The sequence below is a fragment of the Typha angustifolia genome, chromosome 12, assembly GCF_048772165.1.
Source record: "Typha angustifolia cultivar Huaian chromosome 12, ASM4877216v1, whole genome shotgun sequence".
NCBI classification, from domain to species: domain Eukaryota; kingdom Viridiplantae; phylum Streptophyta; class Magnoliopsida; order Poales; family Typhaceae; genus Typha; species Typha angustifolia.
Genome location: NC_133250.1, coordinates 5,144,120 through 5,216,208, shown reverse-complemented (window position 1 = coordinate 5,216,208; position 72,089 = coordinate 5,144,120). Strand labels below are relative to the sequence as shown.

At 38.4% G+C, this 72,089-nt stretch overlaps 1 protein-coding gene across 4 annotated transcripts; it reads left to right on the top strand.

The window, feature by feature from the left end:
• The first annotated feature begins 27,061 nt into the window (after nt 1-27,061).
• Nucleotides 27,062-59,989, top strand: LOC140772217 (histidine-containing phosphotransfer protein 2-like). 4 transcript variants are annotated; one of them, XM_073114168.1, is made up of 6 exons: nt 27,062-27,338; nt 27,513-27,643; nt 27,725-27,793; nt 28,408-28,479; nt 35,679-35,751; nt 56,758-57,297. In XM_073114168.1, the coding sequence occupies exons 1-6, from the start codon at nt 27,279-27,281 to the stop codon at nt 56,881-56,883; spliced, it is 531 nt and encodes a 176-aa protein (XP_072970269.1). In that variant the 5' UTR covers nt 27,062-27,278; the 3' UTR covers nt 56,884-57,297. The 4 variants fall into 4 exon arrangements, with proteins under 4 accessions (XP_072970269.1, XP_072970271.1, XP_072970272.1 ...); XM_073114170.1 differs by lacking the exon at nt 56,758-57,297 and adding an exon at nt 59,082-59,643 and having other exon boundaries at nt 27,067-27,338; XM_073114171.1 differs by lacking the exon at nt 56,758-57,297 and adding an exon at nt 59,652-59,989 and having other exon boundaries at nt 27,068-27,338.
• The last annotated feature ends 12,100 nt before the right edge of the window (nt 59,990-72,089 follow it).

Genomic DNA, 72,089 nt, shown 5'->3' with positions numbered 1-72,089 from the left:
TACATGTATCACATGAATACTCATGTTAGTCTATCACATGCATACTCATGCTAGAGATTATCTCAGACATATAGCCATAACAGTATAGTCATCTCTAATCATCTCTATATATCACTATTATACTCATATCTAAGATTAGTCTAATCAAATGCATGATAAAATATGCTCAACTGAAATCATCTCTAGATAAGATCATATAATCATGCTGGAGGCCAAAACATGCATGCACATAATATATAATATAACTTAATTTGAGAAAGGCATCTAGGGGATAAAACTACTCACTTCTGATCAAAAGACGTAAACCACGTGTCCCTCACATCCGGCAACCGAGTGACAACTCATTACAAATACGGTCCACGGAGTCTCATATAAGAGGTTCGGGATCTAAAAATATTTAAGTAGTATGATGAGGGGAAGAGGGGGCAGCCCTCGGTCCAATCATCCAATTCGCTCCTTATAAACTATCATCTATACCGTCTCGCATCTATAGCTCACCTCATCATCGCTATAAAATATCTTCTCAAGATATCTCAAGTCGCTATCACGTACCACATATCTGAGGGGGTTAGAAAAAAAATAAAGAGAGTCATGAGCAAAATGCTTAGTGAATAGACCTTACCTCGAATCAGTGATGCCAAACAGAGATAAAATCATATACTGGATAATATGAATCAAAAAGAACATCATGTCATGAATGAGTATATGAATGTATCATCAATAATATATAAATGAAAAGTAGATAGCATATCATAACTGATAAAAGTATATAATCTTCGACAATGAGTTAACAAATCTCCATATCATACTATCATCATAACTTTCTCCCAAATATGACACATGATGCATACCGACCATGACCATACTGTGATATCAAATGTAATCATATATGATGTATATTGGCCACTCGATAATCAAGTAATTACATGATAATGAAATCATATGCATTTCTCAACATCTCAGTCATTAATGTCATCATCATACTAAACCACTATGCACAATCAACACCCGGTACCCGATCTCAACATCTTGTCTATAGGCTCAAAGCATACCCTACCATACGCTAAGGGTATCTTAGTCATAATCATACCCTGCCATACGCTAAGGGTATATCAAAATCCATCCAGACCGGGCACCCTCCTAGCTGATAGAAACCTCGTGAGGATAACTCACCACATATGCCGTAGCAAACGGCATGTGTTCGATTGTCTGTGCGCACAGAGTCAATTGACCTCAGACATGGGCCATGAGATATCGCATATCAGCGACCATAATCATCACTCCAGACACCACTAACCCTAGCGCCTACTCGGGTATCCTCACGCTTTCTATCAACTATCATATCAATCATATTTTATGCTTTCCTTCTAAATGCCAAATCATATGCCTATATCCAGTACGATAACAAGTCAATGCATAACAGGAATTTTAGGTGGAATAGGAGTCAAGAGAAAAATGATGCAATGTAGTCTCCACCCATGTATCTAACACATGCATACTCCCGCTAGTCTATCACATGCACCCATGTATCTATCACATGCACACTTATGCACATTTTATAATTCATACACTATCTTGATTAATTAGGGACAATGCAGTCTTTACTCGATAAAATAATAAATAAATAACTAAATAAACCTAGTATTTTATTTGTTGCAGAATAATCCTATATAAATTAATAGAATTACTTAAAATATATATCATGAGGGTATTAGAATATAAATCTAATAATTATAATTTACAAATCTATCTATTAATCTAATAGACATATAAATAAATAAATATAAGTATTACCTATATTTATACCTAATTAATCATTAATTATACAAATTATAATTAATAATAATCATATTGAAGAATATATATTGTTATTAAAATAATTAATGCCTAAATAATCTATTTGCATTAATTAAGAAGGAAAAACCTAAATAAATAACATGGATAAAATAAATAATTAATTAATTAATTTTGCTACAGTGTTGGGCTCTACAGTGCTGGGCCTGTGCAGAAAGAAGAAGTCGAGGAAAAAGAAGAAAAAGAAAGAAAGAAGAAGAAGAAGAAGAAGAAGAAGAGCAGAAGAGAAAGAGAAGAAAGAGAAAAGGTGAGCGAGGGGGTTGCGGACCCGGGCCGGCGGGGAGGGCACCGACCGCTGGTGGCCATCCAACGACTAGCCTCTCGCCGGCGGCTCGGCTCCGGCGAGTCCGAGCCCAAGGGCAAGAGAAAGAGAGCTAGAGAGAGAGAGAGTGGGAAAGAAAGTTACCCCGGTGGAGGCAGGCCGGTGGTGGCACGAGGGAAAAGAGAGAGAAAGCTAGAGAGAGAGAGAGAAAAGAAGAGAGAAGAAGAGAGAGAAGGAGAAAGAGCTCATCAGAGCTCGCGGAGGTGGCGGCGGTGGTTTCCAAGGACGGCGGTGGTAGCAATAGATTGGCCTCGGCGAGAGAGAGAGAGAACCGAGAGAGAGAGAGAGAGAGCAATAAAAAGAGAGATATATAGGGAGAAAGAGAAGCGGTGGGAAGGGAGGCCGCGGTGGCGACGGGGCCCATCGTGCCAGCTGGCTCGGCCAGGTTGGCCGGGTCGACGCTTGGGGCGCGTGGCGCACTCCCCTCCTGCCACTACATAGCACGAGGCCGGCTACACTGTGGCTGGCCACGTTGTGCCATGTAATTAGTTTTTTTTTTAAGTTGGGTTATTACAAAAACAATATGAAATCCTAATTCTAGAGGATTCCCGTCGATCGCGTTCGAACGTGCTCGATTGCGTTTGAACGCACTCAAAAAGCCCCTTCTCTAAATTTGCGAATGCGACATAGGAATTCACAAGTTGTTCAAACACGGGCGTTCACAAACGCGGGCATTCATAAGGCGTTCACAAGCATTCACAAGGTGTTCATAAAGGTTCACAAGCGTTCGAACGCGACTCCACCTCCGTTCGAACGCGACTCCACCTCCGTTCGAACGCGACTCCACCTGCGTTCGAACGCGATCTATAGGAATTTTATTTTAATAAAAATAAACACCTAATGCAATAAGAAAAGATAATAACTAAGTGTATCAGGCACCTAGAACGCCGGTTGGAAATTCTATGAGTTTAAAAACAGTGGCTGCGAGCACTAGACCATGACCACCTTTAAGGCCTTCTTTCGATGTTAGAGGAGGCACAAGTTCGAACTCTCACTAATACGAATCGGATCAAATGAGATCACATAAAAAGAAGATTAGGCTCAATGAATTGAGCCTAATTATCTTATTTGATTATTTGGCTTAGTTAGAGTCTTAGTATGTTAGGATTTTATTTAATTAGCTAAATTCAACTTTACGCAGCTTTGGGAAAATATTCATAGAATATTCTATACATATTGAAATAATATAAAACTAGTTGGATAAGGTCTCCAACCTCTAGATCTACAACTTTGATATTCATGACTTCTCCAGATTCGGAATCTATCTATGAAAAAATGAAAGCTTAATCCGAGAGGTAATTAGAGAAGATAAGGAATACTGGTTTAGTTGGTTTGTTAGGGTTTCATATTGTTTTAGGACTTGTTGGCCAGGCTCTATAAATATGTGGGTGGCAGCCAACTTCATTAGAGAATTGGATTATTGATTTCTTGCCTCGTATTTTCTCTCTAGACTTCTCCCTCCTCCTTCTTCACTATCCTTCCACCTCTACTATTGGCAAGGTTTCTCCTCGCTTGTAATCTCCCTCGACTATCGACCCACCCCTCTTCTTTGGGATCTCGACAACTTTGTTCCCTTCGTCTACTTCCCTTAATCACTTCCACAATCCACCATCATCTCCATATCCATCCATAATCCTAACATCCACTCCATCCTCATCTCCATATCTTCATTGCTAAATTTCGAATCTGTGAAGGGCATAAATATAAAAGTTGTAGATTAAGAAGTTACGGATCTAACCCAATTAGGTTCATAATTTTCTGACTACCGAACAATATTTTATGAATATTTTCCCATGGTTGAGTGGACTGATTCCTATAATAATTGGTATCATAGCAGGTGATCCTCAGACCTCCATTAATGGTTGAAATAAGAAAGATGACATCAACAAGGAGATCTACGGAGAACACACCGACAAGGAAGGACTCAATGCACAAATATACTAACCGTGAGGCCGATTCCTTTGGAGAGACCACGGCAGGACCGAGTCAACCAACATCTATGGGCTCGAATATGGATGAACTTAAGGGCATGTTCCAAACGTTGTTGCAAAGAGTTGACAACATGCAAAAGACTAGCGGTGAGACCTCATCGAACCGATACCCCACAGGTCCAGGTGCGTTATATAAGTGTCAATGATCCCCTCTTACCTATGCCATCACATCATCCCCCACCTCCGTTACAAAACCCAAGACCGGCGGTGGTGGAACCCGAGAGGCGTGCGACATCGGTGCGCTTCGTCGATGAGGAGGATTGGTACTATGAGGATGAGGTTGATCTCTATGGAGATGGTGATGGACATGCTCAAGGATTTAGAGAGGGTGATCAACCTGCACAAAGGTTTAGACCTGAACCAAGGATCTTTCGCGAACCCGACAATACGATTCAGGGGAGAAATGCGTGCTTAGACTTTTCAAAATTCCAAGGTGGTAATCCAACGGATTGGGTGTTTCACGTTGAATAATATTTTGATTGTCAAGGTACAACGGAAGATGCAAAAGTCCAGATGGCAAGCTTTCACTTCTAAGGAAGGGCATTGCATTGGTATAAATTGGTTATTCGTGGTGGTGGATTTACCGGATGGGTTGATTTTTGTAGGAGGATTACACGCACATTTGGGACAGCGGCATATTAATATTTTGCTGCCACATTAAGCAAGATGGTTCAGAAGACGACTGTATTGGAGTACTAAGCTGAGTTTGAAAGAGTTAGTAGTCGTTGTGAGCCACCGTGACCCGAATGGACATTGATGAGTACATTTATTTTACTGCTGCGGGATGAAATATAAGTGGATGTTCGTGCTCTATGTCCTACTACTCTTGAGGAGGCCTTTGAGAAGACAGTGAGGATGGAACTAAAGCATAGGGCTCTAAAGATGGCAACGAAAACTAATTGGGGCAACCGAGATGGACGGTTTGCACCTAGAACGCCGGTTGGAAATTCTATAGTTTCAAAAATAGCGGCTGGAACTACTAGACCACGACCACCTTTGAGACCTTCTTTCGATGTTAGAGGAGGCACTAGACCCCCCGTTCGAACTCTCACACCTGCCCAGGTGGAGGAGCAAAGAGCGAAGGGCCTTTGCTTTCGATGTGATGAGCGTTTCACCCTCGATTATCGATGTTCTAAACCGATTGGGAGTGTGATGCTTATTGACAGTTTTGAGGAGGATGAGGAGGTTGATGATGATGGAGATTGTCTAGAGGAGGTCCATGAGGAGGCCGTTGAGGAGGGAGTGGAGGAAGATATCCAAGCTGATCGATGCATGCATACTCGGGTACTTCTTGCGCCGAGGACGTTACGGGTAGACGGACTCGTTAGAAAGCATTGTGTGCACATCCTCATCAATTCTGGGAGTACACACAACTTTCTAAACGAGAGGCTAGTGAGAAGATTGGGTTTGGATGCCGAACCGACCACGGGATTTGACGTTGCTATTGGAGATGGCACAAAACTTACGGCGGAGAGCTTGTGTCGCTGGGTCGGTATACTAGTGCAAAGACACGACATCATTGTGGACTTGTATCCGTTGGCACTGCGAGGAGTGGACATTATCCTTGGTGCTCAGCGGTTACAGAGTTTGGGACCCATCACATTTAATTTTCGAAGCACGTGGATGAAATATAAACAAGGAAACAAAGATGTACGGCTTGATGGTGTTCGGTCTTTGCCGATTCCTACGATGCAGCCTTTGGTGGGGCTGCCTTGTGCGTATGATTTGGCCTATCATTTTTAGTTAGGACAAGTAGGAGATGAGTCTCAAAGGAGTTCATGTACTACTATTGAATTATCTAATTTATTAGATAACTTTTCTAGACTTTTTGAGGAGCCACAAGAGTTGCCACCGAGGAGAGCGGCGGACCATCGCATATAGATTGTACCCAGGGTTGCACCAGCGAACGTGAGGCCATATCGGTATCTACATGTGCAAAAAAAAGTTATCTCAAAAATGGTAGCCGAGATGTTGTAGCAAGGCCTCATTCAACTAAGTCATAGCTCATACTCACCCCCCATGCTATTGGTGCAAAAAAAAGACGGGACATGACATTTTTGTATCGACTATCGAGCACTAAATGCTATTACCATACCGGTATCCCATTCTGGTTATCGAGGAGTTGCTGGATGAGCTTGTAAGGGCGACTATATTTAGTAAGCTTGACTTGAGGGCCGGGTATCATCAAATTAGAGTTTACCCGGCAGATGTACATAAAACTGCATTTCGGACTCCGAACGGGCATTACGAGTTTCGAGTGATGCCTTTTGGTCTCACCAATGCTCCAGCTACCTTTCAAGGCCTCATGAATGATATTTTTGGCCTCTCTTGCGAAGGTATGTCTTGGTATTTTTTGACAATATTATGGTGTATAGCAGGACTGAATTGGAGCATTCGCGGTATTTGGAGGACGTGCTGAATTTGTTGAAGCAAAACCAATTGAAAATCAAGAAGTCCAAGTGCCTCTGGGGAGTACCAAAGGTGGAGTATTTAGGCCACATCATTTCAGCGGATGGTGTAGCGACGGATCCACAAAAGGTTGCATGTATGACCGCTTGTCCTATTCCTAATACTACCATCGGATTGAGAAGATTTTTGGGGCTGATCGGATATTATCGCCGATTTATCGCTGGATATGGCAAGATCGCTGCTCCTCTCACTTCTTAGTTGAAGAATGACTCTTTTAGATGGACGGATGAAACCACTACAGCCTTTCAGAAACTGAAAACGGCAATGACAACGGTGCTCGTTTTAATGCTATCGGACTTCACCAAAGAATTCATTGTGGAATGTGATGTGTTAGGTGTTGACATAGGAGCTGTACTAATGCAAGGAGGACGTCCCATTCCTATCTTAGAAAGGCTTTATCACAAAAATCTCAACAATTATCAACTTTCGAGAGAGAGATGTTGGCAATTCTGTATGCGGTGACAAAGTGGAGGCCTTATTTGATCGGTAGGTGATTCATTATCCTAACCGATCAAAGGAGCCTTCTATACTTTATGGGACAACGTATACACACTTCGGAAGAGCAAAGATGGGTTACAAAATTGTTAAGATATGATTATGAAATCCAATACAAGAAAGGAACGAAAAATAAAGCAGCGGATGCACTATCGCGCCAACCCGATACCGTCGAGCTTGTAGTTTATTCTTGTAATAACCCAAAAAATAATAATAATAATAATGTATAAAATAAATAAATAAATAAGAGATAAAAAAAAGAAAAATAAAATAAAAATAAAAAATTTAAAAGTTATTGGGCACGACGTGACCGGCCACACTGTGGCCAGCCTCGTGCCCATGCAAGCTGTATGAGCAGCTTGCTTGGTGGGGCGCCACGCGCCCACTACCGCTGTCACAGCCAACCGGCTGCTGCTAGCTGGCCGTAGCGGGCCCCAGCGCCGCCGCAGCCACCGCCAAGACCCCCCCACCACCTTCCCTCTCTCGATCTCCCTCTAACTCTACTCTCTCTCCACTCTCTTTCGCACTCCTCATTGTCGACGTCGGCCTGCCGCCACCTCCCCAAAGCCGCCGTCGCTGATGAGATCTCTCATTCCCCTCTCTCTCTCTCTCTCCCTCCCTCTCTCTCTCTCTCTCTCTCTCTCTTCTTTCTTGCCCCGAGATCGGGCTCGTCGGAGCCGAGCCGCAGACGAGAGGCTGGCCGCTGGCTGGCCAGCAGCAGCCAGTGCCCTCCCTGCCGGCCCTGGTCCGCACCTCTATCCTCTTCCTTCCCTTTTTCTCTTCTCTTCTTCTTCCTTCTTTCTTCTTTCTTCATCTTCTTCTTCCTTAGTTGCTTCTTCTCTTCTTGTTTTTCTGCAACAGTGCTGGGCTTGGCCTAGCACTGTAGCAGGCTAGTGCTAGGCCAAGCCCAGCACTAGAACTAGTAATCCCTTATTCTGTTTAATTTTATTATTTATTTATTTAGGTATTTCTATCTTAATTAATACAAATAGATTTAGACATTATTTATTTTAACAATAATATATATTCATTATTATGATTATTATTAATTATAATTAATTAATGATTAATTAGGTTATAAACTATTACACATAAATATAGGTAATACTTATATTTATATATTTACCTATATGTATATTAGATTAATAGATAGATTTGTAAATTATAATTATTAGATTTATGTTCTAATATTCTTATGATATACATTTTAAGTAATTCTATTAATTTATTATATATTGTTATTTTTGTAACAAATAAAATACTAGGCTTATGTATTTATTTATTATTTTATAAAGTAATCTCTAATTAATCAAGATATAATTATAGTTAGGTTTTCATCTATATTTATATTTTATTTTTTGTATCTGTAATTAAAAATCAACTAGTTATAAAGATAAGTAGAAATTTTAAAACCTTCTACATTATCATATATTACATGAACGGATTTTAATTAGATTAACGACTAACTTCATGCTACTTAAATATTTTTAGACCCCGAACCCCTTATGTGAGACCCCGTGGATCTGACATTGAGTTGATGTCTGGTTGACGGACGTGAGAGTTGCGTGGTTCGTGTCTTCTGATCATGAGTGAGTAGTCTTATCCCCTAGACGCCTTCTCAAATTAGGATATATTATATATTATGTACATGCATATCTTGGCCTCTAGCATAATTATATGACTTTATATAGAGATGATTTTAGTCAAACATATTTTATCATGCATTTGATTAGGCTGATCTGGGATATGAATACATTGGTGATATATAGAGATGATGAGAGATGATTATACTGTTATGGTTTTATGTCGGGATGATCTGTAGCATGGGTATGCATGTGATAGAAAGCATGAGTATGCATGTGTTAGATACATGGTTGGAGTCTGCATTACATCAATTTTCTCTTGGCTTCTTTACCACCTAAATTCCTGAGTTGCATGATTTGTTGCAGTACTGCATATATATGCATATGATCTGTCATTTAGAAGGAAAGCATGAAATGTGATTGATAGGATAGTTGATAGAAAGCGTGAGGATACCGGAGTGGGCGCGAGGGTTAGGACGCGCTTGGTGGATGATTGATCGCTTGACATAGTTGCGATCCTGTTGGCTTTACATCCGAGGTCGTTAGTCTGTGTGCGCAACAGACATTCGGACACATGCCGTTCGCCAGGGCATATGTGGCGAGTTATTCTCACAAGATTTCTATCAGCTAGAAAGGGTGCCCAATCTGGATGGATGTTGATATCGTAGCAGGTGACGGGATATGGTTATATTTGAGATACTCTTGCGGGTGGCGGAGTATGCTCTGAGCCTTCGGGCATAATGTTGAGACCGGATACCGGGTGTTGACTGTGCATAGTGGTCTAGTATGATGATGACATATAGAGATGACATTGATGATTGAGATGTTGAGAAATACATATGATTTAATTATCATCGGATTACCTGATTATCGAGTGGTCAATATACATCATATACATTTGATATCATAGCATGGTCATGGTCGGCATGCATCATGTATCATATTTGATAGAGAGTTATGATGATCATATGACATGGAGATTTATTTATTCATTGTCAAGAATTATATACTTTTATCAGTATGATATGTTATCTACTTTTTATTTATGTATTATTGAGGATACATTCATATACTCATTCATGACATGATGCTCTTTCTGATTCATATTAGTAGAAATGAGTCGTGGTGATCTTTTTTTGACATGGATATTAAATTGAGGTACTACAGATATTGATATGGCTATCATAGTATGATCAGGTCGGTATGCATCATATATAGCATATTTAAGAGAGTTATGATGATGGTATGACATAGATATTTATTTATACATTGTCGAAAAGTATATACTTGATTAGTTATGACATGATATCTACCATACATTTATATATTATTGAGGAAACATTCATTCATACACTCATACATGACATGATATTCCCTTCTAATTTATATTATTCAATACATGATTTACTGTTTGTTTGGCATCACTGATTTGAGGTAACATCTATTCACTAAGCCTTTAGGTTATGACTCTCTTTATTTCTTTTCTAACCCCTTTAGATATATGGTACGTGATAACGAATTGAGACATCTTGAGAGAATATTTTAGAGCATAGATGAGATGAGCTATTGTTACAAACAAGACTATTTGTAATAACTTATCCCAAAAAAAAAATTTGCGTGGCACGACATGGCCGGCCTCGTGCTACGATAGTAATTTGAGGATGATGTTGATCCCTTCGGAGATGGTGATGGACGTGCTCGAGGATGTAGAGAAGGAGATCAACATGCACAAAGGTTCAAACCTGAACCAAGGATCTTTCACGAACCCGACAATGCTATTTGGGGGAGAGCCGCATGCTTGGACTTTCCAAAATTCTAAGGCGGTGATGCAACGGATTGGGTGTTTCAAGTTGAATAATACTTTGATTGTCAAGGGACAGTGGAGGACGCAAAGGTCTAGATGGTAAGCTTTCACCTCCAAGGAATGGCATTACATTGGTATCGATTGGTTATTTATGGTGGAGGATTTACTGGTTGGGCTAACTTTTGTAGGAGGATTACACACAGATTTGGGACAGCGGCATATGAAGATTTTGCTGCCACATTAAGCAAGATGGTTCAGAGAACAACTGTATTAGAATACCAAACTGAATTTGAAAGAGTTAGTAGTCGTTGTGAGCCACCTTGGCTAGAACTGACATTGATAAGCACATTCATTTCAGGGTTGCGGGAGGAGATCCAGGCGGATGCTTGTGCTCTCTGTCCTACCACTCTTGAGGAGGCCTTTGAGAAGGCCATGATGATGGAGCAAAAGTACAAGGCTCTCAAGACGGCACGAAGCTTCGAGCGAAGAACTTGTGTCGCCGAGTCAGTATATGGGTGCAAGAAGCGGACATTGTCCTTAGCACTCAGTGGTTACAGATCTTGGGACCCGTCACATTTGATTTCCGAAGCATATGGATAAAATTTAAGCAAGGAAACAAAGATGTGGGGCTTGATGGCGTTCAGTCTCCGCCGATTCCAGCGATGCAGCCGATGGTGGGGATGAGCCTCTAATGAGTCCAAGTAGGAGATGAGCCTACCTTCTTCAGTTAGGGCCAGTAGGAGATGAGTCTCTAATGAGTCCAAGTACTACAATTGATTTGTATAATTTATTAGATAAATTTGCTGGACTGTTTGAAGAGCCAAAGAAGTTACCACCGAGGCGAACGGTGGAGCATCGCATAGAGATTGTGCCTAGGGCTACACCGGCGAACGTTAGACCATATCGGTATCCACATGTGCAAAAGAAAGTTATCTCCATGATGGTATCTGAGATGTTGGAACAAGGCCTTATACAATCAAGTCATAGCTCTTACTTATCGCCCGTGCTATTGGGGCAGAAGAGGGACAAGACATGGCATTTTTGTGTTGACTATCGGGCACTAAACACTATCACTGTCAAGGACCGGTATCCCATTCCGATCATAGAGGAGCTGTTTGACGAGCTTGTAGGGGCAACCATATTCAGCAAGCTTGACTTGAAGGCCGGGTATCATGATATTAGTATTCACCCGGCAGATGTGCATAATACTACATTTCGGACTTTGGATAGGCACTACGAGTTCCGGGTGATACCCTTTGGTCTCACCAATGCTCCAACTACTTTTCAAAGCCTCATGAATATTTTTTTTCCTCTACTATGAAGGTATGTCTTGGTATTTTTTAATGATATTTTGGTGTACAGTAGGATTGAAATAGTGCATTGGCGGCATTTGGAGGATGTGCTGGATTTGTTGAAGCAAAATCAGCTGAAGATTAAGAAGTTCAAGTGCCTATGGGGAGTACCACAAGTGGAGTATCTAGGCCACATCTTCACAGTGGAAGGAGTGGCGACGGATCCTCAAAACTGCGCAGAGCTGAATTTAGCTAATTAAATAAAATCTTAACATACTAAGACTTTGACTAAACCACATAAGAATAATAAATAAGATAACTAGACTTGATCTATCAAGCCCAATGCCTTTCAAGGTGATCCGATCTAGTCTGAATCACATCATTCCACCACGCTTTCGTTCACTTTATCCACAAGGTGAGACGTAGTCCTTGTCTATGAAAAGACGTCTCTTTAGTAACCTCGAAATTGCCTTCATGATGTTTTGATGTGGTCTTTCATGTGGTCAGCATCTAGTCCGAGGAAGACATGCTCTGATACTAATTGTTACAAACCGGTTTGATCCGATTTGTAGCGGTTCTGCACGGGATTTGGGATCTATGGGTGGAGGCACGGATTCCTAGGTATAGGATGGAGGTGATGATGGAGTGGAGGTCGAGTAGTTGATAGAGGTGGCTTGGCAATAGATGATGGTGGTGGTGATTTGCGGATGCGGATGCGATAGATGGTTGAAGGCTATGATTTGCCTACAACTATGGTAAAAACCGTTCATAAAGTAGAGACGGTTAAGATAAAGAGACGAAGGGGGAGAAGTAGGCCTGCTCTACGGGACTAGGAGAATCAGCGGTAGAGGAAGATTAGAAGCTAGACTAGACCGTGCCAACGGAAGAGGTGGTGCTGGTTGGTGAAGAGGGAGGAGGGAGATATAGATGTCGGCGGCCTAGTTGAGAGAGATGCCAAGGCAAAAGCTAATTAATCTTTCATTCCAAGTATGCCTAAGATACAAGGTATAAGGCCCTATTTATAGAGATTAAATCAAAAAGTTTAAAACAAATTTAACTAAACAAGTCTTCCTTATCTTCTTGGATTAACCCTTCATATTTTCACTGATAGGTTCTGAATTTGGAGAAGTAGTGAATACCAAAGTTATAGATCTGGAGGTTTTCTATCTTATCCAACTAGTTTGATATTATTCTAACATCTATAGAATATTTTGTGAATATTTTTGCAAAACTGCACAAAGCTAGATTTAGCTAATTAAATAAAATCCTAACAAAGTAAGACTTTGACTAAACCACGTAAGAATAATAAATAAGATATCTAGACTTGATCTATCAAGCCCAATGTCTTTCAAGGTGATCCGATCTAGTCCGAATCACATCATTCCACCAAGCTTTCGTTCACTTTGTCCTCAAGGTGAGACGTAGTCCTTGTCTATGAAAAGACGTCTCTTTAGTAACCTCAATATTGCCTTCATGATGTTTTGGTGTGGTCTTTCTTGTGGTCAGCATCTGGTCCAAGGAAGACATGCTCTGATACCAATTGTTACAAACCGGCTTGATTCGATACGTAGTTGTTCTGCATGAGATTTGGGATCTGTGGGTGGAGGCACAAATTTCTAGGTATAGGATGGAGGTGATGATGGAGTGGAGGCTGAGTAATTGATAGAGGTGGCTCAGCAATAGATGATGGTGGCGGTGGTTTGCGAATGCGGATGCAATAGATGATTGAAGGCTATGATTGGCCTACAACTGTGGTAAAAACCATACAGAAGGTAGAGACGGTTAAGATAAAGAGACGAAGGGGGAGAAGTAGGCATGCCCTACAGGACTAGGGGGATCAGCGGCAGAGGGAGATTAGAAGCTAGACGAGACCTAATTTATAGAATAGGGCTGCGGGCAGGAGGGCTTTGTTTGTGCAATCTTGCTCGCAACACCCTCTCCTCTGGCGTGCCAATGGAAGAGGTGGCACTAGTTGGTAAAGAGGGAGGAGGGAAATGTAGTGGCATGCAGCCTAGTTGAGAGAGATGCCAGGGCAAAATCCAATTAATCTTTCATTCCAAGCATGCCTAAGATACAAGCCATAAAACACTATTTATAGAGATTAAATCAAAAAGTCTAAAACATATTTAACTAAACCGGTCTTCTTTATCTTCTCGGATTAACCCTTCATTTTGCCACCGATAGATTCTGAATCTGGAGAGGTTGTGAGTACCAAAGTTGTTGATATGGAAGTGAGCAATCTTATTCAACTGGTTTGATATTATTCGGATATCTATAGAATATTTTGTAAATATTTTTCCGAAACTGTGCAGAGTTGGATTTAGCTAATTAAATAAAATCCTAGCATAATAAGACTTTGACTAAACCACATAATAATAATAAATAAGATAACTAGATTTGATCTATCAAGTCCAATGTCTTTCAAGGTGATCCGATCTAGTCCGAATCACATCACGGTGCGGTAGACATGGCTGTCTTCAATGCTTCGAAAGCCACCATCGTTTTGCTTGTCCATTGAAACCCTCCTTTTCTAAGTAAGGAGGTCAGCGGGGCAGCGATCTTGCCGTAATTGGCAATGAATCACCAATAGTACCCTATCAACCTAAGGAATCCCCTCAATTCTGGCGAAGTAGTGGGAATCGACCAATTCACCATGTGTTTGATCTTGCTTGGATTAGCTTCCACCCCTCTCGCTGAGATTATGAGACCCAAGTACTCCACTCGTGGCTCACCTCAAAGGAACTTGCTTATCTTGACTTTCAACTGGTTTAGTCGCAAGATATTCAACACTTCACACACATGCCGCAAGTGTTCGCTCCAACTCCCGCTGTATACCAGAATATCATCAAAAAAGATGAGCACATACTGACGCAAGAGCGGATGAAAAAGGTCATTCATCAGCCCTTGGAAGGGTTGCTGGTGAGTTGGTGAGCCTAAACGGCATGACTCGAAACTCGTAGTGGCCATCGTGAGTTCAAAATGCCATTTTGCGTACATCTTCTAGGTCAACAGAGATTTGATGGTACCCCACTCTTAAGTCAAGCTTGTTGAAATAAGCTGACCCTGTGAATTCGTCCAGCAGCTCCTCAATCACCGATATTGGGTACTGGTCTTTGACAGTGATTGCATTTAAGGCTCGGTAGTCGACGTAGAACCGCCAACTCATGTCTTTCTTTCAAACCAGTAGCACCAGCGATGAGTTGGCGCTCCTACTCGGCTGGTGATCCCATGCTTTAGCATCTTGACAACCAATTTGCTGATCTCCTCCTTTTGGACATATGGGTACCGATACGGCCAAACATTGGCTGGTTCAGCCCCTGGGATAATCTAGATTCAGTGGTCATGGTGGCGGGTCGGTGGCAGCCCTCGGGGCTCCTCGAAGAGGTTGTTGAATTCCTACAGCAGCTCCTTCATGTCATCGAGTATTCCATTTGATGGTGGATGTTCTGGTTCAGCAATAGCAATTTGTAAGAGTGGATCTCAGTCCCCTGCACATTGAAGTCCAAGCAGCGATTGCAACACTGGCCCTTGCCGCGGCTAGTTTCCATCCAGCAGCACTCTTCGGCCATTCCTCAAAAATGTCAGTGTGAGGTTTGTAAAATCAAATGTTACGGGCCCCAAGCTTTGAAGCCATTGAGTCCCCAAGATGATGTCGGCATCCTGTAAAGCCAACAGATAAAGATCTAATGTGAAAGTTTGGCCTTGCACCTTTAACTCCACACCTCCGCAAATAAAAATAGCCCGTAATATGGTGCCATCTCCGATCGTCACATCGAACCCGTCCGTGAGTTTCGACTCGAGCCCAATCTTCCTAAGAAGCCTTTTGTCAATGAAGTTATGAGTGGACCCGGTGTCGATCAGGATTCTCACTATGGTCTTCTTGACTACACCGTTCACCCGCAAGGTCTTTGGTGCGGCTGTCCCGAAATAGGTGTGGAGAGAGATTTCGGCCATAATGTCTTCCACGGGCTGCTCCTCCACTACTCCTTGCTATTCAGTCACACCCTCATCTTCAGCTGCAACCTCATCCTCAGCTTCCTCCAATCCATCTATTAGCTTCACCGATCCCATCAGTTTGGCGCAGCGATATCCAAGTATGAACTTCTCATCACATTGAAAGCAAAGACCTTTGGCTCTTTGCTCCTCCACTTGAGCAGGTGTGAGTGCTTGACCTGGACCTCTAGGTGCATACTTCACATCATGGGAGGGCCTCAAGGGTGCCCGAGGAGGCACCATTACAGTAATAGCTCTTGGTACGCTGGCTGCATTTTCTACCGCTATGGTAGGCTGAATCGGGTTGCGGCTATCTTGGCTTGTCCAGTTCTGTTTGATGTGCATCCTCATTGCTCGATGCTTGTCTTCCATTAGTACCATATCCTCAAAGGCCTCCTTTAAGGTTCTAGGCTTTAAAGCCCTCACGTCGGCTTATATGTCTCCCTACAGCCCCAAGATGAAAGTGCTGTGAAGTTGTCGATCGGTTCAAGGAGGTTGGCAACGGCTACTTATTCTCTCAGATTCTTGTTGGTATGCTCCAACTGTGATCCTTTGTACAATCTTTGAGAGGAGAGCATCGAAGTCTTTATACCCCGATGCTCCAAATTGCCACATGATATCGGTGCAAAAATTGGCCCAACTTTCAATCGTATCATGCGCATTGGCTGCCCGAAACCAATGAAGTGCCACATCTTCAAGGTGGAAGCTCACAAGCATCACAGTATACAACCAATCGACTGGATCACCGCCTTTGAACTTCAAAGAGTCGAGATGCACGGTTCGCCCACGAATACCGTTGCCTCAGTCTGGATCATATCTGAGCCCTTGTCTAACTTGAGGAGGATGCATCATAAATGGTGGATGATCCCTCCTTTAGTTTATGTTAACCCGACGCAGTTCTAGTTTGTTTTGCTTTGCTCAAGGGTCTAGATCTCCAAGATGATCTCCATTTAAGTTTGCTCGACGGACGAGCTCACCCACAACTTGGGGCGGTGGGTTCATAGTGGTAGACTTGCGTCGGGGAGTCATTGGTGTGTTTTTGATTGCCATAGCTTCTCTTGTCGCTCGTATTTCCCCCATCATCTCCATCATTATTAGGCACGAAAGCTTAGGTGAATTATGGAAATGTTAGGCCAGCGGTAATGGGGTGGCACCGGTAATGAAGGTGGTGGTGTAAGGACTATGAATGATGGAAAAGGTTAGGGCAAAGGTAGAGATATTTGAAGAAGGGGGAGGAGTGGGAGGAGTGGGCCGCTCCTAAGGGACTTGGGTGAGTGGCCGGTCGAGGGAGACTAGAGGCGGTGGAGCCATGGGATGAGGGACGAAAGAGAAGGAAAAGAAGAAGATTAGGGCAAAAACTCAATTCTTTGATAATCTCTTTTTGGTTGCCATCCACACCTTAAAAGGCTAACCAAATAATTCAAAATTAACAATTATTAACCCTAGAAATAGTGGATTTCTGTCGACCGCATTCAAACAGGGTCAAACGCGTTCGAACGCACCAAATGCGTTCTCTGTAGGCGTTCACAAAGCGCGTTCGAACGCACCCACCCGCGTTCGAACGCAACCTACAGAAATCTTATTTTTCTTTGAATAAAATACTAAAACAATAAGAAAAGACACCCATAAGGTGTATCCATGCTCGAGACGACATTAGTGAAGTCCAAATCGTATCAGACATCCCCCTTAGCCTCGTTGTCATAGTCGTCAATCAACATGACACTGCCCATAGCCTTAGCGAATCGGTGCCTCGGAGTGTAGCGCTTGTCGCACCAAAAAGACAAGCCCTTGCCTCATTTTTTATCCCCTTGCGTGGTGGGGACACCACTTTTCGTCACGTTTATTCTTGTAAGCACAAAAGGGCTGCACCCGTGGCCCTTTGATTTAACGAGGGTCGTGACTAGTCACCTTCTAGTGCTATTTTTGTCTTTTGACTTTTACTTTATTTTACCTATATAAAGGCTTGTAATCATCTTTTATGGGTTAATGAATATTTTGAGAGCTTTTGCCTATTGAGTGTTTGTTGGTGGATTCCAACGTCGGTGGATTCCGACACCCCGATTGGTGGATTCCATGAGTTTGATTATTTTTCCCTACTTCTTCTTTTCAACTCTACAATCAAGATATTGTCCTGCATCACTGCGCTTGTGGTAAGGATTGGCCTTTGGGTTGCATGCCTCCACCTCTGAACTCGGTCATCGGTCTCGGGGTACCCGCTACCCCTAGGCGGGGGCCGATGGTGTCGCTATGGAACTAGAGCCGCCGGTTATGGGCGCCGTCCATGGCATATATTGACTGTCTTTCGACGTCCAACTCATCCTCATAATAATAACTGAGAACAACAACTCTCTGCTGCAATGTACTCGGCCTCTGCAGTAGATAAAGATATCGAGTTTTGTTTCTTACTATGCCAAGCAACCAAATTGTTTCCAACATAAAAGCATCCACCTGAAGTACTTTTTCTATCATCACATGAACCTGTCCAATCAGAATCCGTGTATCCCGATATGATAGCACCCGAGTCATAAGTAAACCAGATACCTAAATCAACTGTGCCACTAATATATTTTATGATACGTTTCACAGCAAACAAATGTGTCTCCTTAGGTTCAGACTGAAACCTAGCACACACACCGACACTAAATGCAATGTCAGGTCTACTAGCAGTTAAGTACAAAATACTATCAGTCATGCTCCTATATAGTGTCCGATCAACACTTTTTCCTGAAGTGTCTTTTCCTAGTTTGGTAGTTGTACTTATAGGAGTTCTAGCATGTTTTGCATCGTTACATTTCAGATTATGTGAAGTTCTAATAACATAGCAATTATCAGATGTTCTAGATCCAACTTATATAACATTACCATCATGATCTAGAATAGTACAATCATTTTTGGAGAATTTTACCTCATAACCTTCATCACAAAATTGACTGATGCTTAGTAGATTTGCTTTCAAGCCCTTAACATAAAAAACATTTTCAAGAATAGGAATACCTGGAGTACTTACCTTTCCTTTACCTATTATCTTGGATGAGTTACCATCTCCAAATGTCACAACTCCCCCTTCATGTTCTTCGAGATTAGAAAATAAGGATTTGTCACCTGACATATGTCTTGAACAGCCACTGTCTAAATATCACAAGTCAGAATTTAAAGCTTTCAAGGCAGTATGTACAACATAACATTTCAAGTCACTTTTCTTGACCCATATGGCATTTGTTTTCATCTCATAAATAAAAGCACTTCTAGGTTTTTTCAAAAATTTGCAATGGGGTCGAATATGCCCTAGAATGCCGCAATGAAAGTATATTGGAACAAACCCTTTTCTACTTACCTTTTGTCGAGGAGTATGACTAAAGTTTACCTTTGGTGCCATTGAAGAGTTACCAGTTTGTTGATTGAACTTCAGTTTAGAGACATTTATCCAGGATTGTTTTGAAAAAGCGGTTGATGATCTCAGGTTTTCTTCCTTTTGTATACTTGCAGAAACAAAGACAGTTTTATTATTATTTGAATTACTAGTGTATCCAATACCATACCTGTCTTTTCCAAAAATCCGAGCTTTTAATATCTCGTCAAGTTTGTTCTTCCCTTTAAGAAATGTCACTTCCTTCTACAATCGCTCTAGTTCAATTTCATCAGCCTTCATCTTATTTTTTACATTGGCAAGTTGTTCAGAAAGGTCTTTGACACGTTCAAGTTCAAATTTGTACTTCTCCTCAAATTGATTTCTTTCTGGTTCGATTACCTTGAGTCGTTGAAGTAGTCTAAGATTGTTTTTCTTGAGTTTAAACGACTTTAGGTACAAGTTATTATATGCCTTTTGAATTTCAGATTCATCTTCCTCAACTAGTAACATATCAAGATCATCTATACTATCAATATCAACAACAGAGTCAGTATTAAGTAGAGAAGAGGCAAAGGCTACAAAGTTTTCTTCGTCTTTTTCAGAATCATCATCAGATTCATCCGAGTCATCCTAAGTAACTTTCATAGCTTTACCCTTCCTCTTAAGACGATTAGGGCATTCTTGTGCGATGTGTCCAAAACCAGAACATTCAAAACATTGAACTTTATTCTCAGAATTCTTATTTTTTTGTTTGACATTGTTGTTGCTCACGCATGTATTCGAACTCACAGAATTCTTCTTTTTCACAAAGGCTTTGCTTTTCTCAAGTTTTTCAGTATTCAACTTGTTTGGCTTTCGAAAGAATTTATTAAACTTTTTGACAAACATAGTCAACATCTCAACATCTAAATCACCTTCATCATCAGACTCCTCTAAATTTTGTTCAACTGTGGATAGGGCCATCCCTTTGGACTTCCTTGGTTTTGAAAGACTGGACTCAAATGTTTGTAGATTTTCTACCAATTGTTCAACTTTCATAGAATTGATATCCTTACTTTCCTCAATAGCTGTAACTTTTGCCTGAAACCTTTCTGGAAGAGACCTAAGGATCTTACGGACAATTCTGTTTTCAAGAATTTTCTCTCCTAGGTTGAAACTGGAGTTGACTATATCACTCAGCTTTGCATAGAACTCATCAAATGTTTCATTCTCCTCCATACGTAGGGTTTCAAAACTAGTAGTCAACCTCTGAAATTTTGAAAGTTTTACAGCCATAGTTCCTTCATGAGTTGTTTCTAAGATCGTCCAGGCTTCTCTTGCTATTTCACAAGTAGAAATTCTTCTAAATTCTTCCGAGATAACACAACTAAAAATTGCATTTATTGCTTTGCTATTCCAGCCAACTTTTTCATAATCTGTCTTATCCCATGACTCAATCGGTTTCTCAATAAACCCATCATTCACCATGTACATTGGTGGACTCCAACCATTCACAATGGCCATCCATACTCTCTCATCTATAGACATCAAATAAGCTCTCATCCTAGCTTTCCAATATTCATAATTTGATCCATCTAGAATAGGAGGTCTAATAGATGAGGGTCCATCTCTATAAAAATCCATGCATATCTGATCTCTCTCAAAGAGTGAGAGAACCTGCTCTGATATAAATTGAAAAAACCCTTAGACACACGTATGTATATAAACACTAGGCAATGATATCGCTCGTTCGCTTAAGTAAAAATCCGAAGAAATATTAAGAACGAAAGCAAAGATGAACGCCAAGATTTTAACGTGGAAAAACCCAAAACGGAAAAAAAACCACGGATCCAAACTCGGATCAAAACCAATCACTATGATAATAGCAGTTACAAGACTGACTCACAAAACAATCTGTCGATCCAAACGACTTTGTTTCTCTCAGTCTTGATCGCTAGAACCCACGATTCACTGTTTCTTGTGATTGAAGTCCAATCTCAGTAGCCCTCGAGATTGATCTTTCGTCTAGATAGCCCTTAAGACGAAAGATTAAATTCTTGTAAATGAGTAGAACCTTGTTCATTGAAGAACCGATGTAGCTTAAAGAAGTCTCCTTCAATAATCTTCTTTCACTACCCTAGAGATAGGGTTTCATAATCCTTATATATGATATTCAAGATAGAGCCAAATTCGAGTCTTATCCGTACTCATGATCTTCAAGATAGAGCCAAATTCGAGTCTTATCCGTACTCACGAAAGTCCAAGATTTTCAAACTTCGTTGGTATGACTTCGAATGTTATGACTTGATCTCATCAACTTTGCTCCAATAATTTTGCAATTCTTCAAACCAGAGATTTTCTAGACTTGTGTAAAACTCATATACATGTAAAAAATACACTTAGAATATTTTGTACACAATTGTCAATAATTAAAAAACCTAACAGAGTGGATGTTAAGGTTATGGATGATAATGAAGATGAGGGTGGATGGTTGATGTAGTTTAAGGGGTAAAGACGAAGGGGAAGAAGTGGTCGAGATCCCAAGGAGGAGGGAGAACTCGACAGACAAGGGAGATTAGAAGTTAGATGAGACCTTGATAACGGTAGAGGTGCCTGGTTGGTAAAGAAGGAGGAGGGAGATTAGGGTAGAGTGACTAGAGAGATGATAGAGGAGGAAAGAAATCAGTATTCATTAAGCATTATGATTTTGGCTGCCATTCACACCTTTATAGAGGCTAGCCAACAAGCCAAAATAACAATTATTAACCCTAATTCTAGTAGACTCCCATCGATCGCGTTTAAACGCGCCCGACCGCATTCGAACGCACAAAAGACGTTCACTATCGATGGGAACTGATGTAGGCATTTGCAGGCGGGCGTTCGAACGCACATTTTGCATTCTCTGTTTTTGCAGACTAATGCAAGCGTTCGCAAGGCGTTCGAATGCTCCCCCCTCCGCGTTCGAACGCAACCGACAGAAAATTTATTTTAATGAAAATAAATAACTAATGCAATAAGAAAAGACTCTAATTATGTGTATCAGCTCACCACGCTTCCCCCACCTTGCCCTCAAGGTGTAAAGTCGGGGAAATGCTCTAAGATGTCCGTCTCGAGCTCCCATATCGTCTCGTCAGATGGTTTGCCAAGCCACTCGACTAGGACCTCCATCTCTAATCTAGTACCATGACGTCATTGGCCCAAGTACAAACTGGCTACGATCTCTGTCTCTTCCAATGGCTCCGATAGAACTGATCTAATGACCTGATGATCACCAATTTGCTCCCTCAGCAATGAAACATAGAAGATAGGACGTACTCTCGACCTCTCAGGCAGCTCCAAACGATATACAACCAGACCGATATGCTCTAACACCCGAAACAGACCAAAGTAGCGATGTGCTAACTTCTGATTTCGCATCGAATGCAAAGTCACCTGTCGATACGGTTGTACCCTCACAAACACCCAACTACCGATGTCGAACTCCTGCTCCTGATGGCTGCGATCATAAATTTGCTTCATGCAGTTTTGAGCAAGTTTAAGATGGGCATGCAACCTCCTCAATGTGATGTCTCTATCCATCAAAGCTAAGTCCACCTCCATCCGATCTGCAGATGCCACTGAGTCATAAGCGCGTAATGTCGGAGCCATGCGCCCATACACTACCTTGAATGGAGTCATGCCAATACTGCTGTGGTGGGCGGTATTGTAAGACCACTCTGCCCACGATAAGAACTTCAATCATCATCTCGGCATCTCTCTAACAAACTACTGTAAGTATTACTCAATGCCTCGATTGACCACCTCGGTTTGGTCATCCGTCTCTGGATGGTAGGCCAAACTGAAGTTCAATCGAGTTCCCTACAATCTAAAAAACTCCATCCAAAAATCGCTCACAAATACACAATCACGATAAGAGACAATCGTGTGTGACATGCCATGCAACCGAGCAACATCTCTAACAAAAATTTCAACTACTATCTTGACTGAAAATAGATGTGATAATGCAGAAAAGTGAGCATACTTGCTCAATCTGTCAACCACTACAAAAATAATGGAATAACTACGTACCAATGGAAGACCTTCTATGAAATCCTTAGAAATATCTTCCCAAACACGGTCTGGTATCGATAAAGGCTGAAGTAATCCGACTGGTTTCAATGTGGTTACCTTAGCCCTTTGACAGACTTCGCAAGCACGGACAAAACTTCTCACATCCCGCCTCAGTCCTGGCCATGTGCAGTTCAAAGATATCCTTCTATAAGTCCTCAAGACACTCTTATAACTAGCCTCTAAAGTTTGGTGGAAGTGCTCCAAAAATTTTTGCCGCAATCCGTCATTTGCGGGCACCCGAATACACCCGGGGTCTGATACGATTCGGGTTTCACTGATATCGTCTCGAGCATGGATACACTTTAGGGTTGTCTTTTATTCTTGTTTTATTATTTAATTTGTAGAATAATAAGTTTTTTGTATGTCGCGTTTGAACGCGGGTGCAGTGCGTTCAAACGCGCTTGCGAACGCCTATATCAGGTTTGCAAATACAGAGAGTGCAAAATGTGCGTTCGAACACGGTTGTGAATGCCTGCATCACATTCGCACATATAGAGAACGCAAAATGTGTATTCGAATGCGATCGAGCGCGTTCGAACGCGATCAACAAAAATCTACTATTTTAGGGTTAATAATTATCATTTTTGAATTGTTTGGGCTACCTAAAGGTGTGGATGGCAACCATGGACTAATTATTGAATGAATTTAGTTTTGCCCTAGTCTCCTTCATCTTCTTCTCTCTTATTCTATCATTCCCTGGCGTCGCCGCTTCTAGCCACCCTCGACCGACCAATCACCCTAGTCCCTTAGTGGCGGCCTATTCCTCCCCTTTTTTCCAATCTATCTATCACCTTGCTCTAACCCCTACCATCACCCATAACCCTTCCACCTCCACGTATTCACCGGTGCTACCCCATTACCACTGGTCTACCACTAATCATCATCACCTAGGATCTCATGCCTTCATGCACGGATCCAAAGACGGACTCTCTAATGTTCATCTATTAATCGGACAATATCTCGAGATCTCACCATCTGATTCACCTAAAACTAGATTTTTTGGAAATCTCTTTTCCGGGGTTATAACATATCAAAATTTCACGTCGATCCAACTGCTACATCTTTTGGAATCTATTTTCAAAGTTATGTGTCAGATCCTGTCCAGATCTGAAAATTGGGATAGATCGAGCTTTGGCATAAGGAGAGATCGTATCACGGTCCAGATCATCCAATACCTCCTGTAACAATCTCATAACATATAAATTAGATGTACATACATACCTCAGCTCATCAAGGAAGGGAAAAGTAGGAGCAGAAAAGGCTATGAGCTCGGCAGTATCAGGTTGGTGGGATAGTGCATCCGTCGTTCTATTTTTCGTTCCCTTCTTGTATTGAATTTTATAGTCATACCCTAGCAATTTTGTGACCCATCTCTGCTGTGTCAGTATGTGAATACGCTGTCCCATAAAGTATGGAAGACTCCTTTGATCGGTTCGGATAATAAATCGCCTACCGATCAAATAAGGCCTCCACTTTGTCATTACATGCAAAATTGCCAACATCTCTCTCTCTCGTAGGTCAATAATTGCTAGGATTTTTATGATAAAGCCTTGCTAAGAAAGCCTATAGGACGTCCTCCTTGCATTAGTATAGCTCTTATGCCAACTCTCGACGCATCACATTCCACAACAAACTCTTTGGTGAAGTCTATCTAGTAAAGCTAGAATGGGCGCCGTTGTGATTGTTGTTTTTAGTTTTTCAAAGACTGTAGTGGCATCATCCGTCCATCTAAAAGAGTCCTTCCTCAGCAAAAAGGTGAGAGGAGTAGCGATCTTGCCACACCCAGCGATGAAGCGGCGATAATACCCGGTCAGCCCCAAGAATCCTCACAATCCTATGGTGAAAGTAGGGATTGGCTAAACGGTCATGCACAACACCTTTTGAGGATCCGTCGCCACTCCTTCCGCTATGATGATGTGGCCTAAATACTCCACTTGTGTTACTCCCCATAGGCACTTGGACTTCTTAATCTTCAGCTGGTTTTGCTTCAACAAATTTAGCACATCTTCCAAATGACGATAATGCTCCATTTCAGTCCTGCTATATACCAAAATATCGTCAAAGAATACCAAGACATACCTTTGCAGTAGAGGCCAAAACATATCATTCATGAGGCCTTGAAAAGTAGCTAGAGTATTGGTAAGATCAAAGGGCATCACCTGTAACTCATAGTGCCCGTCCGAAGTCCAAAATGTAGTTTTGTGCACATCCGTCGAGTGAAATATAATTTGATGATACCCGGCCCTCAAGTCAAGCTTGCTGAATATGGTCGCCCCTGCAAGCTTGTCTAGTAGCTCCTCTATGACCAGAATGGGATACCGATCCTTGACGGTGATAGCATTTAGTGCCCGGTAGTTGACACAAAAATATCATGTCCCGTCCTTCTTCCGCACCAATAGCACGAACCGATCCTTGAGTATAGCATTTAGAACTATGACTTGGTAAGAACTGTATGAGACCTTGCGGTAGTGGCGGCAACAATAATGACGACAATGACGATGGAAGAGGTAGGTGAGAAAGATGGTGGAGGCGGGGGAGGGGAAATGGTGGGGGTATTTTAGTATTTTAGCCAATATTAGTTAATTAAAATTACGTGTTAAATAAGAATTATAGAGAAATAAAAGTAGTCGGGTTATAAAATCCTCAAAGACGAGGTGTGAATCACAAAATAGGTAAAATATAGTAAGTGTAATTTGAAAAAATTCTAGTTATTTATAAATAGAGCCTTATAATTATATCTTAGGCATGCTTATTAAATTTAATTAACTTTTTAAGTTTCTTTGTCGTGTTACACGTGAACTCTTCAAATGCAAAAGAAAATCTAATATAAAAATCATAAAATACATCCAGCTTTGTCACGGGCTTCAACCAAAAATAGAAGCAACCTCTGCTTTATTCTTTAAGCAATGCTTAGAAGCAGCAACTAACCGCTTAGCAAGACAGGATACCTCACGTACGCCACGCTGCCACACGATGAGAGAGTGACGTGTGGTAGCCCAATAAATTCTACTTTGGTTCCCCACTTATTGCACGACCAATTGTTACGGTCAAATACAAATGACATGTCATACTTTCGGTACTTATAAATAATACTTATGCCTTGCTTACTTTACAAATTTGATCGATTTTTAAAAAATAAATATTTCTTTTTATTATTCTCAAAATAAAATTTTTATTCTAAAAATAATTATGCTTATGTTCAATTGTATTATAAAATAAGAGTGCAATAATTACCTGTAGTATAAAGTGAAGAACAAGGCAAGAAAAATATATTTTATTTTTTATAAAATTATTATGATTTTTTTTTGATTTGATATAAATTAGGTTGATGGGATAGATAAAAGTAAACTAGTAATTGAGTTATTACTAGTTAGCATATAGTATAAGATGTGATTTGATGAATAATATTTATATTCTAGAATAATATTATTATGATATTTAACTATTATTTTAGAATAAGAAAATTTTATTTCTGAAGTGATCAGGATTTAGTATACCCCATTTTTCCTAAAATAAGCCAAAAAAGAATGCTGTCAGCATAGAGTTAGTATATATATATTTTTAATAATCGATACATATTTATTATAATAAGAAATACATAATTTATAAACATATTAGATTATTATAAATTAAATAACTAAATATAATTAAACTGTAAAAGTCCAAAACCGAAACTAAGTTCGGTCAGGAGAACCAACCACAGGTATTTTTTTAATCATTATACGAGGAGGATTGGATGTACATAGAAATAGATAAAAATTCAAGTGACCACGAATCTATTCGAACGTACGTTTTGATTTACATATTGCAGTTGGAAAAGATTCCACCCGTTCCCTAATCTATTCTATCAATCCAACATCGCTCAATCGCGGGCCTCGTTTGGAAAGTGGGGGAGAGGAAGGATTCGTTCCCTCCTTAAATAAATTACAAGCAGACGCCGTAGGAGATGCTTCCCCTCTCCCCTCTTCCTATCGTTATTGGCCCTCCTCTACTCTTCTCGTTAGGGTTTCTCTCTCCTCCCTTTTCTCTCGTTCCCAATGGCGTTGTTGGCGCTGAAGGAGCAGCTCAATGTACTGCTCAATTCCATGTTCGCAGAGGTACGTTTTCTGATGTCTTGCGGGAAGGAACTTCCTTTTTCCACCTGGGCCTGTTGTGGGATCGTTATTTATTTGCTTGTACGATGAAGAACTTAAGTTTAGAGATCAAAATTGGATGTTCTTACACTTTTTTCGGGGCTTGTTCATGATAAAAAGAAAACCTTTGTTCCTCAGGGGTTGCTGGATCAGCAGTTCCAGCAGCTTCAGATGCTGCAAGATGGGAGTAGTCCCGGATTTGTTGCGGAAGTGATTACCTTGTTCTGCGAGGACTCTGAGAGGATACTGACGGAACTGAGCAAATTGCTGTATTTCCAATCTTCTTTCAAGTTTCTTGCTGTCTTCACAATTTATTGAATGGGGAAATTTTATTACTTCTCTTTGTTCAGGGAACAACAAGTCGTCGATTACCAAAAGGTGGACGCTTACGTCCACCAGTTGAAAGGAAGCAGCGCAAGGTGCTTGTCGGTTTCTCTTTTTTTTTCTTCTTTTTGGGGTTAAATATAATTTGGTATACTATTATGCTTTTTTCCTGATAAGACTCAAGATACATTTAGCTCTCTTCTTTGGTTACTATGAATTTGAATTTGTTGGCTCTCTATTTTTCTTTCCGTTTAACCGGTAGCTGATGTGCAAAATCATTTATTCAGTAAAGTTAAAAGGGAAATTTCGTTTCCAAGTTTTCTGAAGATCTTTTTTCATAATTCAAATGCATTAAAGAAGTCTAGAAATTGTGTTTAAACCCGTACAAAATTAGCATTTTCTATCATCACTTTTAATTGTGGTTTATATATATTATGATCTGTAGTTCCACTATGCAATAGGTTGAAACATATGGTGCTAACATGCTCAGGGCTGACATTTCTCTAGCATGCTGTAACTATATGTTATTCTTGTTGAGTAAGTCAATACTGTCTCAATCTTAGCATACCTGTGCATATGCACCAACATTATCTTCCAGAATCTAGTCTGTATTACCTATATATACCCTTTTGTGCTCATTTTTGTTTTCATGTTTTCTTTTTTGTTGAAAATTTCTTCAATCGTGCTGATACGAATTTTTTTTTGTTAGTGTGGGTGCTCAAAATGTGAAATTAGCCTGCGCTCAATTCCGCCAATTCTATGAAGAGAATAATAAAGAAGGGTCAGTATCATGCTAGTCTTTTAAGTTAAAGACTTTGTAATTCACTTGTAATATTTCTTGTTATTTGCATTCCTAAACATTGTTTTACCTTTTCCTCCAAGTTCAAAAGTTAGCGACTTATCTGTTACTACATTTACAATTGCATATGAGGCGGTTTATACCCAATATGTCATTTTCCCAAACTTTTATTATATTTCAGCCAATGTATGCAGCTTTCTAAGCTATGCAAACTCCTTTTGAAAACCCTTTCCTAGATAGTGAACTATATGTTCCAAGTTCACATTAAATTGCATTATATCATTGTCTAAATAGTAAAGATTTAAGTGTCGCTTAGTGCTATTGTGTGCTAGAAGGCACATCTTGTACTAACAAGGTGCCGACATGAAAAGACTTCATTGTTTTACATCATGTTAATTGGATCTATTCTATGTTTCCCACTTAGGCCTTATATTAGGCATAGCAGACATACAAATTTGGAAGCATGGATCATCGTTGTCTGGGGAGGAAGCATTGGGTGGAGAAGAACTTTTTTATTTTATTTTATGAATCTATTTGATTCAGAAGGGAAGAATTATTTTATTTTATTTTGGTACATCTCTTTCAATTTTAATTGTATACTGTGTATTGGCTTTTAGAGTACTTTCTCCTAGACTTGTTGTTTGGGAAGATATAAATCTTTGATATGTATGAGCAAAGATTTAGTCTTAATTGCCAATGACATAGAAGTCTGTGATTTGTGTTATTTGGAAAGTACAATCTACTGAAGTAAGGATCTATTTTGAGCAATATCAAGAATGACAGTGTCTAACATGAGTTGTCTGTTGCGGTTATTGATTTACATATAGATTGAACATGATTAAACTGTTCCGAAATTGTATCATTTTCTGTCATTGTTTTAAAACAATAAGATAATTCTTGGCAGGTGCATTTGAACGCAAGTGGAGGGTGTTCGAACGCGACGTTTGAACGCCTGATTCACATTAGCACATACAGAACCCTGTTTTGGGGTGTTTGAACGTCTAAACAATGTTCATATATGCAGAACATGGTTTTTGGCCATTTGAACACGATCGAACCAGAGCCTTATTTTTAGCCGTTCAAATGCGCATCGGATAAATTGTTTCATATTAGGATTTGTTCGGGGTTTTTTGGATGATTGGCTAATCTCCAAATATGTGGAAAAACAACCATCTTAGAATTATTGAAGATTGAACTTGGTTTTGTTTCTAGGCTTGAGCCAACATTTCCCTCCTTCCTCCCCCTTAGTATCCAACCCAAGTTTTTGTCTATGGCCGAGGTTAATCCTCTGTCTCTTCTCCCCCCTCACTTCAGCGATTAGCCATACCTAGAAGCTTTCTTCTCCCACCTCATATTGTTCAAGGTATTAATCCATCCACTATAGCCATCATCATCTCCCAAACCTTAACCATAACATCCACGTCTATCCCGTCACCTCTTGACTTTTGGTCATTATTTCCTTCATAACTTTTGATCTATTAGCCTGATTGATGAGATTCTAGTTGCGTTGAATTCCTAACTTTTTGAGGAATAACATATTCAAATATTATATTGTTCCAATGGTTGGATCGGTTCCTATTGCCTTTGCAAGTTCCGTATTGAGTTTTGTCTAAATTAGCAAATTGAATAAACAATCATCTTCCTCGAGGGCAACTGTAACATTATCTTTATATTACTCTCATCATCAATCAACATTGTATTATTAAAATACTCGGCACCAAATATGCATGCTTCACACATGGGTGAAACCTATAGGATTCTCATGTGATTCATTGGTCAATATTTTCACATAAGATTAGAAGTCAAAATTTATTAAAAAATAATCTAAACAAAGAATATTTAAAGTACCACATGATGCAACAAGCCTCCATAATACATATTTATAACAGAACCAAAAGTAGATAAATACCTTATAAGGGGCAACATAACCAATCAAATCATAAATATAAAAAGAAAAATAAACAAAAATCTAACTAATCTAAGTTTGCTCCTCCATGACCTTGACACTATCTACTAATTTGAAAAACTTATTCTTCAAAAAGATGGTAAGTGTAAAGCCAACAAATATACACCTTTATAATCTAAAAATAGTATAACAAATAATGCTATAACATATGTCATGCTTGCATAATAATACAATAAGCTCGTAAATACAGTAGCAATCGTTCGTCATTTAATAATGAAAGCTAGATTATACATCATGGCATTTTGCTTTCTTAGATCCTCAGGATAGTCACATCATCATATGCTCTCTTAAGTACCAAACAATGAGAAGGGATAAAAATTGAGCAATAATGTTGCTCGTACATGCCTAGCGACGCTGCATATGACTGATTATCTCTGGTTGTAAAATTATCCTCACACTCATTACCATACCTCGTGAGGTAAATCACGAGTATTTAGCTCGGAAAGATGCTATAACCTTGCACCATCAGGTATTACTAGAGCTATATACCTCACGATCATCATTTTTATGATCTCAAGTATCTGACCTTCGTACTCGACAGTAATCATGCCTATTCAAACTCGGCGTATGCTTACCTGATTGTCCTATTAGGATTATCAATCTTAGGAGTAGACCAATAAAATATGAGTACTATATATATTCACTTTGTTCCTATCCCTGACTGAGTGACTTAGAAAATACTATTGAGACGATCTAATTACTTGGTGATACGTGCATGTGGTGTAATATCTAACATCATACATGTCATGATCAACATACATAAAATACATATAATGTACAAAGCAAGTATTCAATCACAATGATGAAATAAAACATAAATGGTAACTACTAAAGATGCATGAGCTAACATAGTATATTTTACAATATTATACTACTAGCATTATCATCTCACTATGTCTAGACTGTCTTTAGACTATAGAGGATTCACTTGCATGAAATTTCTCCTTATGTCTGCTTCCTTTGGCATCATGGGATCCTCATCGTATGATAGCAGATCTCAATATGACGAATATAATTGTGTATGCAATTAAACGCTAGATCTCTGAAAAATCTCTCTAAAGTTTTATGCAAAACTGTCCAGGTGATATGGACATCACTGATAGGACGCGATGGCGTGTGTACCAGCGCAGGAGGCACCGACAGTTGATGATCCCTCCTATAGGGATCTGTTTCTGATTTTTATTTATTTAGGGTGTCTTTTATTTATTTCCTATGTAGGGTGTTTTTTGCTTAATTTCATTGTAGGTCTATATATAGACCCGTTATATCTTTTTTGGAGGTTAATGAAAGTTTATGTGATTTATTCTTTAGAGGATTTTGGTGTGAAACATTTTCTTAGGGTGGAGGTGTGAAACCCCATTCCTTCCCTTCTTATTTCCCTATTTCGTCTTCCTCCACCACGTTTTGCATCTCCAGGATTATACCTTGTTACGAACATCTTCCTCGAGGGTGATAGTAACATTCTTTTGCTCTGGCGGCATGTGCCTAATGTCAAAAACCTTCGGTGAGATGAGGAACAAACTGGGGATAAAAGAGAAAAGAGAAGGGAGAAGGCTAGTGTAGAGAGAGGGAAAGAGATTGGGTTTGTCTAATGATGGTTTTTCAACAATCTTGCCAAGTTCATAGCAATGAGGCCATCTCTCTATAATGGCTAGAAAAGGAAGGAAGGGAAAGGAGATGTCAGTGCATGTGCTACATGCATGATTTTTTTAACTTAAAGTTTTTTTGTAGTTGTTACAATTTTCTACCGCTAAAAATATCCAACAAACATTCTAACAAGTGAAATATCTAATGTAGGGATGCAATATGTAATGAATTTAATGAGTGTCTTAAATGTGATATCTATGGAACAAGAGTATTACAAACTCTGTGCTTCATAGATGCAATCCTTTGCAATGTAGAAGCTTTATTACTTACATCATACACACTTTCAATTTTATATTGTTATACACACTAGCACCCGTTCCATTTCAAGTATTCTGTTTGATGATTTGCTTTCACTTATGAAAGGGAAAATTAGTCTTCAAAGCAAAGTTCAGCCGTAAACAATTGTAGTAGATGTTGTCATTGCATGGGTACATTTGTTTTAAATTTGAACTATGACAATGAAATGATGGCCATGAATATGGAATAATAAAAGACCTCTTGAAATGTTGCCCATTTTCACATAGACCCTCATTTATTTTTTGTGACACATTGGCCCCCTTAACTATAAAAAACCTTTGAAATGTCCCTTTTATTATTTACTTAGATTTTTTTGTTAAAAATGTCATGAGTGTCACATGATCAAGAAAAGAAAGAAAAGTTGAGGTTAAAATGGTTCTTTGACATTAACACTATAGTGTTGGGGGGAGGGGGGCATGTTTGAAAGGTTTTCCATTTATTAGAAGATCGATGTGTATAAAAGAAAAGATGAGAAGATGCATACGGAAATGGGAAATAGTTCAGGGAGTCTTATGATGGAGGATGAAATCTAGTCGATTTTGTATAATTTTGGACACTTAGGGTTATTAGTTATTTTTGTAAAACTTAGCATCATATTCACATTATTGTAGCATCAGGAATTAAGGAATATTTTATATTATTTTTGAAGGAGTCCTAAATAGTCTAGGTTTCATTAGGTTATCTAAAGAGTCCTATTAAATTAAAAGCTTATTTTTTAGAGAGTAGGTTAGGGTTTACTTGTAAAAGTCTATAGGAGTCCCAAATATGTAACAAATATATGATGGATTTAGGAAAGAATTTTCTTTTGATCATGTGTGTCGTGTAATCTCTATGCTTCTTCTTAACTATTCTCTCTCGAAAGTAATACTCTTTCTCCCTTGTTCTTTTCAATTTTCATTTTTTCTCCTCTCTTTATTCATCTCTATCAGATGGTCTACCATCAAATCATAGGACCCTCTACTTTGTCCTATATCTCTTAGTTTATTGTAGTAAGAAGAAAATAAAAAAATTGTAATTTAATACTAATCTTATGGTATACTTTCTTAGCCCTCGTTCGCTTTGCTCCCGTTTATCTTGGGAATAATTTTTTTAATTTTAGAATACAATCCCTTATTCTAGAATAACAACTAAACATTATAATAACCCTATTATATAATACAAGCGCTATTCATCAAAATTACATTTTATACCGCACATCAAACCGATTACCAATTTACTCTTGATATCTATTCTATCAATTTACTATATATCAAATCAAAAGGCGTTTATTGTAATTTCATAAAAAATAAAATATATTTTTTTCCATCTTTTCAAACTTTATATCACATCAAAGATAATAATTACACTCTTATTCCATAATATAAGTGACATATAGTTATTCCCAGAAATTTCTCATTTTGGTAATAATAAATAAGAATGAATTGTTATTCCTATTTTTACCCTATTTCACATGTGAATCAGGCTTTTAGGAATAGCTTTTTTTTTTCTTATTTTGGAATACAACCTTTATTTTAGAATAATAGCTAAATTAATAATAATCTTATTCTAGAATACAAACACTATTTATCAAAATTATATCGTATACCATGCACTAACTAATTTACCAATTTACTCTTAATACTTATCCCATCAGTCTACTTAAAGTGAATGAGGCCTTAGTAAATTTCGGACATGTAGTGTCTTGTCTTGTCACTTCAAGATTTATAGCCACAACTTCCTTGTCAACCACGGCCTTTGTTCAATGTTCTTCTGCCAGCTAGCATCACTTCATGGTAACAAGATCTTTTTGTTTGGGGTTGTGTTTAACTTTGCACAAGAATTTATAGATAAAGCACTCTGATCTGATAGGATTTGGGATCTTGAGTTTCGCGACTTGGGCTATACTTATACAACTGTCAGCTATCATGGTTACCCCCTTATTTTACATTGTCATGTACCATCTCACTTATCTACATTGCAGGATTTTATGTCACCAAGATTCATATCTAGGTGAAATCATGTAAAGTAAAAGTGTGCCATATTTTTCTGTTTAAGATGAGCTATCGATTGTCATCTTTTTGTGAAGTCAAGTTCTGGTAGGCTAGTGTTATTGAGATCTTGGTTGGGTACTACTCATTTATCGCCTTGGTCACCATCATGGTTTGCAATGTCAAAACAGTGGGACTCAGGGATTAACCTGAAGGTGGTATAAAATGTTAAAGTTGTTTATATATTACTTCTTTCATCTAAACTTCAATCTTAGCACATAGTTATGTGAGTTTCTGAATTCTTTGAAGCTTTACCACATCAACAAACAACATGGAAAATCTTATATATGCAGCTTTGACTCATTAAGAGGCCAATACCTCTGTAGATCTTTTTCTCAAGTAGAAAAAGTTAAGAAGATAAGCAAAAACATTATTAATTAAGAGAGTTCATGATACTTTTTGTTATGCAACACTACTAACTTCCATTTGTTTATAATCATAAGAAAACTTTAACTGAACGTATGCTTAGTAATAAAGAACGAGTTGCCTCAAGTTCCAAACAGTGTTGCAATATAGAAAATAAAGTCTTGATGGATATTATTGATTTTTCGTTCATCATGTATTACTTGCTCAGTAGTCAACGTGATCTTTATGTTGTCCACCTAATGATGCTTCAGACAATACCTGAATAGTACTGGAACAATGAAATATGCATCACAAGGGTATCAATCTGACTTTGTCTAGAATTTTCTCGTTCTATTTCTGCTAAAATATCAACAACATATTGTTGAAACTTTCAAGTATGAAACTGTTGTAACTTAAATCCATATCTTGAATCTTTGTTTATATATTGATATTGCATTGTACTTGCAACATTCTGATACTGATTATAGGAAGCCATTGAAGAGTGGAAGAGTTATTTGTAGGTATTGATAAAACCTGTCATACAATTGCACAAACAATCTCACCATTATAAGTTAAATTGTAGTCTTTTACTTTTGAACTGCATAAAATATCAAATTATGTGTGCATCTTTATGCAAGGAGCAATGAAAGAAAACAATTCCTGTATCTAAAGATATATCATCTTGGAGGTCTTTATATTTATCTTTTTATAAAGGGAATCTGTGATATTGTTTTCTTTTGCATGCATCTATCTTCAGATGCTCAAGTCCAAATTTTCTTTTGATCCGACTTTGATAGGACTCTTTTTGTTATATTCAGTGGCTAGTGGCTTTGTTATTTTATTATATCTAATTCTGCTATAGTTCACATTGTTTGATAGAAATGCCCTTTTCTCTCCAGGTGTATTAGGGCCTTGAATGTGGTGAAGCATGAATTTTATCGTGTGCGCAACAAATTTGATAACATGTTTCAGGTAATTTTGAGAATTTGAAATCTTAATCATTTGGTTAAGAGTAATGTTGACTATCTAGCAGACATCTACCAGACTTGTACTCCTATTACTTGACATCATTACCTTAATTTCAATTCCTTCTAATTTGGCAAGAAAAGAGCAACTGTGTTGAAATTTTAACTCTCTTCTCTCTCTCATATTGGCAAATTTCTGCTGCTAAATGCTGATATGAATTTTTTTAGAACCATTTTAGGGTACAACAAGATGGCACAACTTGGTGTGATAATAAGATTTGCCCCCTGCATTCAAGATGTTGTTGGCTCTAATCTTAGAGATAGACTCCTTAGAAATGAGAGTAGATGGAGGAGAACACAAAAGGAGGAAAGGAATGGGGTTTCACACTTTCACCTAAAAAATAGTTTCACACTAAGGTTTTCAAAAGAGCAAAGTAAAAAAATTACGTGTCTATATATAGACCTATAATAGAAATAAGCAAAAGACACTCTAGATAGGAAATAAACAAAAGACACTCTAAATAAATAAAAATAGAAAATTGATCAACCAAATCCTCTATAGGGGGAATCATCAACTGTTGGTGCCTCTTACGCTGGTACACACGCCATCGAGTCCTATCAGTGATGTCCACATTATTCTCTCCGGGTGAGAGAGAACTCGACCCTATCGAATGTGCTACTCTGCTGCTCTCATACTACTCTAAAATATCAAGGTGATGCCTCTCTAAATCATTGTGATCAAGACACGCGTCATCAGATTAGATTGTCCTTTCCAACATATTAGATATTGTTGTGTTCCACCTTCTCAAGTTGAAATAATTTTATCATCTAAAATTTTATCAATTTCGTCTGCTGTGTTAGGTGGAATGTTGAGAAGTGGAGGTATATCAGGTGATGCCTCTCTAAATCATGGCGATTAAGACACGTGTCATCAGATATAGATCATCCTTTCCAACATACTAGATACCGTTGTGTTCCACCTTCTCAAGTTGAAATAATCTTATCATCTAAATTTTATCAATTTCGTCTGCTGTGTTAGGTGGAATGTTAAGAAAATGGAGGTAAAGAGGGTTTCTAATAAATAGGCTTCATTGGTAGGCTCACTAGCTAGTGGGTTATCTGGGGTAAATCTGGACATTTATAAGCTACTAGATCCTCAATATTAAAAGTAGAACTGATGCCGAAATCATTTGATAGATATAGAACATAAGCATTATTATTGATTTTCTTAAGAATTTTAAAAGGTCCGGCACTTTGTGCATGCAACTTTTTGATAGTTCTAGGAAGAAATTATTTCAGACGTATTCAGACCATCACATAGTCTCCAACGTTAAATTCCTTGAATTTTTTTACATTAGCTTGAATTTTATAATTGACATTGTTATGAGCAATTTTGTTATCGATTTTTTTTTGCAAGCATGAATATGTGATGCCAATGCAAATGTAGACTCAGACAACCTATAATAATAGGTCATAGGAATGAGATCTATAGGTTGTCTAGGTTTGTAGCCATATACTATCTCAGTTGGACTTTGACCTATTGACATATTAACAGTGTTATTATATGCAAATTCAGCAGTTGACAGTTTTTGATCCCAATCTCTTAGATTTTCGCCGACAAGAGTCCTCAGTAGGTTCCGTAAACTCTTATTGACTACTTTAGTTTGCTCGTTAGTTTGTGGGTGGAAAGTGGTTGAATATTGAAGCTTGGTTCTTATTTTATGCTATAGGGTTCTCCATAGCTAGTGAATTTTATATCCCTATTTGACACAATAGTTTTTGGGAGCTTGTGTAGCCTAACAATTTCATCAAAATAGAGTTTCGCAACTCGAGAGAAGTCAAAGGTTCAAAAACAGAGTATAAAGTGGACCATTTTTGAAAATCGATCTACTACCACAAGAATAGAATCGTGCTTTTGAGTAGTCTTCGGAAGTCATAGTACAAAGTTCATAGTAACATCCTGCCAAGGACAATTAGAAACAGGTAAAGGTACAATCCAGTATTCTACTTTTGCTGCTTAGAGAGTTGATATGTGTGACACCGACCAACAAGTCTCATAACATCTCTTTTAAGGCTTGGCCAAAAAAATCGATATTCCGTAGCTTTAATAGTTTTCGCATGCCCAAAATGTCATGCTAGACCTCTAGCATGCAATTCCCAAATTAAAAACTCCCTTAACGAGGTGTTGGAAATGCATAACTTTTAAAATTTAAATAGATAGCTATCCTAGAAGATGAAACCATCTATTTCTTGAGTCATTCCGTTGATTAACAGATTGTAAACTTCATAAAATTTCGGACACGATTTGTATTCAGTTTTGATTTTATCAAAACCTATTACTTTCGCATTCATTTTTGAAAGAAGAATCATGTGATGACTCAGTGCATCGACATCTTTGTTTTTGTGTCGTAAGGTGTATAATCTTGGAGAAATTTAACCCACATGCCGTGTCTAACATTAAGCTTATTCTGGAAGTTGATGTAACGAAGGGCTTCATGGTTAGAGAAGATTGTGAATTCTTGTGGGAGCAAATAATGCCTCCAACGACAAAGAGATTAAACCACAGTATATAATTCCTATCGTAAGTAGTATACTGTTGCCTGGTTTCATTCAACTTCTCACTAAAGTAGGCAATCGGATGACCTTCTTAGCTCAGGATTCTACCTATACCAATTTCAGAAGCATCACATGCGACCTAAAAAATTTAGTAAAATCGGAGAGTGGCATTGCAGGAGCTTCCACCATTTTTCTTTTGATTTCGGCGAAAGCTTTGGTGGCACTCATTGACTATTCAAATTCACCATTATTGAGGCACAATTATCGGAGCTATAATGGTGCTAAACTGATGTGGGCACCATCTTCAATTTGACCAAAATAGAATTACTCGAGTCCAATTTTGGTCTAATTGTTGCTTTTTAATTCAAATAATCAATTGAATTAGTCAATTGACAGATATGATAACCTATATGCGGGGGATGTCTGTATTGAGTTATTACCTAAATTGGGTTAGTCAATTTAGGTAAGGTTTAATCAATTAGGATCGTATGAGGAAATAAATTCCTATTAGAATCTCAATTAATAGTTATGGTAAGCTTATATGTGGGGGGTGTCCACATTGATTATTACCTAAATTGGATCAATCAATTTAGGTAAGATGATCAATTAGAGTCCTATTAGGAAATAAGTTTCTATTAGAATCAGCTAGAATTAAAGTTGTTAACCTATTTAAGGGTTATTGCATGAGAAATAAGGACAAGTTGGAATAAGATTTATTTGAGATCTCTCACTTTCTCTCCTATGGTCTTCTTCTTCTCTCTCTTTCTTTCTCTCCCTTTCTCCTACTCTGTCTTAAGATCCTTCTCTAATCTCTTCTACTTCCTCTCTAAACCTCTCTTCTTCTTCAACCTCTCCTTTTTCGTTGGTTATTGCTGCTGTCCAAAAGATTCCAGTTGTGAAAGAGAATCTTTAAGTGCCCGGATGTGAAGAGGACTTGGTTTTCAAAGTAAAAGCACTACTATTCCATTTATTGGTAAACCTAAACTCTAAAGTCTTTCCTTACACCATATTTTAGGCCTTTCTACTATCAACGTACCTATTTGAGAGTTGAGGAAGCTACTGTCTTATCTGAGTGGTTTTCTCTCCTTCCATCTAGTAGTGATCCTTTTAATCAATTAACTTCTTATCAGTTATTACTTACTATATTTTACTTTAGTTATTTGTTTGGGTCGATTGTTCTCCAAAACATTGCATTCATACTAGATTTGCATCAATTGGTATCAGAGCAAGTTTTCTTTTTCTTGGGTTTGCTTGCATATAGATATAGTTCAACATTTTTTCAAAAAAAAAAAGTTTCTTTATCTGTCTAGCTTATTTTGGAATCATGTCAAATGCAAATTTTAACACAATGGATATTAGAGAAGATGTCATCCAACTACAACATCAAATTCTACAACTACAACAAGGAATGGATCAAATTTTACAACACTTAGGTAACATCCAAGTCAATCCACAACCAGAGAATATTCCTAGAACATCTAGACAAGGCAACACTTCTATCCAAGATATAGGGAGATGATGATAGGAATTATTATGCACATCACATGAGACATAGGTCTGTTGATAGGTGGGATCAGGGAATTAAGATTGATGTTAGCGAATTTGAAGGGCGATTATTATCTGATGAATTTTTGGATTGGATTGACCATATAGACCATTTTTTTGAATGGAAAGAAATCCCAGAAGATAAAAAGGTAAAATTTGTTAGCCTCAAATTGAAAGGTCATGCGTTAATTTGGTGGAAACAAATCCAAAATGATCGAATCAGAAAAGGAAAAGATAAAATCAATTCCTGAACCCATATGAAAGAAAAGTTTTAGGGGAAGTTTTTACCTATTGATTATACACAAACACTTTTCCAAAAACTTTAAAATTTGCGACAAGGATCCAAAATTATACAAGAATACACTGAAGAATTTTATTTTTTACTTGCACGAAATGAACTATAAGAAATTGAAGAGCAAAAGGTTGCCCGTTACACTAATGGGTTGCGACCTCAAATCCAAGATGAATTAACCATGTGTGATACCTTGCGCCTTGACATAGCCTATAGCAAAGCCACAAAGGCTGAAGCTAAACTTAGAAGACAAGGGTTTCGTAAAATTGATTCAAATAAAGACACAACTAGGATGCAAGTTGTCGAGAAGGAACCACCAAAATTAACACAAATAGTCTTTCCTCAGTCTAATTCTGATGTACTTGCTAAAAGTAAAGGTATATTAGGACTTACACCCTTAACTTGTTTCAAATGTAGGCAACCTGGTCATCGTTCTTCTGATTGTCCTCTAAGAAAGTTTACACATCAATCTAATTTAATTGAGCAAGAAGAAGATGAGTTAACTGATGATGACGGTCAAAATGAACATGAGAATGAATTAGAAGATGACATCTCTAAAGATGAAGCAATTGGTGATACTGAGGGTCAATTACTTGTCATGCATCGTGTAATGCTAACGCCAAGGGCTCCACATGAGGATATGTGGCTCAGGCGAAGTCTATTTTGCACTACTTGCACATCGAATGGAAAATTATGTTCAGTCATCATAGACAGTGGAAGCACAGATAATTTTGTTGCTCAGGAAATGATCGATAAGCTTAATCTGAAAACTGATAAGTTGCATAAACCTTATAAGATTGCTTGGTTTAAAGGTGGGGGTGAAGTTTCTATTACAACTAGATGCCTAATTAAATTTTCAATTGGTAAATCATATAAGGATGAAGTTTGGTGTGACGTAGTACCAATTGGTAAATCATGTCTTGTTAGGTCGACCTTGGCAATATGATAGGAAGATAATGTATAATGGGGAGAAAAATACATACACTTTTATTAAGGACAATGTACAAGTAACTTTACATCCGCAAAGGGATGCACCATATCCTAGAAAACAAGAGACAAAAGACCATATAAGTCTTGACAATAAAACCATGTTAATTCTTGAAAAGAATAAATTCCAGCATGACATGACTGAATTACCCTTAGTATATGCTTTAATGAGTAAAATTAATTCAGTTCTTGTAGTTGTTGACAGATTCACTAAAATGGCATATTTCATTGCATGTCAAAAATCATATGATGCATCTCATATAGCATATTTGTTTTTTAAAGAAGTAGTTCGTATGCATGGTTTTTTAAAATCATTTACTTCAAATAGGGATACAAAATTTTTTAATCATTTTTGGAGAACTTTATGGTCTAAACGGGGCACTAAATTACAATATAGTAGTGCATATCATTTTCAAACAAATGGTCAAACTGAAGTAGTTAATCGATCATTGGGTAATCTATCGAGGTGTTTAGTTGGAGAGAAACCCTCTCAGTGGGATCTAGTTCTTTCTCAAGCTGAGTTTGCTTACAATAGTTTCATTAATAGATCCACTGAAAAATCATCCTTTGAGAGTATATATAGCCATCCTATTTTCCACTACCTTGATAGAACTCCTATACCATATAATGGAAGAAATAGTGTCGATGTTGAAACCTTTGTTCAAATAATTCACCAAGTGCACCAAGAGATTCTTGAAAAGCTGCAGGTATCTACAAATAAATATTAGGAAGCAGCAAACCAACATCGCAGGGAGAAAGATTTTACCAAGTTGGGAAGTAATGCTTATTTGTTAAAATTTTCACCTAAGATGTCTATTTCACCGATCTTCAGTGTTGCTGATTTGTTCACATATCATGGAGGCCCAATGCAACTAACAGATGTTAGCTCACTACCTTTTGAGCAGTCAACATCCACTGACCAAATTGATATACTTGATGTGCGTGAGACCAAAATACGACCGGGTACACACCAACGATGTCTGGCTCGATGGAAAGATCGCTACTTTTCTGACACTAGCTGGATTGCGGAAGATGAATTAAGGAGACTACAAGAAGATCTACATCAGAAGTATATGGAGGCTATCTCGTCGGAGTCGAGATTTTTCCCACCCATAGGGAATTGATGTGGGCACCATCTTCAATTTGACCAAAATAGAATTACTCGAGTCCAATTTTGGTCTAATTGTTGCTTTTTAATTCAAGTAATCAATTAAATTAGTCAATTGACAGATATGATAGCCTATATGCGGGGGATGTCCGTATTGAGTTATTACCTAAATTGGGTTAGTCAATTTAGGTAAGGTTTAATCAATTAGGATCCTATGAGGAAATAAATTCCTATTAGAATCTCAATTGATAGTTATGGTAAGCTTATATGTGGGGGGTGTCCACATTGATTTATTACCTAAATTGGATCAATCAATTTAGGTAAGATGATCAATTAGAGTCCTATTAGGAAATAAGTTTCTATTAGAATCAGCTAGAATTAAAGTTGTTAACCTATTTAAGGGTTATTGCATGAGAAACAAGGACATGTTGAAATAAGATTTATTTGAGATCTCTCACTTTCTCTCCTATGGTCTTCTTCTTCTCTCTCTCTTTCTTTCTCTCCCTTTCTCCTACTCTGTCTTAAGATCCTTCTCTAATCTCTTCTACTTCCTCTCTAAACCTCTCTTCTTCTTCAACCTCTCCTTTTTCGTTGGTTATTGCTGCTGTCCAAAAGATTCCAGTTGTGAAAGAGAATCTTTGAGTGCCCGGACGTGAAGAGGACTTGGTTTTCAAAGTAAAAGCACTACTATTCCATTTATTGGTAAAACTAAACTCTAAAGTCTTTCCTTACACCATATTTTAGGCCTTTCTACTATCAACGTACCTATTTGAGAGTTGAGGAAGCTACTGTCTTATCTGAGTGGTTTTCTCTCCTTCCATCTAGTAGTGATCCTTTTAATCAATTAACTTCTTATCAGTTATTACTTACTATATTTTACTTTAGTTACTTGTTTGGGTCGATTGTTCTCCAAAACATTGCATTCATACTAGATTTGCATCATAAACGCTCTAATGAACCAACGATAGAAAGTAGCCAGCCCATGAAAATATCTTACATCTCTTACGGTACGAGGATCAGGCTATTCATTAATAGCTTTGACCTTATTAGGGTTAGCAGAGACACCTTCGGACGAAATAATAAAACCCAATAAAACAACTTTGTTTGTCCAAAAGGTACATTTCTTAGGGTTTATATACAGTTGCTCTTTCCTCAAGACAGCGTAGATTTGACGAAGATAATTTGTGTTGCTCCTGAGATCAATTATAGATGAGGATGTCATTAAAATATATGACTAAAAATTATCCTATAAAGGTTATAATACTTGAGTCATCACTCTCATAAAAGTACTCAGAGCATTAGTCAAGCCAAAAGGCATGACCATCAATTTATATAACCGATCTTTACACAGTTTTCCATTCACCGCCAAGGCGTATACAAATTTGGTGATAGCCACTTTTTAAATCTATTTTTGGAAAGATTGTGGCCCTGCCATCATATCCAGCATATCATCCGAGCGAGGAATGAAGAAATGGTATTTAATCGTTATTCAGTTAATGGCGCGGCTGTCGACACATGCACCAAGTTCCATCTTTCTTCTGCGTTAACAATGCAGGAATTGTGCAAGGACTTAGGCTTTCCCTCAAAAAGCCTTTTTTTAACAGCTCGTCAACTTGCCATTTAAGTTCAGTGTGTTCAGTTAGATTAAGTCGGTAATGAGGCAAGTTAGGAAGAGATGCACTCGGGACGAGACCTATAGCATGCTGAATGTCTCGCATTGGTGGTAATTTATTCGAGAGATCCTCTAGAAAAATATTTGAGAATTCCTCAATCATAGTAGTGACCTTAAGAGAAATCGATTCATTAGGCTCGTTCAAGATTTTTTGAGTAGCAAGAATCTGAATAGGAGTTCCTTTATACATCTCACGCTCAATATTTTGAGCACTAATCAAGCTGACTTAACTATCAGGTTGGATGAAATTAGACTTCTTTTCTCTGCCATTTCTAGGCTGCGAAAAAAGAATTTTGATCTTCTTACCCTCGTATTCAAACATGCAGATATTTGAACAACTATAAAATGAACATCATTATCAAATAACCAAGGCTTTCCAAGAATAATTTGACCCACGTCCATGGTCAAAACATCGCACTAGATTTTACCTTTATAAGTCATGAATTCTATTGGGACTAAACAATGCTCTGTTATCTCTAGCGTGGTTGAGTTAATCCACGAAACCTTTTAAGGATTAGGATGGGAAATTGCTCTAAGGTTTAATTTAGAAATAATGGTAGAGGACACAGCATTTATATAGCTTCTACTATCCACAATTACTTTGCAATTTTTACCTCCAATTTTTGTGAATGTATGGAAGATGGAGCTACACCTCTAATCATCGTTGATTTTAGGTTGAGAGTGAGCACATCTTATAACATGTAATCTTATGGAGTCTATGTGTCTCAGGTATCCTAGAGTGGTTTCTTTATTTTCGTCTTCGAAATCTTCATCTTCCCCATCTACATGATGAATAAATCCATCATAGTCTTGTTCAGGGTCTTCTTCAAAGAGTTCCTCAATTAAGCTAATTTTATATGGGCTTGCACACTTTGCAGAAACATGCCCATATCCTTAACACTTATAGCATTTGACCCGGGGATTAACCTTAGAAAAGCTTTTCTTAACGTTTTTACTCTTATATTCTACCTTGGGTTGTGAAGGGCTAGGGGCAGATTGATTATATGATTGATTGGCAGATTTGGATTGATAAGGACTTATGATCGCTTTTGGTGAAGATGAGGTTTTATTCGAATTGATAATCTGGACAGAAATTAGCACGGAACTTGAGAAGGTAATTGGGATCGATCTAACGTTGGATTGATCTGAGTTTTTGGATATGTTGTTCCTCTATGAGTTAGGAATCCAATGCAATTGGAATTACGGTGATCAGATGAGTAGATCAAAAGTTGCATATGAAATAATGACTTAAGCTCAGGAGATAGCGGGATGGATGTGGAAATACGTGGTTAGGATTATGGAAGATAATTATGGTATGATAGATAAATTAGTGCTTGAAACTAGATTAGAGGGGAGAAAAGAGCTTTCAGGTATGGTTGGTCGCTAGAGAGAGGAGGGAGAAGCGACGGAGGATTAATTTCGGCCGTAGACGAGAATTTGTGTTAGATACCAAATGGGAGGAAGGAGGAGGGAGAAGATGGCTCAAGCCTAGATAAAAACTAATTCCAATATTCAATAATCAATAGAGACTGCTCTTCCACATATATAGAGGTTAGCTAAACATCTAAAAATCATAAACAAATCCTATTACAACTCAACTTAACCCTAAACAAGTCCTATCACAACTCAACTTTCTCGTCGTGCGTTCGAATGCACCTCGATTACTTTCGAACGGCTAAAATGCGTTCTCTGTATGTGCAAATGCGAATCAGGTGTTCGAACGCTATCCATTTGCGTTCGAACGAACCTACCAGAAACTATTTTGTTTTACTAAAATATAAATAGAAATTGATACAAATTGAAGTAGTTTTACTATGCCCCTAAATCAAGAACCGCGACAGACTTGTGGAGAGCTTAAGAATCTAAGGTCTCGTTTCGTAACTCCTTGAGATGTGGCTAGTCTGGACTCCTCTAAATCTTGAATTAAATTGTAAGCTTTTTCCAAAGTATTAATGCTATGGGTAAATAGTTCACTTCTCAAATCTTAACGCAGACCAGCTCTAAATCTTGACAAGATTTGCATAGGGGTTTTTGATTCAATCACACTGCACCGAACTGACAGCTCATCAAAAGTCACAACGTAATCCTTAGCTGACTTACTTCCTTGGGTAAGTCGGTTCCATTTGTCTAGTAATTTAGGGTAATAAGAAGGTGAGATATTTACATTTTAGCTTTTATTAGCCCAAATTTCAATTGGTAGTTCACCCCTAATCTCACGAAAAGACTCAACATTGGTCCAGTATTGGTTTGCTTGCCTAGTTGATTTTATGGCAGCAAACCTAACCTTTCGGATTTCGGACATATTATACCATTTGAAATAATGATCCATGTTTTCATCCAGTCCAAGAAGGATTGAAGATCTAATCGACCATCAAACATTGGAGCATCAACTTTAATGCTATGAAGGTACCGTTTATCAAGATCTCGCTCATTCTCTTGAAAGTATTGATGAAGTGTGGGAGACACACCGCGTTTAGGATCGAAGCGATAAATATTTTGAAGAGAGGTCTTGTCACGGGGTCTTTCTATCCTATGTAATCGTTCATCAGTCACTCGTTGATCTCCAAGCATAGTATCCTGAGTATTTCTGACCTGTTGAGTTAAGGTACCTAGTTGACCCATAATATTGTCGAGTTTCTTAATAAGCTCGGGATCCATACTACTACTGCTAAACTCACTAGATTCACTGAGGAGATAAGCTTTATCTCTATATGTTGGCATCCACTAATATGCAATGAATAAATTAAGTTTTGATTTGATTTGATTTTATTTTTTTATGCTTGTTAATTAAAACAGAAATAAATATTGTTCTAACCTAAGGGAATGCAAATGTCCACTAAATTTGATCTATATGTAAGTGTTTTGATCTAATTGATGTGATATGCTATGTAGATAAGAAAATCTTAAAAATGAATAATTAATTAAATTTAAATTTCTAATCAGGAGATTCAAAGGCTAATGTCAATATTTAATTGTTTTTAAACAAAAGTCGCATTTAGTCAATGCCAAATCCTTTAAACTTCTTTCCAAAAATTAACGTAATGCTAATATTCTATTTGGCACAGTTCAGCTCTTAATATTAGGACTATAGCATATAAGGTAATTATGTAATCTCTCCTTCACAATTTATGGATAGCAGGAACTGATAATAATTTAGAGATGACATAAGAGAGGAATAACCCAAAAATATCTATTACTGTGGAGAAGTATACCTGCCAATCTGAAAACAAAATTTGAGTTCTCACATTTCTTCTTTTCTCGTATCTTTGTTTTCTGATTAGGAGCTATGTAGTGTTCTTCCTTCAGCTTGCCGATTTGTAGCAACAAAAGCGTGGTGTGAGAAGGCCAATAGGATCGACCGCAGTGATTGAGGTAGCAGTGGCGGCGGTGGGTCCGCCAGCGTTAGTGGTGGCACAACGTCGATGAAGATCTCGATGGTAGCAACCAAGGAATGGCACGGTGTCGGTGTAGTCAACGGCGAGCACCGGAGTAGATGGTGCTGGCATCGACAAGCAGGTGATAGTTGAGCAGCTTGTAGAAGGCAGCAGGGGATTGAGGGTTAGGTAACTGTGTCAATAGTGGAGAGATGGTGTCGACTTAGTGTTAGGCGGAGCGTCGGCATCATTAGGTGGGCACTGGTGTCAAGGTGGTGTCGGAGGGATTGGCAGCGTCAAGACGACGTCAGGTGGCACGCTGGCGTTGAGGCTACGGTGATCGGGAGTTAGGCTAGGGCTCGTTGTGAGGTGAGGGAAGGTTAGGGATGAAGATGGCTAATGGGTTGAGGGATTTGATTAATGTGTTTTGGGTTTAGGACTAATAGGTTTAATGGAGTTAGGTTGGATTTGAAGTATTTGGGTTAATGGGTCTGAGTGAGTTTGGGTTGGGTTACTAATGGGTCTAAGTGAGTTTGGGTTGGGTTTGAGTTATTTGGTTAATGTGTTTTGGGTTTGGGTCTATTGGGTAAATATTTGGTTCGGTTGAAAGGGTTTGGGCTGAGGTTGATTTGGTTGGGTTGGGTTTAGTTAGGAGAGGAGGAATTTTGAAAATTTGAAATACTGGATGGAAAAAAAAAGGCAATTTGGTAGAAGTTTAGGAAAGAGAGGATTTGTTAGGATGTTAAGAAGAAAAAGGAAGTTTGGTAGAAAGTTTAGGGAAAGAGGGAATTTGTTGGGATTCTATTAGAAAGGTAAGAGCTAAAAATTTAAAATTTTGAAATTTTAAAATTTTTCGAAAGTCCTTTATTTCAATCTATGATGAAAATAAAAATGGATCTAAGTAGCAGATCATTGAATGATGCAAGAGCAATTAACTTTTGGGATCTTACGTGGTGATTCCGCCATAACAATAGATTCCTTTTGCTTCTCGTCTATGGTAATCTCCTGGCTCGTCGTGTCAAATTTCTTGGCGTTCTAGTGTTTGTGGAGTGATTGGTCATGCAAAGAACAAATGGGGGTGGCGTAGAATCCAGTAGGAGGGACGTCCATAAACTGGGATCCTTCGCTCTGATACCAAAATGATGCAAAACGTGGTGGAGAAAAAGAAATGAGAAGGAAACAAAAAGAGGAAAGGTATGAGGTTTCACACTTCTACCCTAAAAATGGTTTCACACCAAGGTTTTCAAAGAAGCAATGTCAAATAATCTTCATTAACCTCAAAAGAAAATATAACAGGTCTATATATAGATCTACAATGGAAATAAGCAAAAGACACCCTAAACAGGAAATAAATAAAAGACAACCTAAATAAATAAAAATACAAAATTGATCATTAATCAAATTTCTAAGGGGGAATTATCAACTGTTGGCGCCTTCTGCACTAGTACACACGCCATCGAGTTCTATCAGTGATGTCTACATCACTTGATGCACTAGACACCATATCTTTTCTAGGTAAACATCGTGGAGAATGAGACTTATTTCTTGTTAATACATCTGTATAACTTGCTTGATATACTGCACTATTATATCCTCCTCCTAGTGGCTTTAGAGAAAGAACTATTCTCACTACTTTCTATCCTGTAAATAGATTGTCATTTTCTTTTTTTCCTTTTTTAATTTTGACGGTTGCTGTATTGCACATTCAAAATCACATTAGATCAAAAGGAAATGTTATATTCTCCTATTTCCATTTATGAATCCTTAACCTGACGTCAACCTTCTGAATAGCAGTACCCTTACCTCTAGTCACATCAAAACCAGACATGTGAGGGCTTGAATTGCAAATACAATGCCTGATGACGAATGAAATATCAGACTTAGCCTTTGTAGTTTAGGAGCATTATTGACATGGGAAGAGCCTTTACAAAGGATAAAAACACGGAATTTGTCATAAATAACTAATGCAAGAGCATAAAGATTAGGGAGTTGATAGTTGGTCTTAAGTGTCTTTATTAAGCTTAAGTTTAGTTAGATTAGTTTATTGGAATTAATTTCTATTTTCGTTATTTATTTGACCTATTTGTTTGCATTTTTGCAACTTTTGTATTTTGGCCTATTTTAGGTTCTATTTATGGTATTATCTGTCAATAAGTCAGTATTTGGTTAGGTTTTATTGGTATTTATGTTGGTAGGCCTCTTTTAACCTAATTCAATTAGGAATTTGAGTTTGTTTCAGGGTTCCTTATCCACTCCTTATTAGAAAATGGGATGTAAGTCTTTTGTAACGATGGCTATGGTTTTGTTTTAGGAAAAATAAAGAAAAGAGATGTTATCTTTCTTTGTGAATCATAAATTGGTATGATTCCAAACCCTTTAGGGTGTGAAGTCCTACCGGAGTGATTCTAGGTTACCATTCTCTAATTTAATATCTTCTCTTTCTCATCTATTCTCTCATCTATTTCCTTTTACTGTTGATTTATTCTCTGTTTTGTCTCAAATTTCTCTTTTGTTGCAAAAGCCCTTTTCTTCACGTTTACCATGGACCTACCAAATTTCATCCAAATCTGAGTTGGTCAAGTCACGCCTTGTTTCCTAGTCAAAATAGAATTTTCAAACCAATTAGACCACTGACTTCTTATTCCTTTAAACTTCAATATCATTGCTGAGTCTTTCTTCCATTTCTTGCCAGATACTGAAATGTCTAATGCCAAAGTTCTTTGGACATGAATTCTTTAGATTTGCACTTCATCATGCAACCTTTTGATCTTTGCACTAGGCATAAGATGCTTGATAAGGCATATTGACACGAGTGATGTGTTTCTATCAGCTCATTTGGCTTTTCCTACACGTCTTTGATATATCCGGTAGTAATGATGATTCTCTCCAATCTGATGAATTATCCTGCATTTTGAACTGACAACCCTAGAGGTTCCAGATCATTTTGCTCTGAAAATTGTTAGTTGGTTTATCACTCCTGTCTAAATTAGATGATGCAAAACGTGGGGGAGAAAGATGAAAGAGGAAAATAAGAAGAGTATGAATGGGGTTTCACACCTCCACTCTAAAAATCGGTTTCACACCAAAATTCTTTAGAGAGCAAAATCATATAAACTTTCATTAACCTCCAAAGAAAATATAATGGGTCTATATATAGACCTACAATAAAATTAAGCAAAAAACACCCTACATAGGAAATAAACAAAAGACACCCTAAATAAATCAAAATCAGAACTAGATCCCTATAGGAGGGATCATCAAATGTCGACGCCTCCTGTGTTGGTACACACGCCATCGAGTCTTATCAGTGATGTCCATATCATTCTCCTTGGGTGGGAGAGAATTCGACTTCGTCGAGTGTGCTTTTATGCTCTCATACTGCTCTAAGGTATTAAGGTGATGCACCTCCAAATTGTGGCGATCAAGCCACGTGTCATCAGATGTAGGTCGTCCTTTCCAACGTACTAGATACCGTTGGGCTCCACCTTCTCTAGTTGAAATAATCTCATCATATAAAATTTTATTAATTTCGTCTGCTGTGTTAGGTAGAATATTGGGAAGTGGAAGTAAAGAGGGTCTCTCATAAACAGGTTCATTGGTAGGCTCAGTATCTAGTGGGTTATCTAGGGTAAAATCTGGACATTTATAAGCTACTAGATCCTTAATATTAAAAGTAGAGCTGATGCCGAAATCACTAGGGAGATCTAGAACATAAGTATTATCATTAATTTTCTTGAGAATTTTAAAAGATCCGGCATTTTGTGCATGCAACTTTTTGACAGTTCCAGATGGGAACCGTTCCGGACGTATCCGGACCATCACAAAGTCTCCAACATTAAATTCTTTGAATCTCTTTCTTAGATCAGCTCGATTTTATAATTAGTATTATTTTGAGCAATTCTGTTATTGATTTCTTTATACAAGTTATGAATATGTGATGCGAATGCAGATGCAGACTCAAACAACCTATGATATGGGATATAAGAATGAGATCTATAGGTTGTCTAGGTTTGTAACCATATACTACCTTAGTTGGACTTAGACATATTGATCTATTAACATAATTATTATATGCAAATTCAACTGTTGGCAGTTTTTGATCCCAGTTTCTTAGATTCTCGCTGACAAGAGTTCTAAGTAGGTTACCTAAGCTCCTATTGACTACTTCAATTTGCTCGTCAATTTGTAGGTGGAAAGCGGTTGAATATTGAAGCTTGGTTCCCATCTTATGCCATAGGGTTTTCCAAAAATAGCTAGTGAATTTCATATCTCTATCTGATACAATAGTTTTTGGTAGCCCGTGTAGCTTAACAATTTCATCAAAATAGATTTTAGCAACTTGAGAGGCATCAAAAGTTCGAGAACAAGGTATAAAGTGGGGCCATCTTTGAAAATCGATCCACCACCACAAGAACGGAATCATGCTTTTGGATGGTTTTTGGAAGTCCAAGTATGAAGTCCATACTAACATTTTGCCAAGGACAATTAGGAACAGGCAAAGGCGTGTACAATTCTGTATTTTGCTTTCGCTGCTTAGCAAGTTGACATGCATGACATCGACTAGCAAGTCTCATAACATCTCTCTTTAAGCTTGGCCAAAAAAATCACTGTTCCAGCTAAACCCCCAGCATGCAATTCTCAAATTAAAAATTCCCTTAATGAGTGATACACTTAGGATATTTTCTTATTGTATTAGGTGTTTATTTTTATTAAAATAAAATTTCTGTAGGTCGCGTTTGAACGTAGGAGGGGTTGCGTTCGAATGCCCTTGTGAATGCCTGCATCAGGTTCGCAAATACAGAGAACGCATATTGTGCGTTCAAACGCGGTCGGACGAGTTCGAACGCCTGCACCGCATTCGCATAGACAGAAATGGAGCTTTTTGGGTGCGTTCGAATACGATCGGGCGCGTTCGAATGCGATCGACGGGAATCCTCTAAAATTAGGGTTTCATATTGTTTTAGGACTTGTTGGCTAGCCTCTATAAATATGTGGATGGCAGCCAACTTCATTATGCTATTGGATTATTGATTTCTTGCCTCCTATCTTCTTTCTAGACTCCTCCCTCCTCCCTCTTCACCATCCTTCCACCTATACAATTGGCAAAGTTTCTCCTAACTTCTAATCTCCCTCCATTGTCGAGCCACCCCTCTTCTTTGGGATCTTGACCATTTCGTTCCCTTCGTCTACTTCCTTTAATCACATCCACCTTCCATCTTCATCTCTATACCCATCCATAACCCTAACATCCACTCCACCCATCACCATCACCATCACCCACGTTATTTCGTGTTTTCGTCCCTACTACAGTGCGAATCTGCAAAGGGCATAAATACGAAAGTTGTAGATCAGGAAGTTACGGATCTAACCCAATTGGTTTCGTAATTTTAGGACTATCGGAAAATATCTGACGAATATTTTTCCACGGTTGCATGGACTGATTCCTGTAATACATTCAGATCTTGAAGGAATCGTTGTGTAGCCTATCTTTGGTACAAAAATCCATCAATTTGGTATTAGAGCTTAACATTTGGTATCAGAGCCTATCAACGAGGTGCTGGGAATGTACAACTTTCGAGACTTAAATAGATAGCCATCCTGCAAGATGAAACCATCTATTTTTTGAGTCGCTCCATCACTTAATAAATTGTAAACTTCATAAAAATCCGGACATGATTCATAATCAGTTTTAATTTTATCAAATCCTATTACTTCTGCATTCATCCTTGACAGAAGAATCATGCGACTACTCAGTGCATCAGCCATTTTGTTGTCTGCTCCAAACTTGTGTCGCAAGGTGTGCGTATAGTCCTGGAGAAATTCAACCCACTTGCCGTGTCTAGCGTTAAGCTTTTTCTAGGAGTTAAGTTAACGAAGAGCTTCATGGTCAGAGAAGATTACGAATTCTTAAGGAAGCAAATAATATCTCCAGTGAAGAAGATTGAACCACAGCATAAAATTCCTTATCATAATATACCGTTGTCTTGTTTCATTCAGCTTTTCACTAAATTAGGCAATCGGATGATCTTCTTGGCTCAGGATTTCTCCTATACCAACTCCAGAAGCGTTACAAGTGACCTCAAAAACTTTAGTAAAATCGAGGAGTCGCAAGACAGAGGCTTCCACCATTTTCTTTTTGATTTCAGTGAAAGCTTTAGTAGCACTTGCTGACCACTCAAATTCACCTTTTTTGAGGCATTCTGTTATCAGAGCCATAATGGTACTAAAACACCTAATGAACCGACAATAGAAGGTAGCGAGCCCATGAAAACTTTTCACGTCTCTTATGGTACGGGGTTTAGGCCATTCATTAATAGCTTTGACCTTATCAGGGTCAGAAGACACTCCTTTAGATGAAACAATGAAACCCAAGAAAACAACTTTGTTTGTCAGAAAGGTATATTTCTTAGGGTTTGCATACAGTTGCTCTCTTCTCGAGACAGCACAGACTTGACGAAGATGATATATATGTTGCTCTCGAGATCGACTATAGATAAGGATGTCATCAAAGTATACGACTAAAAATTGTCCCATAAAATATCGTAATTTTTGAGTCATCACTCTCATGAAAGTACTCGGAGTATTAGTCAAGCCAAAAGGCATAACCGTCCATTCATATAACCCATCTTTTGTTTTAAATGTAGTCTCCATTTATCGCTAGGGCGTATACGAATTTGGTGATAGCCACTTTTTAAATCCATCTTTGAAAAGATCGTGGCCTCTGCCATCATGTCTAGCATGTCATCTAAACGAGGAATGGGAAAACGGTATTTTACTGTTATTTGATTAATGGCGCAGCTGTCGATGCATATGCGCCATGTTCCATCTTTCTTTGGCATTAATAATGCGGGAACTGCTCAAGGACTTAGGCTTTCCTTCAAAAAGCTTTTTCTCAATAACTCGTCAACTTGCCGTTTGAGTTCAGCATGTTCATTGGGTTAAGTCTGTAATGAGGCAAGTTAGGAAGAGATGCACCCGGGACGAAATCAATAGTATGTTGAATATCTCTCATTGGTGGCAATTCATCCGGGAGATCCTTCGGAAAGACATCCGAGAATTCCTCAATCACAGCAGTGGCTTCAAAAGGAATTGATTCATTAGGCTCGTTCAGAATTTCTCGAGCAACAAGAATCAGAATAGGAGTTCTTTTACTCATCTCGCGTTCAATGCTTCTCGCACTAATCAAGCTGACTTTACTGTCTGAGTGGATGGGATCAGACTTCTTTTCCATCTCACCACTTCTAGGCTGCGATGGAAGAATTTTGATCTTCTTACCCTCGTGTTCAAACATGCAGATATTTGAACGACCAAAAATATGCGTATCATTATCAAATAGCCAAGGCATTCTAAGGATAATTTGACCCACATCCATGGTCAATACATCGCACCAGATTCTATCCTTATAAGTCGTGAATTCAATTGGAATCAAACAACGCTCTTTTATCTCCAGCGTGGTTGAATTGATCAACGAAACCTTGTAAGGATTAGGATGGGAAACCGCTCTCAGGTTTAATTTTGAAATAATGGTGGAGGACACGACATTTATATAGCTCCCACTATCTATAATTACTTTACAATTTTTGCCTCCAATTTTTGTGAACGTGTGGAAAATAGAGCTACGCCTTCAATCATCATTGACTTTAGGTTGAGAGAGGGCACATCTAACAATATGTAACCTTGTGGAGTCTATGTGCCTCAGGCATCCTAGGATAGTTTCTTCCTTTTCGTCTTCAAAATCTCCTTCTTCATCGTCTACATGGTAAACATATCCATCAAAGTCTTATTCAGAGTCTTCTTCGAAGGGTTTCTCAATTAAATTTATTTTATACGAGCTCACACAATTTGCAGCAACATGTCCATAGCCTTGACACTTATAGCATTTGACCCGAGGATTAATCTTAGAAAAGTCTTTCTCGACGCTCTTACCCTTGTATTCTACCTTGGATTGTGAAGGGCTAGAGGTAAATCGATTAAAAGATTGATTGGTAGATTTAGCTTGATGAGAACCTGTGGAGAATTTATGAATTTGAGGTCTTGTTTCGTAATTTCTTGAGATGTGGTTAGGTCTAGACTCCTCTAAGTCTTGAACTAAGTTGTAGGCTTTTTCCAAAGTATCAATATTACGGGCAAAAAGTTCACTTCTCAACTCTTCACACAGGCCAACCTAAATCTAGACAAGATTTGCATAGGGTTTCTGATTCGATCACGCTACACCGAACAAGCAATTCATCAAAAGCCGTAACGTAATCCTTAGCTGACTTACTCCTTTAGGTAAGTCGGCTCCATCTGTCTAGAAGTTTAGGGTAATAAGAAGGTGGGAGATATTTACGTTTTAGCTCATTTTTCATGTCAACACAAATTTCAATTAGAAGCTCACCCCTAATCTCACGAAGAGTCTCAACGTTGGTCTAGTATTGATTTGCTTGCCCAGTCAATTTCATGGCAGCAAACCCGACCTTTCGGATTTCCAACATATCATACCATTTAAAGTAACGGTCCATGTCTTTGATCTAGTCCAAGAAGTACTGTGGATCTAAACAACTATCAAACATCGGAGCATCAACTTTAATACTTCGAAGGTACCGTTTATCAGGATCTTGTTCATTCCCTTGAAAGTGTTGACGAGGTAAAGGAGTAGGAGATTCACCACGTTCAAGGTCAAGGCGGTAATTATTTTGATGAGCGGTGTGCTCACGGGGTCTTTCTACCCTATGTAGTCGTTCATCGGTCATTCGTTGATACACAAGCAAAGTATCATGAGTATCTCTGACTTATTGAGCTAAGATACCTAGTTGACCCATAATATCGTCGAGCTTTTTAATAAGTTCGGGATCCATACTGCTACTGCTGGACTCATTAGAATCACTGAGGAGATAAGCCTTACTTCTACGTATTGGCATACACTATATGCAATGAATGGGTAGGTATTGCTTTATTTTTATTTTATGCTTGCTAATTTAAATAAAATTAAATAGTGTTCTAACCTAGTGGAATGCAGACCTCTCCTAAATTTAATCCAAATACAAATGTCTTGATCTAAATGATATGAGATGATATACTATGCTGGCAAAAAAATCTTAAAAGTGAATACTTAATTAAATTTAGATTTTCTATTTAGGAGATTCAAAGACTAATGTCAAGATTTCATGGTTTTTAAACAAAAGTCACATTTAATAAATGCCAAGTCCTTTAAATTTCTTTCCAAAAATTAACATAATATTAATATTCTATTTGGCACAGTTCAGCTGTTAATATCAGGACTAAAGCATATAAGGTTTCTATATAATCTCTTCTTCACTATATGTGGACAGCAGGAACTGATAAAAGTTTATAGATGATACTAGAAAAAAATGTCCCAAAAATATTTAATACAATGAAAAGAGCATGTACTTGACCATCTGAAAAAAAGAATTGAAATTTAATTATTTTCTTTTCACCCTTCTTCTTTCTCTCTTCGTCCACAATATCTTGTGGTACAGGTCCCTTCCGTCAGCACCAATGAATTGTCAGCAGCAATGTCGGTGATGTCGGCAACAAGGCTTGAGACAGTAGAGAGATCGGACGATCCAGCGGTGATGGTCGCAGTTAGCTACGGCAGGGAATGAGGCACGATGATCACTCCCTCCGGCAGTAGCGATCAATCTCAGTTAAGGTAACGGGGGATCAAGGCACGGGCATCGGCGTCGTCAGTAATGGCTACAGGCATCAAAAGGGACGGCGTCGTCAATGAAGAATGTAGTTGTCGGAGGTGGAGAAGGAGGGCGTTGCTGTCAAGAAGCCCTGGTAGCAGCGTCGTTGGTGGAAGGCATTGATGCGACGTTGTCTGTGGAAGGTGTCGATGCGATGTCGTAGTCGTCGGGTAGAGCAAAAGGGTCGAGGCAGTGTCATTGTGGAGCAATGGCATCGAGGCGGCGTCGTTGGGTGGAGCGATGGTGTTGGGTGGCGTCGTCGGGGCAGGGCAGAACTGGGGCGGCGTTGGGGCAACAACGGCGGAAAATTGGCTAGGGCTCGGTGTGAGGTGAGGGGGAGGTTGGGGATGAAGATGGCTAACGGGTTGGGATGATGATGACTAACGGGTTGAGGGTTTAGTCTAATAGGTTTTGGGTTTTTGATTAATGGGTTTTGGGTTCAAGTTTGATGGGTTTAATAGGGTTGGGTTGGGTTGGAAGTGTTTGGGTTAATGGGTATGAGTGAGTTTGGGTTGGGTGGCTAATGGGTTTGGATTTGGAGCTGATTTGAAGGGGTTGGTTTCAAGTTAGAGAAGGGAAATTTTGAAAATTGGAAATATTGGAGGGAGAAGAAAAAAAGACAGTTTGGTAGAGGTTTAGGAAAAATGGGATTTGTTGGGATGTTAAAAAGAAAAAAAAATTTTGGTAGGAAGTTTAAGGAAAAAAGGAATTGGTTGGGATTTCTTGACATTCTGGTGATCGTGGAGCAATTGGTCGTGCGAAGAAAATGTGGAGCGGCGTAGAACCCGGAAGGAGAGACGTCCATAAACTAGGATCCTTCGCTCTGATACTAAAAATAATGCAAAACGTGGAGGAGGAAGATGAAAATAAGAAGAGTAAGAATGGGGTTTCACACCTCTACCCTAAGAAACAGTTTCACACCAAAATTCTCTAGAGAGCAAAATCACATAAACTTTCATTAACCTTCAAAGAAAATATAACGAGTCTATATATAGACCTATAATGAAATTAAGCAAAAAACACTCTACATATGAAATAACAAAAGATACTCTAAATAAATCAAAATCAGAATCAAATCCCTATAGGAGAGATCATCAACCGTCAGCGCCTCCTGCGCTGGTACACACGCCATCGAGTCCTATCAGTAATGTCTGCATCATTAGATCTACACATGAAATTTTGCTATTATTCTACTCCCTTATATAAAAGGGCATCCCACTACATGAGGTTCCCACCATTAGTTGTCTAGGAGAGTGTGATTCTATTATATTATATCAATTGATTTGTTGATCAAGACAGAAAAAGTTGATCCACAACACCAGTTAAAAAAATTTCATATTGGTTGTCCGGAACTACTATTTTTGTATATATTAGATAATCCTTCTGGACAAGAGATTATATACCAAATCTATTTGTTTTGTTCTCTACTTTTCCACTTGGTCCTAGTGGAGAAAGGATTTATTTTCTACTTTAGCTTTAAGAATATATTGATTCCAGTGTGAAACCTAGGTTGTCTTCATTGAGCCAAATCTAGTTAGCGTTAACTTTTTATTTTGGATTAATATTCTATTTTCATCATTTATTTGACCTATTTTTATGTTTTGTTGTAACTTTTGTATTTAGGTCTTTTAGAGCCTCAAATTATGGTCTTTTGGATAGATTAGTTATTCTTTGGTTAGATTTTATTTGTACCTATATGAGTAAGACCTCTTTTGACCTAATCTAATTAGGAATGTCAACCTGTTTAGAGTTTCTTTTCTACCCCTTCATTAGAATATGAGATAGAGATCTTCTGCAGTGATGACTATGGTATTGTTTTAAAAAAACAAAGAAAAGTGGCTTTCTCCATTGTGTGAAATGAAATCAAGTGTGATCCCAACAATTAATTTTATCCATTCTCTTTCTCCGTTGCATATCCTTTTATTTGCTATTTTTATTTTTTTCTTCACTCAAAATTTAGGAAAAGATAATTTTTCTCAGGCTTCATTATTGACTGTAGTAGTAGTATGGTACAATTCTGTACGGAACAACTTTTATTCGTGTCTTTGCATCTGGAAAGTCTTCTTTCATGTTTCTCTTCATCTTTCTCTTATTTTGAACTTTCAAACTATCAGAAGATGATATGGACATGGATCTGTTGATATTTAGAACTACTTTCCAAATGTTCGACGCGTGGACTTTGAATTGAATCTTCAGGAATTAATCAGAAAAGGGTAGTCACTGTTCTGAATTTCTCTTTGGAACTATTAATTACTTTATTGCTGTCTTCAAGTCTTTATTAGCTGAAACTTATTTTCCTTCATCTTACTATGACAAATCTTAAATGGTATACAGCTTTAGGTTCCCTCTTTGCATATCATATCATGTTTAATGTGTGTGCATTTATGCTATACATATTATGCCCGACTTACTATGTTGTCCTACATAGAGTAAACTGAAACTAATGGCAGTGGACATTTTAAAGATGCTGGTAAGAAAAACTTTCACGTCTCATCATATATTGATGCTTGGTCATGGACTCTTTTACATGGACTGTGATGAAAAATAGTTTGCATTTGCTTTATAAGGTCTTTAATTTGTACAGCAGTTATTATCTTAGGTAACTAATTAAGTACTTCTGTTGACACTGCTGACGAGGAGAGCCATTTTCAGCACTATTACATACTTGTTACTTCATTATTCAGAATCTTCACTGATGAAAATATGCACTGGAATGCAGCTCGAGCAGAGGATCCAGGCCTATGATGCTAAACAACAAAATTAAAGCACAGAGTGAGTTTGAGGATGATCTCAGATAGTATCTTGTTCCTTAGGTTGTAGGCATATCATGCCAGTCATATATGCAAAGCTGTGACTTTTTTGTTTAGCAATTTTCTGGTGTTATTAACAAAGGAATGATGGAAATTCTATACTGGGAAAACTCTTACGAGTTTTTAAATTCTTCTCTATTCATGTAAAACTCAGTGCAGCTCTACTTCGAAGTTGCATGTATTGGTAATTTTGGCTGAGGCACGAGAATCAAGTATTTGTGTATTCAACTCTCCGAAGTTGTAGGTACAACTGTAATGGTACTCTATATATATAAGATTCACCTCTGATGAAATCCTAACAAACCTAAAAGCAGTGACGTCTATTCAACAGTTTGAGCTAATATCATGTGTTTGTGTAACAGCAATAACTTCCTAAACTAGTTATGTACAAAATTGCAGGGGGTAATTACACTTATATCTCAAAAATAATTATTATTTTTCACATACATTCCTTAAACTCTTTTTTTTATAACATATAAATTTTCTAAACTATTAAAAATATTTCAAACACTCGTTTCATTAAATTTTAATTAAATTTTTTAATATAGAAATTATATGTGTAAGTCACTTGAATAGTTACATGATATATTTATACTTATATTTTGAAAGAAAGAAAAGATAAAATACCTTATGCTTTTAGAGGTGAATATGAATAAACACTTGCTATGGCAGTGACTCGGCTTTTATTTGGCTTGAAATAATATACGCTCGAAATTAAGTTTTGAAATTAAAGATCCAATGATCATTAATCTTGGCTTAATTATAGAGTATCGAGACCATGAGTAGTTCTATTTGTCTCCCAAAGAAGGCGACGTTTGACCGCACCCGATGACATTACTGATAGAGAAAAGTCAAATCCCGTCCACCACCTGAAACTGGTCCTCGGCACATGCCCTGATGGGTAAATGCCTTCCACGGCAGGCAAAAGGACACGTGCGCACACGAAACCATATTAAAGTCCATTTATCCATTAACACCTGACTCGCCGAGTAAGCCGACACGTAGGGCACGTCTGCCACGCGAACAGCCAATACCCACAGATATATCGACACGTCAGCACCGTCTCGTTATTCCACCTCACACTTGGCGGGCTTTCATAGGCTTGAACGGAATGGGGCCATAGAGATTTGGATGGGGAGCCCATCCCGGTAGTGGAGGCTCCAAAACCCGGATATGGGTAGCTTTTTGATCCAAATGATAGGACTCAGTGCGGTTTGGAATGCAGGCCTTTCAAATTATAGTAAGTCTTTGCCTATTTGAATATTGGATGAGAATAGTTTTTATGGATAAAATAATCAAGAAATTCATCACCCAAGATTTGTTGCACCTTGGGAGTGTGTAGGCACACTCAGCAAACAATACCTCTAAAACTATGGGTAACATATGTGTAGCTGTCAATGGGTTAAGGAATAGCATCTAGGATTTGTTATTCTTCGATCACCAGGTATGTGTAAACATGAGAAGTAAAAGTTCCTAAGCCTAGACCAATATTTTCATCTCAACCAATTTTATTCGTAGAGAACAAAATATCAATCTTTGGCTAACCTGTAAACAATTTGTGCAAGCTCAATTGTTGATGGATTTGTGCCTAATATTTTGAACCTAGTCCTAAGTTACCAGCAAATTTGGCTCCACTTCTATTCTCTATGCAGGTTCATAATTGACATGCAAAACCACAGGTCAAGTCCCATGTTTCTGACCACTTGATAGACTTACTACCTTATACCATCAATTGCTCTTTTTAGACAGAAATAAAGTGAGCATATGCATGCTTTCCTAACTGCACTATTCCCCATATAGTAAACCTAAAGGCCTGTGCTACGACAATTCCTGAAGATGAGGCTATAGATAATGCTCTCCACATCTATTAATCCACTTCCTAACATCTGAATTATACCCACTTTTCTGGACTCATGATACCTTGAAGCTAGCTTATCTACAAACTTGAGGTACAGCTAGCTTATCTCTCCCCCAACTCCCTTCCTATATATATCACTCTACTAACCATTCTCCAAGAACTCTCGCTCTCAATCCATCCACTTCAATCCTCCCTCTCTCTCTCTCTCTCTCTCTCTCTCTCTCTCTCTCTCTCTCTCTCTCTCTGATGGAAGTAGTACTACATGCACAGCCAAGAAAGCTTTTACTTCACACACCCCTCTACGACTCTGCAACCAGTCCAGCCTTAGCCCCGGTCCAATCCTGGACTGGAGTAGACACGTTAAAATCGGACCAGACCACATTCAAGTCAACTCCCTTCAATTCTCTCGACGCGACTGTCATCATGGTCCTCTCCATCCTCCTCTGCGGCCTCATCTGCACCCTTCTCCTCAACGCCATCGTCCGGTGCTTGCTCCGGATCACGAACCGGGTCTGCTATGTCCAGGACCAGCAGGTCCAACCGAACCGTCCAGTTCAGGTCCGGCTTACTCTGCCCACCCTGGTTTACTCGACCGGTTTGGAGCTCTCCGGGGACGGATCCGGGTGCGCGATATGCTTGTCTGGATTCGCGTGCGGGGAGCACGTGCGAGTTCTGCCCAAGTGTAGCCATGGGTTCCACGTCAGATGTGTCGACCGTTGGCTGGTGGCGCGGTTGTCGTGTCCCACGTGCCGGCAAGTGGTGGTGGTGCAGCAGAGAGAAGATATCTCTAGCTAGATGTTTGTTTGAGGTTAATTGTATAGTTGTGAACAGAGTGTGGGATGCATGGGTATTGGTATAGGAAAGGCTCGGTTTGAGGTCTTCCTTTTGAATTCCATCAGTTTAGTTATTTCGATTCTACAGGAGTAATTTGTTATCATATGTGAGTTTTGTGTTGAGAGGTGTGGAATGTGATCTGGTTAGGTCCACTCTGGTCCAGCTGGCTTGTCACCTCGGTCTAACCTTTTCAGTTGTAGAAGATAGATATGATTTTGATCAAACTCTAAATCACACTAGGCTAGGCATGGGTTAGACAAGCATGAGCTGAACAAGGAGCCAATCATTCAAGAACATGCAACACCAAGGTCAGACAAGGGATGGGCAACTGAGGCAACTATCCCTACGGTCCACAAATCAGCCAATTCCATGGCCCATTAGTGGAAAAATGTCCTATTTAAGTGATCCATAGACTGCATACAGCCATTTATAGTTGCCAGGTTCACTGCAGCTTGAATTCCTGCAATTCTAGTCAATCTGCGAGCAACCAGAGGAACTCAGTATAATTGGATCTGCTTCAAATTCTGATTTGTTACAATCGGTTAATCAAAACTTGATCTAACTCAAATTGTTCTGCGATCCAGACCGAAGACCACATAGGCAGATAGTATCATGCTCAGATTATTCACATTGAAAATGGTCTTATGATGACAATTATGAACAAAAAAATATTGAGAGATAAGGAAGGAACCATAGTTCTTGGGGTATTGTGGATGTTAGGCTGCGAAGAAGATTACTTTATGCAACTGCGCCAGACATTGTTGCAGTAGAAATACTTTCTTCTTTGGTCCTGGGGAGAGGTTTTAGAAAAGTCGTGTAGGAGATTTCTTTATTTCCCAATGAAGAAAAAGTCAATGTACAAGAAAAAAAGTGGAGTTCAAAGGAGAACCTAAAACTGATAGTGTCAAAGACTTCGCTTTCTTTGTTCGCCATCATTAGTTAGTCAACCCAATTATTGGTGGCTAGTGCTCATTAGTTGAACATTATGGGCCACTGAAAGAGAATAGTAACCTCACCACTAACTTCAAAGAATAAAAGGAACCTAAGAAGGGCAGTATTAGGTTTTTTATTTATTGGCAATTTTGTACAAAATATTCTAAGTGTATTCTTTCATGTATTTGAGCTTTACACAAGTCTAGAATATCTCTGGTGTGAAGAATTGCAAGATCATTAGAGAAAAGCCTCGCGTTCTCACCGCGTTCACAAACGCGTTCGAACGCGGGCACTGCGTTCACACAGACAGAGAGCCGCGTTCACAAGCGCGTTCGAACGCGGGCACTGCGTTCACACAGACAGAGAGCCGCGTTCACAAGCGCGTTCGAACGCGGGCACTGCGTTCACACAGACAGAGAGCAGCGTTCACAAACGCGTTCGAACGCAACCTGAAGAATTCAAGCTGTCGCGTTCGAACGCACTTGGGCCCGTTCGAACGCAGCTGAGATTAAGTTAGGCCGTTTGAACGCACTCGGGCCGCGTTCGAACGCACATATGAAGTTTGCAATTTATGGATTTTCGTGAGTACGAATATGACTTGGATTTGGCTCTATCTTGGAGATCATATATAAGGATAGTGTTGCCCTAACCTAGGGTGGTTGAAGAAGATTATTCAAGGAGACTTTTTGGAGGCTACATCGGTTCTTCAACAAACAAGGCCCTTCGCATCTACAAATCTTAATCTTTCGTCTTAAGGGCTATCTAGACGAAAGATCAATCTCGAGGGCTACTGAGATTGGACTTCAATCACAAGAAGCAGTGAATCGTGGGTTCTAGCGATCAAGACTGAGAGGAACAAAGTCGTTTGGATCGACGGGTTGTTTTGTGAGTCAGTCTTGTAACTGCTACTGTCATAGTGATTGGTTTTGATCCGAGTTTGGATCCGTGGTTTTTTTCCCGTTTGGGTTTTCCACGTTAAAATCTTGGCGTTCATCTCTACTTTCGTTTTTAATATTTCTTCCGACTTTTACTTAAGCGAACGAGAAATATCATTGCCTAGAGGTTAGATACATACGTGTGTCTAGGGATTTATTTTTTTTTCAATTGGTATCAGAGCAGGTTCTCTCACTCTTTGAGAGAGATCAAATAGGCATGGATTTTCATAGAGATGGACCCTCATCTATTAGACCTCCTATTCTAGATGGATCAACTTATGGATATTGGAAAGCTAGGATGAGAGTTTATTTGAAGTCTATAGATGAGAGAGTTTGGATGGCCATTATGAACGGTTGGAGTCCACCAATGTACATGGTGAATGATGAGTTAGTTGAGAAACCGATTGAGTCATGGGATAAAACAGATTATGAAAAAGTTGGTTGGAATAGCAAAGCAATAAATGCAATTTTTAGTTGTGTTTCCTCGGAAGAATTTAGAAGAATATCTACTTGTGAAATAGCAAAAGAAGCCTGGACGATCTTAGAAACTACTCACGAAGGAACCATGGCTGTAAAACTTTCGAAACTTCAAAGGTTGACTACTAGTTTTGAAACCCTACGTATGGAGGAGAATGAGACATTTGATGAGTTCTATGCAAAGTTAAGTGATATAGTCAACTCCAGTTTCAACCTAGGAGAGAAAATTCCTAAAAATAGAATTGTCCGTAAGATCCTTAGGTCTCTTCCAGAAAGGTTTCAGGCGAAAGTTACAGCTATTGAGGAAAGTAAGGACATTGACTCTATGAAAGTTGAACAATTGGTAGGAAATCTACAAACATTTGAGTCCAGTCTTTCAAAACCGAGGAAGTCCAAAGGGATAGCTCTATCCACTGTTGAACAAAATTTAGAGGAGTCTGAAGATGAAGGTGATTTAGATGTTGAGATGTTGGCTATGTTTGTCAAAAAGTTCAATAAATTCTTTCGGAAGCCAAACAAGTTGAATACTGAAAAGTTTGAAAAAAACAAAACTTTTGTGAAAAAGAAGAATATTATGACTTCGAATACAGGTGGTAGCAACAATAATATCAAACAGAAAAATAAGAATTCTGAAAATAAAGTTCAATGTTTTGAATGTTCTGGTTTTGGACACATCGCACAAGAATGCCCTAATCGTCTTAGGAGAAAGGGTAAAGCTATGAAAGTTACTTGGGATGATTCAGATGAATCTAATGATGATTCTGATAAAGACGAAGAAAACTTTGTAGCCTTTGCCTCTTCTCTGCTTAATACTGACTCTGTTGATGATACTGATAGTACAGATGATCTTGATATGCTACCAGCTGAGGAAGATGAATCTGAAATTCAAAAGGCATATAATGACTTGTACCTGGAGTCGTTTAAACTCAAGAAAAGCAATCTTAGACTACTTCAACGACTCAAGGAAATTGAACTAGAAAAAATTCAATTTGAGGAGAAGTACAAATTGGAGCTTGAACGTGTCAAAGACCTTTCTGAACAACTTGACAATGCGAAAAATAAAATGAAGGCTGATGAAATTGAACTAGAGCGATTGCATAAGGAAGTTACTTTTCTAAAAGGGAAGAACAAACTGGACGAGATTCTAAAAGCTCAGATCTCTGGAAAAGACAGGTATGGTGTTGGATATACTGGTAATTCAAATAATAATAAAACTGTTTTTGTTTCTGCAGGTAAACAAAAGGAAGAATACCTGAAGCCATCAATCGTATTTTCAAAGCAATCCTGGATGAATCCTTCAAAATTGAAGTTGAATCTACAAACTGGTGAATCTTTGACGGCACCAAAGGTAAACTTTAGTCACACTCCTCGACAAAAGGTGAGTAGAAAAGGGTTTGTTCCGACATGCTATCATTGCGGCATTCTAGGGCATATTCGACCTCATTGTAAATTTTTGCAAAAACCTAGAACTGCTTTTATTTATGGGATGAAAACAAAAACCATATGGGTCAAGAAAAGTGATTTGAAATGTTATGTTGTGCATACAGCCTTGAAAGCTTTAAATTCTGATTTATGGTATTTAGACAGTGGCTGTTCAAGACATATGTTGGGTGACAAGTCGTTATTTTCTAATCTTGAAAAACATGAAGGGGGAGTTGTGACATTCGGAGATGGTAATTCATCAAAGGTAATAGGTAAAGGAAAGGTAAATACTCTAGGGATTCCTCGTCTCGAAAATGTTCTTTATGTTAAGGGCTTGAAAGCAAATCTACTAAGCATCAGTCAATTTTGTGATGAAGATTATGAGGTAAAATTCTCCAAAAATGATTGAACTGTTCTAGATCATGATGGTAATGTTATATGTTATGGATCTAGAACATCTGATAATTGCTATGTCGTTGGAACTTCACATAAACTGAAATGTAACAGTGCGTCTTTCGACATTGCAGATCTTTGGCATCAACGTCTTGGACATGTGAATCACAAGGAATTATTTACTCTGTCCAAACATGAAGTGGTAAGAGGAATACCTAAGATAAAAGAAATGTCAAAAAGAATGTGCGGTTCATGTCAAATTGGAAAACAAATTCGTATCTTACACAAGAAGGTAAATACAGCTACTACTGACCGTGTGCTACAATTAGTTCACATGGACTTGATGGGACTAACAAAAACTGAAAGTCTTGGAGGTAAATGCTATATATTCTTAATGGTCGATGATTACTCCAGATATACCTGGGTTGCCTTTCTACGTGAGAAGTCTGAAACCTTTGAAGTTTTTAAATCACTATGCTTAAAATTGCAGAATGAAAAATCTACAACCCTAGTTAGGATTCGTTCTAATCATGGTAGAGAATTTGAAAATGAAAATTTTTCTATATTTTGCGATTCTCTTGGTATTCAACATGAGTTTTCAGCTTCTATAACTCCACAACAGAACGGGATTGTTGAAAGAAAAAATCGAGTTGTGCAGGAAATGGCTAGGGTTATGCTTCACGCTAAAAAGGTTTCTCAAAGGTTTTGGGCAGAGGCGATCAATACAGCGGTACATGTGATAAATCGTGTTTATCTAAGACCAGGTACAAATATGACTGCTTATGAAATCTGGAAAGGTAAGAAACCTAGTGTTAAGTATTTTTGAGTTTTTGGTAGTAAATGTTATATCTTGCGTGATCGAGAATATTTGACTAAATTTGACACTAGAAGTAGCGAAGGCATCTTCTTGGGGTACTCGAATAATAGTAGAGCCTACAGAGTATTTAACCTTGAAACTTCTACTGTTATGGAATCTGCTAATGTTATGATAGATGAATCCTCGACTGAGTTAACTAAAGCTACTTCTATTTCTGTTTCTGCAGATACATATTACGAAGAAATAGGAAAGGAGCTTGATCTGGAAATGGAGAATCAGGACGAGGACAAAGTTGAAATGAACAAAAATGACTACAACGTACCGGAACCATCTGCTAGAGTGAAATCAAATCATCCACTGTCACAAGAGATAGGAGACTTGAATGGACCAATTAAGACAAGACAACAAATCCAAAGTGAGGTATCATTTACTTGTTATACATCTTCTTTTGAACCTAAAAATGTGAAGGAAGCATTGTTAGACGATTCTTGGGTAAATGCTATGCATGAGGAATTAGAGCAATTTTCTAGGAATGATGTTTGGTATTTAGTTCCTAGACCTAAGAATGTGAACGTTATTGGAACAAAATGGATCTACAAAAATAAAAGTGATGAACATGGCAATATAGTTCGAAATAAAGCCAGACTAGTAGCACAGGGATACACTCAGGTTGAGGGTATAGATTTTGATGAGACATTTGCTCCTGTTGCTAAATTAGAGTCTATTCGTATACTGCTTGCCATTGCTTGTCATTTAAAATTTAAATTGTTTCAAATGGATGTTAAAAGTGCTTTCTTAAATGGTATCCTGAATGAAGATGTTTATGTGGAACAACCTAAGGGTTTCGAAGATCAAAAATTTCCTTCTCATGTTTTTAAATTGAAAAAGGCTCTTTACGGGCTAAAACAAGCTCCAAGAGCTTGGTATGAGAAGTTGACCACCTTTTTAGTGGATGCGGGGTTCACTCGAGGGGGAGTGGACAAGACATTATTCATTAGACGTGAAAACAAGAGTTTAGTTGTGGCACAAATATATGTCGATGACATTGTCTTCGGGGCGACGAGTCAATTATTAGCTAAGGAGTTTGCTGATCTCATGCACAGTCATTTTGAGATGAGTATGATGGGTGAGTTGAAGTTCTTTTTAGGGCTTCAAATTACTCAATTGGAGAGAGGGATTTTTATCGCTCAAACCAAGTATGCTAAGGATCTTGTGACTAAATTTGGTTTAGAAAATACAAAACATGCTAGAACTCCTATGAGTACAACTACCAAACTAGGTAAGGACATGTCAGGAAAAAGTGTTGATCAGATAGTGTATAGGAGCATGATCGGTAGCCTTTTGTACTTAACGGCTAGTAGACCTGACATTGCATTTAGTGTCGGTGTGTGTGCTAGGTTTCAGTCTGAACCCAAGGAGTCACATTTGTTTGCTGTGAAACGTATCATAAAATATGTCAGTGGCACAGTTGATTTAGGTATCTGGTTTACTTATGACTCGGGTGCTATCATATCGGCATACACGGATTCTGATTGGGCAGGTTCATGTGATGATAGAAAAAGTACTTTAGATGGATGCTTTTATATTGGAAACAATTTGGTTGCTTGGCACAGTAAGAAACAAAACTCGATATCTTTATCTACTGCAGAGGCCGAGTACATTGCAGCAGGAAGTTGTTGTTCTCAGTTACTATGGATGAAACAGATGGTCAAGGATTATGGCATTGAACAAGATACTATGGTGCTTTATTGTGACAACATGAGTGCTATTAATATATCGAAAAATCCTGTTCAACACTCGCGTACAAAACATATTGATATCCGACATTATTTTATACACGAGTTAGTTGAAGACAAAACAATAGCACTAGAACATGTTGAAACGGAGAAACAGTTGGGTGACTTGTTTACAAAACCTTTAGATTTACAGAGATTTGAGTATCTTCGTACTTCTTTAGGGATTTGTGCTTTGGACTGATTTTATTGGGATGTGTGTTCTTTTTAGTTTGCGAGTTTCTTTTGTTTCATTTTTTTTTTTGGTTTTCATTTACTCTGAAATTTTCTTTGGTTTTAGTTTCAGATTTATCGAGAGTTTTTGTTATAAATAATAAAAATAAAAAAATAAAAAACAAAAAAATTGATGCACTCCTAGATTCAATAATATCCTCTCGACATAAAAATATGATTTTTCTCTTGATTATGAGTTATTATAGTCAATTTTGTCATCTTGTAGTATATTGTTTCAATTTTGAATTTGTCACTCCCTCGACTTCTATAATAATAAATTTTTAATGCCTCATAACATATGTGTATTCTTGAGTGAGCATGATATCATGAATATTTTTTTAAAATAGCTCTCTATTAACTTTGATTTGCACAGTTTGACCTCATGCTTAGTTATCAAATATATTTTTATAAAAGATCAATGAAAAGGGCTACAATGAGTTAGTGTGAAAGCCGTCTTGTTTCGAGTCCAGTTTGACTACGTACATTATTTGCAAATTTAAAAAAAAATGATATATGTGAATTTCTTCTTGCACATAATTTGATTTGTACTACAAGAAAAGGGCTACCTACTCATGTGTGAAAGCCATCATTGCACATATATTGTTCAATAAAAAAATTACAGGAAAAATTCCTGCTGTATTATGGAGAATAAGTCGAAAAGTGCAAACTTTCTATACTAAGTCGATTTGACTACTGTGTTGCATCATTGTTTATATAGTAAAGTTTGTTTAAGAAGATTGGTTCATGTTATCTATGCTCATCTTGCATATGTATATCGTTATGATCAATCAAGATTAATGTAATTTTGAGTGATGCATTCGAATTGATTATAATATGCTTTTGATGATTTGATTGATCTTGTATGACTTATTTCATTTGATTGTCATATTCTATGTCTTGATTATATTTTGGAATTCTAGAAGTGCATCTCCAAAAATATTTTTACCTTGTTTTTAGTTTAAAAAAAAAAAAAAGGGGCGTTCGAACGAGGATTGTTGAGTTCGAACGCGGCGCGTTCGAACGCGCGGACTGGTGCGTTCAAACGTACGCGTGGGTTCTTTAAATATTGCGTCCGAACCCAAGGGTTTCATCTTCCATTCTCCAAACCCTAAAAACCCTTCATTTTCCCCTTCTCAAATCTTCAAGATCTTGGTGTTTTTCATCGAATTTTTCACTTCAAATCCTTTTTGGGGGTCGATCTCCTCCGGATCTAGTGTCTTTCAACCAAAATTTTGAGTTTCTCCCCACATTTGCAAGGTATGATCATCCATTATTCTTTTTCAATAAACTTGTTTGATTTTGAGTGATTTGTGCGTTCTCAACTTTTGATCATGTTAATGTTCAACTCTTGATGATTCTTGTGAGATTGAACGTGATATCTTAGCATTTTTCAAGTGCAAGATGTTTTTCCTTTTGGGGCTTCATGGTTTTTCCCATTTTTCTTTGGATTTCTTGCTATTTTTTTTTGGTTGCTTTCGGAGATGTATTGAATATTGAAACGTGTTTTCTTTTCAAGAATGCCTAAGAAAACGACGGTGACCAAGAAACCAAGGCCGCCTTCCTCGCCATCCTCGGCTCCCAAGTTTTCTTCATCAACGGCTGAGGGTCGTTACAAGCATAATTTTGGCACCCGTCCTGTTATCTGTGAAAGACCCATAGTTATATCTGATTTTTCTGAGTTAGGGATTGAACAGATCTTTACTGAACGTGGATGGTTATCAGTGTGTCGGATGAGCGGGACTGCTTATGTGGAAGTTGTTCAAGAATTCTTTAGTAATGCCACGATTTCTGATCACTGTATACGTTCTACTGTTCGTGGTGTATCTATATACCTGGATTCCGATATTATTCGTGCTGAATTGAGTTTGCCTGATGGTGAGTTTCAGTATCCGACGTCTGCTCCACTCCCTGATATAAATGACTATGTCGGTACAGTCCTGATCAAAGGGGAACGTTGGAAAGGTAACATGATGCCGCATGCAAGGCTGACATCTGTGGCTCGCATGCTTCACCTCTTTTGTCTGTACAATGTCACCCCCAAGACTCGCCATTCCAGCATTAGTTTGGATCGTGCGTTCCTTCTTCATGCCATGTTATCGGGAGTCTCTATTGACTTAGCTGCCGTGATCTATGATTCCATTCTCTCAGCTGCATAGAAAGAAGCACCTCGTGAGGGATTACCGTTTGGCATTTTTCTTACCACTTTGTGCCCTCAGAGTGGGGTGCGAGTAGATGCTTCGGAACCTTCTCTTACTTCGCAGAAACCATTGGATCGGATTACTCTGAAGCGGAGTCAAGCTCACGACCAGACGTCTCCTCTCAAACCGTCCTCTTCCGCCGCAGGTCGGTCATCGCATCTCGACAGTTCTGATGATAGCTCTGCCGATGACTCATCTCCCACCGAGGGGGAGTTACCACAGTACTCGGACCGGTTCGATCAACTTAGTACTCAAGTGCAGGATCTCTATTTCGCGGTGAATGATCTACGTACTGAGCAAGTCCGTCAGGGAACTGTACTTGATTCCGTGTTGATGATTCTTCATCGTCAGTTTCCTCCGAGTTCCTAGTCTTTGGCATTTGTGCCAAAAAGGGGGAGAGTGTCTCAGTGTTTAAGTGTCTAGGTGTGTAGGGGGAGTA

Coding starts and splice junctions, on each gene's coding strand:
- LOC140772217 (XM_073114168.1), top strand. CDS start 27,279: ATGGCGTTGTTGGCGCTGAAGGAGCAGCTCAATGTACTGCTCAATTCC. Junction 27,644..27,724: donor ACGGAACTGAGCAAATTGCT/GTATTTCCAATC, acceptor CTCTTTGTTCAG/GGAACAACAAGTCGTCGATT. Junction 28,480..35,678: donor GAAGAGAATAATAAAGAAGG/GTCAGTATCATG, acceptor TTTTCTCTCCAG/GTGTATTAGGGCCTTGAATG.